The following is a 71,579-nucleotide window of genomic DNA, read 5'->3' as shown; positions in this document are numbered from 1 at the left end:
TAATAAGGTTATGACTTCGTTTTTGAATTAAGTTTTGTAGCAAAAAAATATACATCGTTCTCTCAATTTCTATTTTTCAGCTTGTAGAAATTTCTGAATCTAGTAAATGGCAGATCAGAATGTTTGTTTATACTTTTAATTCGTTAGAATTTCCTTTCTTTTTCTACCTATGTTACATATGCCTTGGTGTGCATGAAAGCAATCGCCGTTTCTTACGACTCCATTACTATTGTCTAAACACCTTTTATTATAATTGATTGTATATAAAATTCCGAAATCAATTCGAATTAGTACTTTAAGAGAGCACTTGACCGTCACCTCATTTGATTTTGTCGATATATTTTATTCCATATTACTATCTGTTATGACAGTCGTATTTGTACAATTTGTTATATATCTTTCACTATATCAAAAGTATTAAGAACTGTTTTGTGTATTGGGATTAAGATTAAATAAGCCTCGAGTCACTAACAATAGAAATATCACAAGCTTATCTTGAGATCAAATATTTAATCGTTACAAACTTACATATTGTTTTAAAACGTTATGATTTAGTTTGGTTTTTCTACTAGGAGGGACGGGATGTTGTAGAACTCGATAGATTCTTATCAGATAGCACATCAAAGATAGGAGTGAATTCTACTCAGTGTCTATTCAAAGGATGTGAGTTTCTAAGTACAAAATGGAGGATCCGATTCGTAAACCCTCTTATAGGAAACCATCTATTTCAAGATTGTCGTCTCTGAACGAAAACTTACAATCTATTTCTGATAATGAAGATTGTGCGTTTGAAACCGAAAGAAGTACAAAGAAAGTGCGTAAGTTTTCAAGAAAACAAAGTCGGAGTAATATTATGCTCGGAGCATTGAAGAAAGACTTACAAGAGATTGAAGCGAACCCAGCAATAAGAAAACACAGAAAAAGTATACAAAGAATTGATTCACGTGAAAATCAGGTGAATCGAAATCTTGAGGTGTTTAATGAAACGGTGTCAAGAATGTCATGGCCTCGTGACCAACAGAAGCGACGTCGCTATAGTAGTTTCGGCGGTCTAACGTCACGTTCACGACGGAAATCATCGGTTTCAAGTGTTTCATCAGGTGAAATAGTTCTAACGGATAGGGAATTAAGAAAAATTACCATGATGCAAACACTTCAAAATATGGGAGTGAAATTTCCAAAGAAACGTCCCCAAAACGTCCCTCAAAGTCCAACAATGAATGAAGTCGAGGTTATGGAAAACATGCAGTTAAGAAAAAGACATAGTTTATCTACAAGAATGTTAGAAGCAACGAAACTAGTTGAAAAAAGAAGACAACCCGAGACTCTCAAACCACTTGACAATATTATCAGAGAGGTGACAGAAGTTAGCGAAATGGTAACAGCTTCTTCGTCTGATGAGAAGAAAAAAGGAAGTCGTCCATCTTCTAATGAGAGTCAAAGCAGCAACGTTATGAGAGCAGTACCACGAGCAAATTTCCAACCAAGACATAGAGCCTCAATCGCAGGGACATCTGTAGCTATGGAAGGTATTGGTGCCTTTAGAAAAAGGATCAAAAGAAGGAAGGTAATTGTCTTTAGTTTTCACTTTGTAGATGCTTGTTTAAACTGCATCTAGAACACTTTCTTTTGTCTTTGTATATCAAATATAGTATCAATGGATATTTCGTGCTAATAAAGTTGAAAGTGGAAATGGGGAATGTGACAAAGAGAGACAACAACCGGCCGACCATAGAGAAGACAACAGTAGAAGTTCACCCTTTTCATGTCAATTTCATGTAACGCCACTGCACTTCACATCCTGAGGTTCGTATTATTGCTGAAAAATAAGTTATATTTCTACATATGAAAATGCCTGTACCAAGTCAGGAATGAGACAGTTGTTATCCATTTGTTTGATGCGTTTGAGCTTTTCTGTTTTCTGTTTTTTACATTTGATTAGAGACTTTTCTTTTTGAATTGTCCTCGGAGTTCAATATTTTGGTGATTGTACTTATAATTATTACTTTATTATTAGCATTTTCATTGATATCATAGTAGCAATTTCAAGCTGCAGTATATTTCGGGCAAAATCAGAATTTTTTAAATGAGGCTAAGAAACTGGGAGAGGAGAAGGTTTCCCGACATTGAATATTCATTGATTCATTGAAGCCCCAGTCACACTGTCACGTCTCAAGAGTTAAGTTTTATTACGTTTTGAAAGCGTAGCGTAACTGGAATATACGTAACGAAGCGTATCGAAACGTAGTGACCCTCAATGCGTGGTTGAAACGTTGGTCTACACGTACTTATACATAGCAAAACGTGATAAGAACTCAGCACAAACCCAGTAAAACATAGCTTTCAAAATAACGGGACATTTTTATTCAAAACGAAGTTGAAACGTAGCATTTAAAACGTAGTAAAACGTGACAGTGTGACTGGGGCTTAAATGTTGTTTATATTCTACGTTTCTATACACCCATTCATTACATTTTTTTATTTTGTTTGAGCGTTTCTGTCGAAGGTAAATATAGAAAAGCGATTCAGTATTTTTTTCATTGTCCTTCTTATATAGAATATTTTCAGAAAAAAAATCAATGATCTTTGATAGTCACTAATTGGCTTTTCAGTGACTTTTTTTTGGAAACATTCATGTTCTGTACAGTTTTGCTACTGATTGACCGAAAATAAAAATAAAACTACGTCCTGCTTAGGAAAAATGAAATAGATCACGATTTTTAAGAGATATGATAGAAACATAAATCAGAAAAAATAACCAACTTCTTTACTATCAAATCATGAACATGTTGATTGTTATCCGTTTTTAAAACACTTGACAGTATCCATTGAAATTTCCCCCAACAAAGGATTTATAAAGGACGAAAGTCAATAATAACAGAAAGTTTTATTAATTAAAAAAAGAATTTGGAAGTGTTATATAAATTGTGAAGTTATTTGTGCTTTGGACCTCCACAGAGATCCCGGTACTGTTTCATGTTACTTTTTACAAACATGGATTGCTACGTTGTTTAGAAATCAAAATTAAATCAATCCGATTACAAACACGGGAGAAAAGAAGTACACTCCTCTCCAAAATGCTTCAGCTCATCGAGTCATTTATTAGGCAAATAAAACTTTAAAATGAAACAGTTTTCACTTTTGAATATCGTTTAAGATAAAAGGTTGATCCCTTTTAATTGAGATTCAGGTCTCAAAGTCTAACCCCTAAGGTCACAGCTCGGATTGAATCATGTTGGGGCTAAACACATGGGGCATACATATTGACTAAAGTATCCTGTTAGTAACACATTTTGCATTTGAATTCTCAAATTTGTTTCCTCTTAAGATAGTATTATGTAAGAATTTGATCTTTAAAATACACTCCACGTCCCATAAACATGAATTATTCATTAGAAACAAAATGATTCGTCAGACAGTTTAAAAAAATAAGTGTATTGCAATATAAAACCAGGTTATTAAACCTTTCACTATAGTCGAAATTGTCCGTACCAAGCCAGGACTAATTTAAGGCTGGCATTGTTCCAATGATGCATATTACCCACAATCAAATAAGTTTATTAGGGCATGGTTATTGAGATCGATGTTTTTTTAATGAAGCTTAAGTTTATTACATTTGTACCTATTCTATATACAACTGATTAATTATTTATAAATATGAATTCAAAAGCGAAATAAAAAACAAATTTGATTTGAAAATTAACAATTTGAAATAGGGAATTTTCTCGTCAAACATTAAATCTTTACATACCTGGTGTCGATATATTTTGCAAGACCTTCTTGATTGTCATGAGATCCCTTATGAGTCGTTAAAATGTTTTTATTTTGTAGTTTTGGTCTTGAGTTTTCTTTAGTCCTTCCTTTTTGATTTCGCCATACAAGTTTTTCTTATGACAGGTATATATCAGTTCGAATAGTCTTTAATTCTAAAGCAATACAGCTTTACAAATATAAGTTATACTACCTGGGTACAATGCAGATATACATTTGATATGCCATACAGTAAACCTGGAAACATGCTTAATACAATTTAAGTATATATGCACGAATTTCATTTAATATGTTTAAATTTACTATTTTAGTGCACATTAATAAACTTAACTCTGAATGCATTTGACACAGTTGTGACGTGAAATATACTACAAGTTTTAATTAATTGTCATACTTGAACCTGATATACAATGGAAATCGTTATAAGATCAACATTTAATATGTCCGTGAAAGTGAAAATCAATTCAAACGATTCATAAATTATCGATATTTTGGTAATAAGTGTCCAAGAAATCTCTTTATCAATGCACGAAGTGCTCTTCACGTCAAATTAAGGTTTTAAAACATATAATTTATTACCAGGAACAGGCCTACAGACTATAATTCAATAAGTGGATTGCCTGCGATTAACAGGTGTCACAAGGAATATGTTTCAAAGTTTTCGGGAAATGACAGTGTTTTTTTCATAATCTTGTGGTTTATAGTTAGATGTAGTATGAGTGCAATGAGTGCCAGTGAGACAATTCTCCATCCAAGTAACAATTTATTAAAGTAAACCTTTAGAGGTCTAGGTACGGCCGTCAACCTAGCCTATTCTTTCTCTAATTTTTCATGGTTCCTTCATGCCCCATGCTCTTTTGTGTGATCCATGGTCTGTAAGAGGTTTTTTTTGTAGTCCATGGTTATAAGAAATTTTATGTAGAGTAACTGCATAGAAAATGCAGTTCTTCATATTCGCTGTTATGTAACTTCGAAAATTTTCTTTTTTATAAATTCTTGATACTTACATATCTCTTTTCTAAAATTAATGATTCTTACTAACATTTTCGTTTTCTACAATTTTATGGTTCTTTCTAACGCTCTCGTTTCTAAAATTTCATGGTTCTTACTAACGCTCTTTTTTGTAATATTTCATGTTTTTTAACGCTTTTTTAAATTTAATTTCAAGTGCAGCAGTCAATCAATAATGTTATCATAATTGTAAATTAACTACTTACAAAACTCGATTTTTTTTCGAAATACTGAGGATTTTCTACCTTAGGAATAGACTATCTAAGCTGTATTTGGCAAATCTTTTAGGAATTATAGGTCCTCTATGATTTTCAACTTTTCAAATTTGTATTCAAGTGTCACTCATGAGTTTATTTCACGGTGTTTACATATCTTTTCTGTAATATCATGGTTCTTACACATCCCTCTTTTGTTATTTTACTACTTTTTTTCAGAAATCTAACGGTGTTACATATCTTCTGTAACTTATAGTTCTTCCACATATCTTTTCTATGATTTTTTCGTTCTAACTTTTTCTTTTCAGTAATTAGTAATTCAAACTCATCTCAATACATGTACTATGATAGTTCTATCACCATATGTGTCTGATTTTTTTATGTTTCATTTCTCTATACCTTCTGTTATTTCATGGCTCCTGTACAACTCTTTCCTATAATGTTATATTTTTTTCTGTATTTAGTATTGTCTGGTTTTTACACATCTCTTTTCTGTCATTCGAAAACCAGGAAAGAACTTTTGACATCTTATCTATTCAGATAACAAGAAAGATGATCGTCGTTTGGAACGGTTTATGATTGTTTTCTGTTATTAGCTGTCACTTGGGTTGATTTTGATATTGTTCTTATTGTGTGTGTTCGCTTTTACATCTAGTGTCATGCTAAATCACACACACACACAAAAGCGAATGATCGGAAACATTAATTTTATACTGAAAACACCTTATAAGAGCGTGCATGCAGTGTGAACACCACATGTAAATGTGGGTGTGAATATTTGTTTCATATATCTTGGGCGACATATACTCGAGATTTCATACTTACTTACTTCATAACAAATTTCGTTTAAAGGTTTTGTTACTGCATTTTATTAAATTTTTTATATTTGATAAATTCATATATTTAAATTGATTTGTATTAGTTATTAAATATTTGATAAATTTGAAATATGATTTTATAGACTAACATTTAGATTGACTAATCAATCTCCCCTATTAGTCATAACATTTGTATCATGTTTATGTACACAGTAGTTTAGCTGCAAAAATATCTTATAAATATATATTTATATTGTACTTTCTTATAAGTAGTTGATCGAATTTTAAATCTTTGATCGTATATAACATGGTTATTTTTATATGAAATATATTTTAATCTGTGTTAATAAGTTAATCATGTTATACATATATTATTATTTTGAAATTACTCATGTATTATATCGAATTACATTTGTAATAAATCAAGCGAAAAATTAGTTTACGTACATTTACCTACGTGTAAAAAAGTAAGAGGGAAATACATCTCCAACAATTAAAGCACTAAAATGAAAAAGTGTATTCTTTACACATGTTACACTTTTTTTTATAAAGTTTAAATTATTTCTGATTTCGTTCACAACAAAAAAAATCTGTTGACTAAAACGGTTAGTGGTTATTATAAAGAAAGACGGAAGCTAGAATAATAATGCTAAAAGATCATTGAAAAGTTTTTTATATGATTAGCCTTATTGCATTATTATATATTTACGTATATTTCATACAAACATTAAAAACGTCTTTAAAAGTCCCGCAAGAAGAGGCATTCGGAAGCGTTATATTCAGAGCTGAGATAAGTTCGAGGCCGATGCTGTAAGATGAAACCGGTAGGAAAAATCTTCAGTCTCCACGTGATAAACATAAACTGCTAATGGTTCACTAAAATATTTAACAAAGATTTTCCTCTTTATCAATCTTCATTAGATTCAGATCGAGAGCTTGAGCCACATAACTAAAGGAACATAGAATGATAATAAAACCATTTTAGGTAGACCAAGTAATTAGCAGAAATATTACCTAACGTCAGTTATAACCATGTGGACTAATTAATATTCAAGACGACATTCGTTTTAAACAATCTAAAAAAAAGTTAGAAAACATATCAACTACATTTGTGTAGCATACATTTTTATGTCCAAATATCTTGAATTGAAAGTGAGAATATTCATAGATTAAGCTTTTATTTATCTTAAAAGAGGTAAACTATATTTATATTCCCGTTGTAGACACGTCCAATACAGAAGTTTAAACGTCTTGCCAAATTTCTGGTTGTTTTACTTCGTTCATGGAGAGTCCATGCACAATCGTAAGTATTTTGAATTCAATATTGTACTACAAACCAATGAAACTGCTACTATTCCCGTATCTACATTATCAAAAAAACATGCCTTAAGAAAAGATGCTTAAGCAGAACAACCAAGTTGATAAAAGGTCAACGTTGTCCTATTATTGCTATTTTAAAAGTTTTTAGTATATACGCTTTAACTTTTTTTTCTGAAATTCCGCAATCAAAATGAATCCTTTTCACTTTGGAGATTTTTTTCTCATAAATTTAATGTTATATTTTTGTTGCCTATTGTTCTATTTTCTTGCACATATATTTCATTTCAAACTTTTTGTAGAGTACATGAAATCCTTTTGTCTTTTGATAATATTGACGCAGTTACGAATACTTCAAATTCCGAGGTGGAACTCCTGTTTGATATCAGTGAATATAAAGCTGCTAAAGAGGTAAATACATGTTATTCTATTCCTGATAAGTGGTTTTGATGCAATTTTAATACTTTGCATATAAAAATAAATCTCTATTTAAATACAACAAAACGTAGTTATTTTCTGACAACAGTATACCTGCAACAGCTGAATGTTGCTCCTTGTTGTTTTTAATTATTTAAATTTTGTACCAGTTATCTTTGGAATTCACACTTCAAAATATTGCGTATAATTACCCCCAAAAAATCCATCTTATAATAATACTTCGTGTGTAAAAAAAAGTAATCAGACCTGTCTAACAGAGTTATATATCTTACAATGGTGCTATGGAATAAATATACTCCATATATTACTCTTAGTAAGTGGACCCATCACAGAATAAAAAGAACCCTGTACGGTGTTTTTTTTTAAATGTATTTATAGATCCATTAACACGAGACTAAAGACAAGGACTGTTTTGTAACACGAAAACGTCAATTGTATATATAAAAATGTAAACAAGATATGAAATGTTCAGCTATTCTATCTTCTGAAATGAAAACTTGACGTTCATGCAGACGCTGAAGCAACATTCATACGTTTTCTCATAGCACCAATCATTGTAGGCGAAACAAAACATGTGTTTCTTCGAGTTTATTTCAATATCTGATTATTATGTAGATTAAATGAAATGTATGAATAAAATACTTTATTGAAATATATAACTTAGAAAAATAACATAACAGTATCTGCTCCATTTACCATGTAAATCATAACATGTTTATTGTACAGGCAAAAATTTCCAATGAATTGAAAAGAATATTGAACAAGAAACCAGGAACGAGAACAAAGGATGAGGTTTACTATGTAAGATAGTATCAGCTTTTGCGAATCATATTAAGTTGAAGACTTTATAAAGTAATAACTGAATTCAGAACTTTATTTCTTTTTTGTCAGAAAACTTGTTTACAATTACTATTATCTTCTTGGATATTGTAGTATTAATATATAAAGTATTAAAGCAAAATAAGATAGAAAAAAACAATCGATAGTACGATTTTCTTTTGTTCAAACCTTTGCACAATAGTAAAGTGCGTCAAAATTATTGCATGTTGTTTATCATTTTTTATTTAAGATACAAATTGCACTACGGAATTACAAGTCAATAGTTGAATACCCAGTACATATGCAGAAAATGCTAGCCGAAAAAGCTTGGTATGAATCGTAAGTATGTATAAGGTTGACAATTACCCGACATCTATTTCTAATTAAACTCAACTAATGCACTATATTTTCTTATAATCTATAAACAGTGTAAACTGAAATTGTGCTCTGCATATCGGATGAAAACAATTACACGAATGAAGATATTTCCAAACGTTCTGTTTCCAACTTTTCAAGTGAGAGGTTAAGCTAGCTATAAAACCAGGTTCAATCCACCATTTTCTAATAGTTATCAAAGGTACCAGGATTATAATTTAGTACGCCGACTTGCGTTTTGTCTAGATAAGACTCATCAGTGACGCTCATATCAAAATATTTATAAAGCCTAACAAGTACAAAGTTAATAGCATTGAGTATTCAAAATTCCAAAAAGTTGGGCCAAAAATGCCTGTACTAAGTCAGAAATAAGGCAGTTGTTATCCATTCATTTGATATGTTTAAAGTTAGGTTTTTGCCATCTGATTAGGGACTTTACTTTTAAAGTTTTCCACGGAGTTCAGTATTTTTGTGATTTTACTTTTTCAGATATGACGCAAAAAGAATAATCGTAAGAGAAGGTCATGTGCCCATGTGCTTTTACTTTCTCTTAACAGGATCGGGTTAGTTTTATAGATAGTCTTTAGCATCATCATAATTTATAAGACCTTCTTCAATATGTATGTGCCCTTGATGAAAATAACACTATAATTTGTATGCATCCAATTGCTATTCTTGATTAACCTTCATCAATTAATGATCAAGGCAAAAAAACTCGAAAGCCAAGAATCACCTGTACTATTGTTTTTCTGTTTGTCTTTTTCATTTTTAGCCATGGCGTTGTCAGTTTGTTTTAGATTTACGAGTTTGACTGTCCCTTTGGTGTCTTTCGTCCCTCTTTTAAAAACTTTATCTATATGACCAAAAGAGGCAACAAAAATAATAAAAAACAACTTCGTGCAATGTGAAAGACACTCGAAGGGGATTTTCGGTTAACAAAAAAAGAAAATGTCTTTTTAATCATTAGAGAAACAGATTCTTACATAGTTACTCGTGGATTATCGGATTTATCCAATCTCGATAGTTAAATTATAAATTGATAATTTAACTATCTCGATTGGATAAATCCGATAATCCACTGATATCAATGTAAGAATCTATATTTATAAATCATGCCAGTTCTAAAGCACTGACTAATGAACTGATGATAATCCCTGAAACAAAATGTAAACCAGCAGAGCAGTTGTATAAACTCATTAACTGTTAATGTTCGGTGTGAGCCAAGGCTCCCCGTGTTGAAGACCGCACTTTTATCTATAATGGTTTTCATTTACAAATTATTACGTGTCTCATTGGCACTTAAACCACATCTTCATATATCTATTTTCTTCTTACAGGAGTTGTTTCAGCAATGGACAGAAAGACTAATGTAAGAAAGACGATAATGTACCTTAGCAGAGGAGATAGTTTTGGGGAACAAGCCATTATGACAAGATCTTTACGACAAACAACAGTCATATCAAGAGATAGAATAGAACTATTAACAATTTCAGATACCGTAAGTGATAAATGCAGCTAGAAAAGGGACAAAAAAATAAAACAAATAAATCAGTTTAAACAATATTCACGATTTTTAATTTCTTCGTCATTTCGTCTCTTGTCGAGGGTTGTCTCATTTGCAATCATATCACATCTTCTATTTCATTACTTCTATCTAATGTTTGACTAACATTAAGTTATAGAAGAACATATAGATAACGATAAAGCTAGCTTCTTAACATTTTTCTAGAGATTCACATGCAAACGTATAAAGTTTTGATCAGACGAATAAAGAAACAAGTCAACTAGAATAGGATCCCAGTGTTTTCACATTTGAATTTCTCCTGTTGAAAAACGAATTTAACGTAACAAATACAAGAGGCGTATACTTTCCATTTCGTAAAATTTTGATAAAAGGTGATTAACAAAATATTAAATGACTCTTTCTTGAAAAATATATTTCTTCTTCATCTAGTATATTTTAATAACTCAATTTGGACAAGTTCTTTCATTATGCCTTTTATTTTATATCGTTTCTATTGAAGGTTAGTGTTTGTATTGAGTGGCTGGTCAGATACACATAAAAATCTTTTTGCATCCATAAATACTTAGGGACAGAACATTTTCTTTAGCTATCCCCTATCTCCAAATTCCGTTATTTTTTGTTTTCCATTAATTTCATTTGTTTTCGTGTTTTACTGTTAAATAGATATACTAGAAATAACTTGTATTCGCTATGTACTATCAATTCTAAGATAACTACAAAATAGTATTATTGTATGAAAGCTATGAAGTATTTAGTACATTTGTATCATAAAAGAGGGACGAAAGATACCAGAGGGACAGTCAAACTCATCAATCGAAAATAAACTTACAACATCATGGCTAAAAATGAAAAGGACAAACAGACAAACAATAGTTCACACGACGCAACATAGATCACTAAGGAATAACCTTCACTTTGTGTAACTGCGACGCTTTATTTTACGTAAAAAAATGATTTAGCAAACGAGATCTACAATACAAATGTTAGATAATTTGGTTTGATGATAAATATAATACATTTTAGGATTTTGTTGACATTTTCATGTCAGGTGGGTTACGGGATCCCAATGATCCATTTCTAAGGTAAGTTCGACTGCTTTAATATTACAAGTGAACCAATAAAATACTTACATTCTGCGAACTTCAAAACAATAATAATCAGCTTAATCCTTAGATAAATATGACTTAGAAATGTGAACCGTAATATGATTAAAGCTAAACATGCAGTTGAGCAGACAAAAGCAAGTTTGTCAATTTTACACTTGAAATAACATAATATTAAATAAAGGCAACAGTAGTATACCGCTGTTCAAAACTCTTAAATTGACGGGAAAAAATTGGGGTTACAAACTAAAACTGAGGGGAACGCAATAAATATAAGGGGAGAACAATGACACAACATCAAAATGTAACACACACAGAAACGGACTAAGCATGAGACAAAATCCAATGAGAATAACAAACATAACATCAAAACCAAATACATGAATTTGGGATAGAAAAGTACCGTGACACGTCATAAAAATTAAATGGTTTTGTTCTACAATTAGGATTTATTTATAAAACCAAAGTCATCATCAAAACTGATACGCTAATATTGCATTGTAATATATTTAAAAGGAACATTTTATCCTGTTAAATCTGTCAATTCATTGAGTAGAACATTTGTTATCAAATTTCAGGTCTTTAGAATTCCTCAAAGAATGGCCAGTGGAGCTATTATCTGATAATCCGAAGAAGGCAATTTTCAGTTATTTCAAGTAACATTATATTACCCTGTATTGTGTTCTTGCATTGAATTGATATCATGTACTATAAAATTTAAAATTAATTATTGATATATAGATAAGACCAAAAGAAACCAAATCAGCGAATATCTTGAGAATGTTGAACATTTAAAAAATGACAGAAACCTTATAAAATAACGAAAACAACATGAAAGAGAAACACAGTTTTTTAATGATTTTACAAGGAAAAATGCAGTGCAAAAACCAAAGATAAATCCGAGCTTACTCCATGTGCTCCGAAAGAGCTCTCAAGGAATGCGAATAGACAAATTCATATGACGATGGCTAAACGTTCGTGATAATAATGTTACGACATGCATTTCAATTATATGATAATTTTCATAAATTTTCTTTTTGCTTAGTTTGGATTGATAAAAAAAACTAAGAATTTTATTATCCCAGGCATAGATAACCTTAACCGTATTTTGCGCAATGTTTTGGAACTTTGGGATCTCAATGCAGTGCTCTTGAAATTAGTACTTGATTGGCTTTTTAACTATTTTTATCTGAAGGTCATCGATAAGTCTTATGAAGTCGAAATGCGCGTCCAACGTATCAAATTATAAGCCTACGACCTATGATGACTATTTACTTTTACTATGGGAAACTTGCATTTATTTCTCATACTCTGTCTTTTAAGGTCAAAGTATGATATTAAGTGAAACATATATAGCGATGTTCTAAATTACACATGTTTAGTGCAGGTCAATGTATGATAATAAACTCATCATAGATACCAGGATTGAAATTTAATATTTGGGCTAGACGCGCGTTTCATCTACAAAAGACTAATCAGTAACGCTCGAATAAAAAAATGTTAAAAAGTCAAAATAAAGTATGAAGTTGAAAACTATTGAGGACCATAAATTCCTAAATATTTTGCAAAATACTGTAAATTCAGAAAATATTGCGTGTATTTATTATTTATATACTTAAATGAGTTTTAATTTTTGCGATTTTGATTAAATTGTCTCAAATGTTTAAAAACGGGAGTCAAAATTATTGCGATTGAAACCCTGTCGCATTTTTCGCAACAATAAAATCATCGCAATAATTCCTGAATTTACAGTACAGCTAAGGTTATCTATTCCTGAGGTAGAAAAGGCTTAGGATTTCAAACATTCAAAGTTTTGAAACAGTTAATCTATAACCATAAACATATCAATGATAACTCAAGTCAACACAGAAGTGCTGACTACATATTTAGGCGAAAATATATTACCGATGTTGTAGTCAGAGACAGAACAAGATAACAATAAGAAATTGAGGAAATGACATGAACAACAAAAGGAGTGAGACCGGGTGTGTTTGATGGAAAACCCAGCTGCATTGGGTATCATTCATTTCCATCTTATAAGAACAGATGGATAACGATAGAAATGGACTCAAACGTAATCGATTCAGTATGGTAACTAAATATTTTTGAAAGAGAATTTCAAATTCTTAGTTGACTTAAGTTTGTATAGAAGGGTGATTTATTTAAATACAGTATCGTTGTATGTAATTTTAGTTCATGTCTTTACATTTTGTGGCATACATACATATGTATCTTCACATATCAAACACTGAAACTTTGATAATGCTTAGTTAATTTAAATGAGTAGTGTCTTTAAACACGATAATCTTAATTGATTAAATATTTTTTAGGCGGCAGACAGTGTTAGTGGCAGATAGCCAAAAAAACGATTGGATTTTCGTAGTAAAATCTGTAAGTTTTTATTTTTGAGCATGCAAATAATGTATTCTTTTATATCATTGTGATACATATTGGAAATCCTGTCGATAATTTGCATTTGTTTTGTTACTTATTTCAAATTAGTTCGATATATGTAAACAATTGAATGTGAAAAATAACTAAGATCCATGAGAGCTGTCCGTAAATATAAATGACAATTAAAATTGAGAATGGAAATGGGGAATGTGCCAAAGAGACAACAACACGACCATAGAGCAGACAACAGCAGAAGGTCACCAACAGGTCTTCAATGCAACGAGAAATACCCCCACCCAGAGGCGTCCATCAGCGCATTCTGTGAAAAAATCAAGTCCTAACTATGCACGATGTTTGGAGAGGGAGCTACACAATATATATACAGATTTGTTGTTGGTTGTACATAACGTACAGTGGCAAATATGTCATGCAATTTCACAACTATGTCAATATATTAGTAATGTAAAATACATGATGCTCGCATTAAAACTAATGTACACCTTCAGCCATTCTTTAAATATGTGTACAAACTGGTCTAATATAAATATAGACATACTTGTAATTCAAAGCTTGGATATCGTAAAACTGTTAAGTGCTATTGGAATATCTATACATTTTGAACATACAAAACAAAACTAAAAATTGACGTATAGTTAGATGTAGATCTTAAAGTGGAGAAGAAAGGACAAGGTACGTAAAGCCCATTGTTGACCCCTATTTTCTCATTTTCTAAATTTTGTTTTAGAAAGCTACTTATCACGATAGAATATTGCCTTTGGTTTGAAGTTTGTTTGGATAAACTTCAAAACCATCAAATTCAGAAAATTTATGTGGTGAGGGGGTAAAAGGGAATCAAAATGCCAAAAAGAAGGAAAATAATACGTTGTTTTGGACATCGTTTCTTAACGTTTAAAAGCATGCGCCTACGTGAGCCGGAGGAAATTGTGGCGATTTAGACGGCAAAAACATTTCTCATGACATTGGAATAAAAAACAATCCTGGGTCACGTTGTCGCAGGCACTAAAAAAATAAAGAAAAAGGTTGTACGGAACACCTGCAAATTTAATAATAATTACAATATTTGAATAATAACAGAAAGTTTACCCCTCTTACCTCACCCAGTTGCTAAAAATAGTGGTTTAGAAGTTTATCCAAATAAACTTCAAACCTCAGGGAATATTTTAACAAAAAAGTAGCTTTCCAAAACAGAATTTGAAAATGAGAAAATAGGGGGGGGGCAAAAACAGGCCTTATCATACCTTGTCCTTTTGATCTGCATGTATCTTACAAGACTTCGCAATCATTTAAGCACGTCATATTTGGTATATAAGAAACTAACAAGGGTTGTAATAAAATACCCTTATACACATTAGGGAAGCTGTAGTATACTGAAGAAATTAGAACCAGTAGCTCCGAAAAAATCTCTAACTAAGGCCGCAAAACAACGCACATGGAGAGAAAATGGTAAATATATATTAATAGTAAACTGCACGCTAACAATAAGTTTGTTTCAGTTTCATTAAATACTACTACAAAAGCAATCAACTGAATAATAACCTTAGAAGTACAGGAGTCTGGCTCTAAAATTTTACTTTTGACTCATCAAAGTATAAAGAAATTAGACGATATTACTCGAAAATAAATATGAAACACATAAATCAACAGAGGAAAAATCTCGAATGAAGCCTTATATCAATGAAACGAATCGACACACTTGTACAAATCTGCAAAATATTAGCGTCTACTGCTATGACTGCATCGCCAATCATTCGAATGCTCACTATGGAAACAAGTGGACACAGAGAATATAAACAATTAGTGTACTGTTCTTGTACTGTTAGACCTAAGATCCCGGTAAATCACACGTGAATTGGGTATCATACACATCATATCGGTATTACATTCATGATGGCGATCGTATATTTTGAAATGAGTCGATATTGATGGTTTCCATCAATAGCAAAAGATAAAATTGAGAATGGAAATGGGGAATGTGTCAAAGAGACAACAACCCGACCAAATAAAAAAACAACAGCAGAAGGTCACCAATAGGTCTTCAACGAGGCGAGAAATTCCCGAGACGGTTTCTTTTCAATTATCAACGTAGACAATCTTAAAGATAGCTTTCCATCAATAGCAAGAGAGACGGTTTCTTTTCAATTATCAACGTAGACAATCTCATACAAGTGAGAGGTTTAGCTAGCTATAAAACCAGGTTCAATCCACCATTTTCTACATTAGAAAATGCCTGTACCAAGTCAGGAATATGACAGTTGTTATCCATTCGTTTGATGTGTTTGGACTTTTGATTTTGCCTTTTGATTTTGGATTTTCCTTTTTGAATTTTCCTCGGAGTTCGGTATTTTTGTGTTTTTCCTTTTTTTTTTATAGACAGCTTTCTAGTTTCGTTTGCAATATATACTAGTAATTTGTCTTCATTTTTCTTTGTTCTCTCTGAGAACGGAAACAATGTTTTTGACACCACTTATCTTTATCTGTAGTTGTTGGGGCTATGGATCAGGATAAAAGCTTGTCACATAACGAGCAACTTGCATTGATGTGTGAAGAAGAGATTAAACGATTGGAAGAGAAAAATGCTAATATTCATTATTATGCCTTGCCTGAAATCAACGTTGCAACAAATGCTGCCTATTCCCAACTACGACAAGAACATGATAAAGTTAGTATTGCCAATTTGTTATAGTATACATTTCACCTGAAAGTAGTCTTGACAATACGAAATTCAGAGAAAATTATAATGTTCATAATAACGCACAGGATTTATTATTCTGTGTGATATATTTGCTACATACTCTACTGTATTTTTGCCAATTCAGGTTGGGTAGAATCAAATGGGTTATAGTATGCACGTACATTTTCTTGCTTTGTTGTAGATCTTTAGGTGTCCTTGATCTATCTTATTCTGTTTTGTCGGGTTGTTGTCTCTTTGACACATTGATCGGATCGTTGTCTCTTTGACACATTCCCCATTTAGATTATCAATTATTAACAAATGAAAAAAAATTAATAAAGACTTAAATGGCTGTGATATTCCATTAAACTTAATCAAAAACACGCCTCAGATTTTAATTTGAAGATCTAACTTTCTATATTTTGCAGGCGATGAGTAAGGTAAGAAACAAGCGATCTCCTAAACCTGCTTAATATTGCGTTTTATAGTGTATGTTTTGCAATTGTTTGGACAAATATGTGACCCTTCCTTTCAGTGACATGTTAACCTGCTTTGTTTGTAGCTTTGTATTTTGATGCAATACTTCACAGGGAACCATGTTATTCTTTAAATGATTGTCATATTACCCTGCTTTGCATGCTTGCCGACATTTCATGAGAATATTTACCACCCTATCCATATATTAACATATTACATAGAATTGAATGATATTTTATTAATAGACATATTTGTATTTAATATATTATGCATGATTCCAATTTATTATTCTTTTCCGTTTTGCACACTTTATTAGTGTAGAGAACATACCAATCTTCCACCTAGTAGATCAAGTCTTATAGAGCCAGAGGTGGAAAATTAACGGAAATAACTATTCATTGTAATTATCTTGAATCTGATGCCAATGCTTTACATCTGTTCAGAGAAAAACAATTTTATATACAGTACACTTAATAAAAATACATTTACGTGACTAGCGTGGCATAATCAAACAAATAATACATACGACAACAAAGATCAGCCAAATAGACAAACACAATGGTTATACATATTTATATACATATGAAGTTTAACAGTCATATCTTCACAGTAACAGGACAATATTAATTAAAATTTTCGAAACATGTTTAATACGTGCTATAATCTTATTAACATGCCCTTGATATTTGGGTTTGATAACCTATGATTGATGAAATCAATTTAAGGAAAATTAAATTAAGGAATGTATCTCCCTCATGCAAAGCTCTGATTCCTTTCAAGGATTTGGCTATACTTTTTGGACCTTTTAGATTATAGCTCTTCATCTTAATTGTGTTGTACAATATAAGCTTTGGATTTCAAATATTTTGGACACGAGCATCACTGAAGAGACATGTATTGTCGAAATGCGCATCTGGTGCAAAGAAAATTGGTACCGTTAATTTTATTAGTAATGAGGGCGAAAGATACCAAATAGACATTCAAACTCATAATCGAAAATAAAGTGACAATGCCATGGCTTAATAAAGACAAAACAAACAAACAATGATTCACAAATACAACATAAAAAGCTCATGACTGATTCCCACTAGCCCCAAATAACGATTTGCAACAACAAAAATTATTTAAACATATTTTTTATTACAAAGTTATCACATATGTTATACTTAAAAATGTCTCGATAAACTAGTAAAGTCTTTCAGACCACACTCAGTTCTCATATTTTTTTTGGCTTATTGTTACCAATTTAATGGAAGAAAACAGGCAATGATACTATGGTCATTGTGCAACCTTGTTTAACATTTATACTGTTTCATACTTATAGTTCATTGTAGTTAGCAGTGTATAAAGTATTACTATTAACGTTAAACTGTCGTAAAACTGATTATATCAGTATCAACAATGTTAAAGTTAGTGCTAATGTATTGACATGCTAGTTTTTTGTAAATTGACTAATTATTCAAAACACTAAGGTTTAACCCAGGTATTAATTACTTAAGTCGAATTTGGTTACAATTTTCTGAATTTTCTGTTTTGACCTTAACTTCCGTTTTGATTTGGACACCCAACTTTATGATTCTAACACCTCTGGTGAGTTTTACTAGCCTTATAAAAAAGCGCTTGGCATATTGAATTTTATCCTGGTATCTTTGATGGGTTTTGGATTATTCAGCCATATGTTTCATTACCAATTTTTCAATGGTATATTTTAGATTGTTAACCAAAATACCATCACCCGAGCTTTACACGACTTGGAAAGTATGAATTTAGATGAAGAGAAAATGGCCAGTGTGACTGGATCAAAGAACGAGTTAATTCCTCCGCCAGTCCAAAGGCGTAAAATGTCTCTTGTAGATCTCAGTAATCTGATGTTAAAGGTATGTTGCTGAAGACGGAAAATTTAGCTTTTGTTTGAAGAGAAAGGGGATTAACATTACAAATCTGCGTGAAGCTAAAATACAACGTCCCCTACGAAATTTGAATAAGAATGTGTTCATGTAAAATTTACAGGCCAATATTTTGATGGAAAATCGACAGAAGACTATGTGTTGAATTAATTTACAGTACTATTTTTAGAATTACATTTTTGAGCTTGACATATTTATCTTTAATACGTCTTGGAGAATCCTGCCCATTTATAAATAGAATTGGATAAAGCCCCCAATTATTAAACTAAGTTCTACGTCATAATCGTATGTTGATATTATATCGTAATAGCTAAATCTTGAAAACGTGTGTACCCAAAATCATACTTATTTCAAAACAATTTTTATTTAACTGATCAGTGCAATCTGAACTTAATTAATAAACAAATTCGGAGATGTCATATGTTTGTCAAAAGGGACAATTATTAACCAAAGACAAGGTTGTTCAAAATAAATGTAGGTATTCTATAAAAAAATAATTAAATATTCGTTTTTAATTGTCAGTAACTAAAGCAATCAGAAATATAAAGGCAAAAGTGGTATACCGCTGTTCGAATTTCATAAATCGATTTAGGAAAAAACAAATCCGGGTTACAAGCTAAAACTGAGGGAAACACATAAAATATAATAGGATAACTACGACACAAGAGAAACACAACACTAACAAGTAACACACAGAAAAACGAACTATAATATAGCAATGCCCATTTTCCTGACTTGGTACAAAAGTCTGACGCTATGATTAAACAAACATGAGGGGAGATGTTTTTGTAAAACAAACTTTGAAAACTAACATACACAGGGTACGATAATATATGATATTATGCTAATGTAAATGATTATTAATAAGAAAAAATAAAATTTATTACTAAATATAAAAACTTTCACACGCCAAGGCATATGTAAACGGCATCTACATTGTGATTAGACATAATCATTACATGTGTGATAAATAGGAATATAATAGACATAGATATTTCTGTAATTGATGATGTAAGTTATTTTATCGGCTAGTATTTTATTACAGTAACTGAAACGACGTCCTATTGCTACCTACTTTTATGCATTTTGTCGTTGACAATTATATCATATTCTTTTTGTTTTTATTCAAGCAGTAACATTGGAATTGTTTCCTCTTCAACCGAAGATGTCTGTATAAACTCGAATCTAATGCAATCCCCCCAAAAACAAACATATCACAAGAATATTTTTATTACAACTTCTGATATCATTTGATATCATAGAGTCACTTCTACTCAAATCATATAATTCAAATAAGGATTTTATTTATTGTAGACACCTTTTCTGAAAGCTCCGGGCCATTCTGCTTCAACAGGTAATATACAAATTAAATTACACCAAATTTCGGTCTAAAGACCGAAGTCATACTGTTTCAGAAAGAAGTAAGCTTCAAAAAATAACCTCCTTTAAAACATTAAAAAAACTCATTAAAAATACTAGATTTATAATAGAATGTATTTCATCTAAAAAGACTTCAAGGTAGCCCTCGAAAAAAAAACCCAGATGCAAGACCAAACAGCAATCGAAGTTGGCGAGTGTTGAAAACCAACAGTTTCAAATTGTATCACAGTGGTCTCAGTGTGGGAAACAAGTTTGAAAATAGTAGTTATAATCATCTTCATCAGTCAGGTATAGCGCTAACGATAATTGTTCTATTCATGATTTATGTAAAATAGTTTATACAAATTGACAGTTTAGTAGATACAAGAAGACGTAATATCAGTGGTAATGAGACAACTCTCCATCCAAGTCACTATTTGTAAAGGTAAACCATTAAAGATCGAAGAACGGTTTTCAACACGGAGCATTGGCTTACACTAAACAGCAAGGTATAAAAGGCTGCAAAAATTACTATTGTAAAAGCAATCAAACATGTAAACCAACGGTGTCATGTATATACAAGAGAATCGAGAAACAGTGATTAACCACATAAACAAACAACAACCACTGAACACAAGGTTCCTAACAAACAAAAGCAGTGGGTTCTTATAATCTTTTCACACCAACTTTCCAATTTTTCCTTTTTTGGAAGCAAACACAGGTGGTCATGATCATACATGGTAGCATTCAACATTCCAAATACTAAAAAAATGATCAGGTATACAAAAAACTTAAAAAAGGTTTCTTTGGTTCGTACATCATTTTGAACGGGCCTCAAAAAATGCATTCGAAGCGTTTTATTGAAAACTTTCACCAGAAACCTTCAAACATGAAACTTTGAAAGCCAATGATATATACTGTTTGCTAAATCCAAACAGTTTTACAGTTTAAACTATAAATGCACAATGAGGAAAGAATACACATATGCAATGTGCCAATTCTGTAAAATCTAAATGAATCAAATAAAGTTGAAAATATATATCGCATTCCAGAACGTAAGAATGATTCCATTGTTTATCCTGTAACGACTACAGAAAATGAAGAAGACGAAGAGGAGGAGGAACGACCATCTACAGCTTCGACGAGAAAAGTATGCAATAAAAGAGGGGTGAAATATATAAGAGGGACAGTCAAAGTCATAGATAAAAAATAAACTGACAACGCCACGGCTAAAAATGAAAAACACAAACAGACAAATAATCGTACACATGACACAACATAGAAAACTAAAGGCAAAGCAACACGAACCCGACCAAAAACTGGGGGTGATCTCATGTGATCTGGAAAGGTAAGCCGATCCTGCTCCACAAGTGGTATCTGATCTAATAGAAAAGGTTCATTTTTTATTTACGAGATCGGTTGTAAGCTACAACACTAGGAGAATGAATCTGACAATAAAATCTTCATGATGGGAAAACCCCAATCGTGTCATTTCAACGGAAATACATGAAAGCCACATGCATGTGTCAATCTCAATCATTTCCTAGTAAAAGATTAGATACTAGTACGGCGCATATATTCCTGATCCTAAAGCATTCTTTAAATAATTCATAGGTACACTATATATATTGTCTTTATTGTCTTTACACGAACCCGACCAAAAACTGGGGGTGATCTCATGTGATCTGGAAAGGTACGCAGATCCTGCTCCACAAGTGGTACCTGATCTAATAGCATAGGTTCCTGTTTTTATTTACGAGATCGTTTGTAAAAGAAGAGGGACGAAAGATACCAAAGGGACAGTCAAACTCATAAATCTAAAAACAAACTGACAACGCCATGGCTAAAAATGAAAAAGACAAACAGAAAAACAATAGTACACATGACACAACATAGAAAACCAAAGAATAAACAAGCTTCAACCACATAAACAAACAAACAAAAGGGATACAACATGCTTAAGGGAAGCGCGTGAAATATTGTATTTTTAATAAGTTGATCCCGTTAGGGGGTGGAATTCAAGACCTACATAATTTAAAATAGCCAGAGATGTGGTTTACATATTCATAATCAAATAAGGTTCTAACAATTTGAGAAAGCGACTCAATATGAACACACGAAAAATATTTTTTAGAAAATAAAAATGATAAAATACCTTACATTTATAGGATTTGCAAGATGACGACAAAGAAGCAGAGAAAGCACCAATATTTGTTAATGTGTATACTTTAACAAAAGGAGATGTTTTTGTAAGTATAGTATATAATTTATCGTCGCTGGGCTTCCAAAATGTTGTAAAATACAAATTTTTGAAGAAAAAAATATCTCACAAACAGCCTTTGAAAATGCTTCCGAAATGTCGTATGTGAACTTGAACATTTTTGTACACAGCAGTGAAATACAAATTTTGACATTTCTGGATTATCCGAGAACTTAAATTATTTTCACAGAGATAAGGAAATGTATAATCATGGTATTCACAAAGCCATATTACAATGATTTTCAAGTTTTCATACAATATTTTGGAAGTAAACTTTACAAATAAATGACATTGAATTTTGTAATATGTCTTATTTCAAACATTTTGATTGGTCTTACTGTATGCTATTTTGTTATACCAAAGATTTTCTCCCGCCCAGACCATTGGTGTCAAAAAGTATTTTTAGCCAAAAAAGTCATATACGACATTTTGGAACCCCAGCGACGATATTGCAATAAACCTGATAAGGGAAGAATAGATATCATAGTATAGTTTCACATTCATTTTCGCTTTTTTTAAACATTTTTTTTACTCAAGCGTCACTGCTGAGTCTTTCGTAGACGAAACGCGCGCCTGGCCCAAATAGAAAATTTTAATCCTGGTATCTATGGTGAGTTTACTATAAACAATTATTTCTCATATTATTTTAGGGTTTACAAGACGTTGTTTTTGACAACCAAACATCTTTAAGTCTTGTTAGTAATGGTGTCGAAGTTATAATGATTCATAAAAAGTTCTTTACAGATCAACTTAACGTCTCACAATTTGTGAGATTACGTGAAAAGGTATGTGTATATTATAAATAATATTTAGACATAACAACAGCATCTGTTTTTTCTTAGAGTTTTCCTTTATACTGATTAAAAAATGCAAAAAAACAAATTATAACAAATAAAACATTCCATACAAGAAATAAAAAAAATATTGACGTACCAATTCCTTGTAGAAATAAGTTTGAAAATAAAAAGACAGAAGGTTTTTTCTTTTTGGGGAAATACTCTCTATAATCAATATATATTACAATTATCAATGGTGCTGATCTACATGTGAAATCGGTATAATGAAACAGTTTCCTTTAAACAGGTTAAAATGCCGTAAACGACAATATACAATGTTAGAAACATATTGACGGGTTGACTCATTCATGTTCATGTTGAGAAATAAAATACACCACAATACCGACCTGCAACATTCCAAAACAAGTTTTCTTAATCTAATAATTGATTCGCCTGGAAAGAAATTTGGGATGCAGTTATACTGTCAGTTCCTTTAATAGGCTTATTTTTTACAAAGCTGTCTTTCATTTCGAAAAAATTGCATCATTAGACTGCAGCTTATATTCAATAAGTTATTCAATTTTATTCTCTCGTTGGAATACAATAGACATGTCTCTAACCGTATATTATTGGAACAAGCATATTATTGAGGTACACAAATGTATATCCTTCTTGTAGATTTATCCATATCCTTCTGAAGAGAAGTTAAAACAGGATTTGACTGACCGTGTATCATGGGACTACCAGAAGAAAACAGCTTTTCTAAATGCTCTTAGAAATGCTGCAATAAGAAAACAAAATATTCACGATGCTCGGTCACACCTGACAATACCCCCAGTTGTGGTTTGAGATCATTCGCACGTTCACTTGCCGATTTACCGCCAGTTTTGTTTTCCTGAATACTCAGTGTTATCACACAAGTGCTATAAATATGTTGTTGATATGAAATAAAAACTGTTACAATATTAATGATATATATCTATTTTTCAAAATCACTTATATATGTGTTCTGATTACCCTTCATACATGGAATGTTAATAATCAACGTCTGAATACGGAAAAAAGTAAAAATCCCAAAAATACCGAACTAAGAGCAAAATTCAGAACAGAAAGTCTGTTATCTTATGGTGAAATGAAAGCTCAAACAAATTAAACGAACAGATATAACAACTGTCATATTCTTGAAATGGTATTGGCATGTTTTTATGTAGAAAATGGTGGAAAATGGTGGATTAAAGCTGGTTTTATAGCTAGCTAAAACACTTGTATGACAGTGGTAGAAAATTACATTATATTGACAACGTTGTGTGAACAAAACAAACAGATATAATAAGTGCGAATGTCAAAAAGGGGGTACAGCAGTCGACATTGTGTTATAATCTGTATCTCTAGAAAAACAAACAAATATGTAACAAAGAAACAAGAAAGGACATATAAACAAAGCACACAAGCAAAAATGGAAGACACAAATACCAAAAATAAAATTACCATAGTGCAATAACACAATGTCGGAAAGTATCGAACCACGCCAAATGGATATCACAAACATATAAACTAAACAGTTAAATTAAAATTCAAAAAGACAAATAAAAGAATACTATAACACATTATTAAAATGATAAACACCGTCAGTATCTAGAATCTATACTTCAAGACCATCGTGTTTATTTATGAAGTTGATACGGAATATTTATCAGCAAGGTCTTGACATCTTCCGATGAACTCTAAAAAAAAAAAGACGAGACATTATTTGACATACCACTCTTACATCAACTTTCTGCTAAGACACTGGGGACGTTTTACAAAGTCTGAGTAGCAGCTGAAAAGTCTTGAAACAGTCAAATTATATGAAATTTATCTCAAATATTTAAATTTTAAAGTTTCTGTTTTAAAAATGAAAATAACCTAAGAATACTGTTTAATCACTGACCATATCCTACTCAAAACGATAGTATGTGCATTTGCTATGATTTGGCAAGTTAATATTTTACACAATTTATGAATTTAAGGATATTCATTTTCATCGTATTAGTTAGTGTCCATGCCAAAGGTGTTGACATGACTCGATGTACCAAAACGATGGAAGATCACAAAGTAATTCAAATATGAAATGATATAGTTCATTCAGAATTTACTTTTAGTTGTTCATTGTATGGGTATGAATTTTTTTAATAATGGATATGACTTTCAACCTGCACATAAGCAATACTTTTATTTGGTGTTCCTTGCATGTGGTTTTATATTATGGTCAAAACAATTCGACAGTCTGACAATCTTCATGAAATCTGTTTATCTCAATCACAACTAATTGATAACTCCTTACACTGATTTTCAAATTTATGTTAAAAAATTGCAGTATATCCAGTGTAAAACAACAAGGAAATGGTACAGTAAAATATTTACTATACTAACACAATATAATACACTTCCGGAGGACCGGTGATAAACAGTAGATTTTTGATTGGATTAGTATTGCTTAATTTTTTTATGCTGTTAAATTATATATTTTTTGAGAAACTAAGTTCCCTGACAAATTTTATCAGGTTTGAAAGTTCTGTTTTAGTCCCTCTGGTTCATATAACTCCTCAAATATTCAAAAATCCCTGCAGTACATTTTTTTGCTTTCAGTGACCCTGACGAATGTATAGGTAGAATAAGATTCGGATGCATCAACATTTGTATAGTTTTCTTTTCATTTTTACATTCGTAAAAAGTATTATTACAATATTCATAGAATTAAGATTAAAAGGAACTAGTAAGTTTGAACTGTTCGTTTTCGGCAGAAAAAAAACCAATTCATAATTTTGACCATACCAATAAAACCCAGTTGAATCCACCATTTTCTACATTTGAGAATGTCTGAAATTAGGTATATGACAGTTGTTGTCCATTCGTTTGGTGTGTGTTGTCAATCGATTTGGCCATTTGATTAGGGACTTTCCGTATTTAATTTTCCTCGGAGTTCAGTATTTTTGTTATGTTTCTTTTTGAAATAATTTATGATATGTTTTTGTTTATGATAAACAGACACTCTGAGAAATTGGTATCTTTAATAAATCCATGGTGTATTAATAGTTTGATTTTAAGATAACCCATGCAGTAATCTTTTAATATCAGGTATTACACAATGCTCTTTTAGCACTTGTCTTTTTCTAAAACAAAATCATGAAATAATCATTTTCAAAATAACTTGAAATGTCTTTGTTTTGCCTAGCCTGTGTCATAACTCAATTAAGCTTTGTAAAGTGTCAGAACGGTAAAATGGTAAAATCTGTAATGTCAACACTGCCGCTTTTAGTTATTCGTTTATATGCTAATGAAGAAGACATCTCCTTTTTTCTTCGGTTAAGAAATAAATGGAAAAACTTTACCTCAATTCCTTGCCGACTTATTGCAATGTTGTTTATACTATTTAATTAAATGTCGTAAGTTCATATGTATATCAAGACGGCTGCTGTCCAAATTTAATTCTTTGACGTTCAAATTGACTGCTAAAATTACATTCTGTCCGTAAATTAATTTTAACAAAGTGTCAATATTGACGAAAAAGATGTTGACTTTGTCTCAAATTCTATAAATCATCTACACATTCCAAATTGAATGAAATAGTGAAATAGTCATTAAGCCATGGAAGAAATGATAAAGGAAGATAATAATTTTAAGGATATACCAAATAATGAGAAAATAGCAATTCCAAAGGAACGTGTAAAACCTACGGTCCTGGTACCGGCTACCAGGCAGGTTGAGGTAAAACTTGTGACGAAAGAAGAACCGAGAGAAGAATGGGACGGCAAAATCAACTTTATTTTGTCCTGTGTAGGCCTTTGTATTGGTCTTGGAAATGTTGTACGATTTCCGTATCTTTGTTACAAAAACGGTGGCGGTAAGTTAACCATAAGATTATATTTACAATAACAAAATATAACAACAAAAGATATCATATACAAAGTTTCTGTTTTTTAACATTGATGTTATAACCAGGATTATAATTAGGAGAACTATTTTTGCATTACTTGATGAAGCAATATCGTCTAAAAATATTCTACTTCTTTTATTTACATTGATGTTAACGTCACTGGACATGTTAGTATGTTCACTTAAAGGTATGTGTTCAAGCAATGTCAATTCAAGTTACTAAAGACGCAATAATGTTATAAAATATAAAGTTTGTTTGTACATGCTACGAAGCAGACTAAAAGCGGATTTTTTGACATTTTTACCTAGTATTATGACTGTTATGTTTGTTTTGTTCACGCATGGTTGTCAATATAATAGAATTTGATGCGACTCATACAAATGAGAGGTCTAGCTACCTATAAAACCAGGTTCAATCCGACATTTTTTTATATAAGATAATGCCTGTACCAAGTAGACTATTTCAAAAAAAAGTTTCCAAGTGAAAGTTTACACTGTAAGTGTTAAAATGTACTATTATAGTATAGATATTGAATAAATATTTAATACATTGACACGAGCTTAAAATTATGCATCTGCAGTGACAGAAATTGCATGGTTTTTAATGATGTAGTTATTAATAGTTAAAATAATTAAACATCTTAATTTGAGGTAGTTTTTCTCAATACGATAAGATGAAAATTGCTTAAATAACGCAAAAAGGCATTCAATGAGATACAATCGCAGCTTTTATTTTCTGAAATTATTATGGATTGTTAAAAACCTATTGACCTTTAAAAGGATGCGTGTGAAATCTACAAACTAAATTATTGTAATGAATGGTAAAGTGATACATAGAGATGATATTTTTTTATAAACAAATGAATTCACATGATATGTTAAATGACTTGATATGAAGTGAAAAACAATGCAGGAAAAAGATAAATATGAACTAGAACCATTTTCATCAAATAACAAAACTGTACCGAAAACGTGTGAGAATTCTAATCGAACGGGATGGTCTAACAAAAAAGAATTTGTGTTAGCATGTGTAGGATACTGCATAGGATTAGGAAATGTCTGGCGGTTCCCATATTTATGTTATAGAAATGGAGGCGGTGCGTATAACGTTTTTTATATTTTTTTTCTATTACCTACAGATATATAAAATTGCATTTTATAGAATGTTGGTCTCTATTTTAAATAAAATGTTTATATATAATTTTGATAATTTAACAAGACAAATTAGCCTCACCCAAATGATTTCTCCGTAAATAATTAACTATAGGTTCATTTATGACATAAGAAGAAGCAGATTCATCAGGAACTGCTAGTGTGTTTTTTCGCTTTAACGTTAACGGAATGGATAGACGTTCAATATAATATACATATTTTAAACTAATTTCTCTAATTCTATGGAAATATATCCCTTTCCGAACCCATTGTATAAAAAAATTTAATCAACGTGTGGTTGCCGGTGATCTCATAAGATGATTGGCTGAGTGAGAGAGTCATAACCTTTCTCAGCTCCCTGCAATGATCAAAATGTTCCAACAGGTGTTAATGAAATTGACAAGTTCGTGGAAAGTTGAAGGCACTCGAAGGTATTTTCAAATTTGGTTTAGAAAAAAAAGAAAACTATCTTTTAATCATTAGAGAAACAGATTATTACATAGTTACGCGTGGATTATCGGATTTATCCATTCTCGATAGTTTAATAATGAAATTTGAAGTCCTCGCCGAGGCTCGGACTTCAAAATTGATAATTTAACTTTATTGCTTTTTGTGCATTTTTCCTTTGATATTTTTAGTCGAAAAATAATTAAATAAAGGTAACAGTAGTATACGACTGACGAATAGTCATTATTCGATTAAGCAAAAACAAATCCGTCTAAACATACTAACCGAGGGAAACACATTGACTATTAATATTATATAAAAACAACGGAACAACAAAAACACTGCACTGCAACTAAAGCTAGCGCAACCATACATAGAAATAAACTGCAGATATCATATGCTATTCCTTAATTACGACAAAACATTTTTAGAAAACATATTGGGGACGGTTGAACATGTTTTGTATGCTAACCAAACCTCCCGCTTATATGGCAATGTTACATAAAAACGCTAAAATGACAACACTACGCGACAAGAATACAGCACACACAAGCGTAAGAACATAGGGAATAACATTAAAAATATTAGTAAGATAATAAAACATTACGACATGGAGACCTTAGAATAACAACGGAAACGTCCTGCACCTCCCATGAATTTACGACAGCACACCAGGACACCACAAATGAATTACGAACAGCACGTCATATGAATGGATCAACGTCATAAAAAATGACGTATTTTTTATAACAGGTAAATTTATAAAAATAAATTAGAATTGTTTTATTTATAATCACGTTCAAGAATATAAAATTTGGATTGAGTTTGTGAGTGTATTATGTATTTTCTGACCATGACAAGAATATTAAAATGGAATTGTGTTTGTATTTGTGTCATTATTTGTATTTTCTAACTTTAACATACATGCTATTTGATAAGGGACTTTCCTTTTTGAATTTTCCCCGGGGTTCAGTATTTTTCTGATGTTACTTTATACATATAGAAAATTAAAATAGAATATATGTAATACAGGCAAGATCATGTCAGGTCAAACAGTAAACACACATAAAAACAAACAACCTAAACCGTAGTAACTGGAAAATACTGACAAATAAGACGTTTGTAAAATTTATCGAAAATATCATAATTACGTGTCTTTTAATTAAATCTATCACAAACGGGATATTTTTTTCAAAAGCAATATGGGTTTCATTATTACATACTTCGTTAACTTATACTCCTTAAAATATATTGTAATTAATACAAACTATAACTAGTCAAGAACATCACGGCACATATGACTTTGTATGATATTTGAAAATATAAAAAAAAGCCTAGAATCTCTACTTTGGTCTATGTGTATCTTCAACCACGGGCATTAATACACACGCATGTAAAAATCGTCATTAAAGAACAACCACGTCAACTGAAAATTGAATGCAGATTTCAAATGATTATAAAACGTGTATGTAGATCATATCTTGTTAATGTCATCGTACTAACACCGTTACGGATCAGACGACAACACACATAATGATATCTAAAGATCGATGAACGCGAACACATATCTTAAGTAAGCTTTAATACCAAGACACATCGTATCGGTCAACCAATTCTCCTGATGACTTTAAAACGGATGCAGTTAATTTAAATTGTTTTTCCTCATATCTTTGTTATTATCAATGGACACAAGACAATTAACAATTCTTCAATTTTTTTAAATATATAATTCTAAACTGATTATAAAATTGAGTTGGGAGGTAACAATGCAATCATCCCTTTGTTCCATCTTCCAATGCATATGTTACAAGAACACCAATTTGCATTTGACCGTCATGTTTTTGACCAGATAGAACTAAAAATAAAATCTTGTACAACTCTTGAATAAATGTTACAGTTTGGAATTAGTTTTCATTGAAAGGTTCAAAAGTTTAAAAGATATAATATATATATATATATATATTTATTATCAACTTTAATTTAAGGAAGAGGCATTGATATTAAGCGCGAAAAAATTACGTTTTTTTAAAACTGCATATAGTATTGACACTTGAACTTCTATGTGTTTTTGGGTATAATGCAATGGTGTCATGCTAGTAACATAATACTGTTAATTATTTTCTAGTTTGTTTAAACTTCAAGAAACGAAATATAATATGAAACATCCGTGTATCCTAAGGAAGATGCAACACGAAAACTTATGACACTTGAGCTTTTTTAATATATAGTACTTTTCATGAAATCACTATAATAACTCGGTCGGTTTATGGGGTCAAGGTTAAATCTTAATCTTCCAGCGTGGACATTTTAAGTAATAGGAACAACTCTTCTACCATAAGTGTTCAGTTGATTAGATATAAATATGTTCTTATTTGAACCCTTGATCTAAGCTGTCTTCTATTTATTAGGAATTCTTTTTGTGTGTTGAAATATTTTCAAGATCAACGTGTTTTACCTGCAGGAATATAGTATCGTTCATAATAATATCATCTTAAGACTTGACTTTCATGAAAATAGTATACAAAAAGATGAATATAGGTTATGTTAAGTGTAAAGCAAATGTAGGATATAATCATTTTCAAACGGTTAACAACCTTCAGTATCTTACCTCTTAATAATATCTGATATTAAAGTGCATCAGTAAACATAGCTTTGTTTTTGATACTGTCATGGAGACTGAAAAATATAAATTTGAAACAGAAACAATTTCTGATACGAACGAAGATGTAAAGGAGGAAGTGCGGGTTCAATGGGCGAACAAAGCAGAATTTGCTTTATCATGTATTGGATTTTGTATTGGACTAGGAAATGTTTGGAGATTTCCGTACCTATGCTATAAAAATGGAGGGGGTTTGTATATTTAATATTTAATATTTTTAGTGTCTTCATATTGCGGCTGAATATGCTTTGAGTTGGAGAGAAAAAAAAACAAATATGAAGAAAAGCAAAGACAAACTTAACAATATAAGCAAAGAGAGAACAACCTGATTTATGCTAAAGACAAAAAACTATATAAGAGAATTAATAAAACAAATATATCTACTTTTAATCTTATTATTGACCTTGCACAAATTTCCCGATTAATTGATTGGGAAGAATGGTCAAGTTTAATATTGCAAGCCTTTCACCCACCTTTAAAAGAAATATATATTTTAACTTTGTATCCCTCTTGTTTCGGCATCATTGGGGAAACGCATGTCCAATGGTATATATACAATCAGGACGACAGTCACATTGACTTTGTAGTGTAATATCAAATCAAACGAGATTAGTTTTGTTCATACTGTTTTCATATAACCCTTAAGCAACTATCACTTTTAAGTTATTTACCATTGCAAGGAATTTTTAGATGTACTAATGTACGAATAAGTCCAAAAGTATTACCCTGCAGTACAACTGAGTACATTGTGTATACTACAGTACTATTACCTAGGAATTTAACCCTTGAAAGATGAACCTTATTGTAATAGACAACACTTGTGCGCGTGAGAAAGTGACGACATAAATGCTTTGATGAAACATAGTCTGACTAAGACGTGCCAAATCATTAATCTTGATGTCTTCTCTTTTATATTCGATGAAAAGCTCATTAGAGCTTATGTTTATACTGTTTGTCAATATGCGGAATCCAAATAACGTTTTACTGACTGACTTACTGACTTAGTGTCAAGCTGCTTCGTTTGTTTTTTGCTATCATAGTAAAATGCCTTATTTAAAATCTAAGGTTATAAATGATAAACTAACTACAACTCCAAATGCATTTGAATTGCTGTTCTTTATCTTGGCAAAAGTCAATAAGAAAAAACACACAAATCAAACCTTTCTATTATTTCGATTCAAAGGTTACATATGTACTAATGCTTTTCCCACATTATTAAGTTGTTATAAGTATGTTGTTGTCTTTCAGGGGCATTTCTGATACCATACCTGCTCACTGCACTTTTTGCAGGGCTGCCAATGTACTTTATGGAACTAGCGTTGGGACAATGGTTAAGTATTGGTGGGCTAAGCGTATGGAAAATAACCCCCATTTTCAAAGGTAATATTCAACACTGAGTTTATTTACTCATTGTTAGAGAAAATGTGGTGTAATTTCCAATAAGACAACTCTACACAACAACAAAAATGACACAGACATAATCTAAAATAGGTCACCGTACGGCCTTCAACGATAAGCGAAGCTCATACTGAAAAGTCAGCTATAAATGGTCTAACATGTTCCCAAGTTAGGATCCTGTTTCTCAGTGGTTGTTTTTTGTTTTTGTGTTACATATTTGTATTTCGTTCATTTTTATATGACCGCAAAAATTGAAAAACTTTTGGTCGTATATTGGTATCACGTTGGCGTCGTCGTCTGCGTCGTCGTCATCGTCGTCGTCCGAAGACATTTGGTTTTCACACTATAACTTCAGTATAATAGAAATATATGAAATTTAAACACAAGGTTTATGACCACAAAAGGAAGGTTGGGATTGATTTTGGGAGTTTTTGGTCCCAACAGTTTAGGAATTAGGGGCCAAAAAGGGCCCAAAGAAGCATTTTCTTGGTTTTCGCACTATAACTTTAATTTAAGTTAATAGAAATCTATGAAATTATGACACAAGGTGTATGACCACAAAAGGAACGTTGGGATTGATTTTGGGGGTTGAAGTCCCAACAGTTCAGGAATTAGGGACCAAAACGGAGCCCAAATAAGCATTTTTCTTGGTTTTTGCACCATAAATTTAGTATAAGTAAATAGAAATCTATGAAATTTAAACACAAGGATATGACCATAAAAGGAAGGTTGGGATTGATTTTTGGAGTTTTTATCCCAACAGTTTAGGAATAAGTGGCCCAAAGGGTACCAAATTAAACTTTGTTTGATTTCATCAAAAATTGAATAATTGGGAGTCTTTGATATGCCAAATCTATCTGTGAATGTAGACTCTTAATTTTTGGTACCGTTTTCAAATTGGTCTACATTAAGGTCCAAAGGGTCCAAAATTTAACTAAGTTTGATTCTAACAAAAATTGAATCCTTGGGGTTCTTTGATATGCTGAATCTAGAAATGTACTTAGATTTTTTATCATTGGCCCAGCCTTCAAGTTGGTCCAAATCGGGTACCAAAATTAAACTTTGTTCGATTACACCAAAAGTTGAATAATTGGGGTTCTTTGATATGCCAAATCTAACTATGTATGTAGATTCTCAATTTTTGGTCCAGTTTTCAAATTGGTCGACATTAAAGTCCAAAAAGTCCAAAATTAAACTAAGTTTGATTTTCACAAAAATTGAATTCTTGTGCTTCTTTGATATGCTGAATCTAAACATGTACTTATATTTTTTATCAATGGACCAGTTTTCAAGTTGGTCCAAATCAGGATCCAAAATTCCTATATTAAGTATTGTGCAATAGCAAGAAATTTTCAATTGCACAGTATTCAGCAAACGCAAGACATCTTCAATTGCACAGTATTGTGCAATAGCAAGTATTTTCAATTGCACAGTATTTCGCAATAGCAAGAAATATCTAATTGCACAATATTGCGCAATAGCAAGAAATTTTCAATTGGAGTTATCTTTCTTTGTCCAGAATAGTAGTTGAATCAACTTAAATCATTGTTTTATACAATATACAATGTATATTCCCTTTTACTACTAACTGATAAATTAAAACAATCTTTACCATTCAGTGATAACAAGCACTTTTTTTACATTTTAATATTTTATGATGTATTGAAATGAGTAGTTATTGTTGTAAACTCAATTAGAAATTTGAATTGAGATCAGTTTTGGAATAAGAGAAAGGAGGATGTGAAGAAAAATGGAAGGGGGGGGGGGGGGGGGGGGTTTCAATTTTTCTCATTTTAGATTTCATAAATAGAAAGAAAAATTTCTTCAAACATTTTTTGAAAGGATTAATTTTCAACAGCAAAGTGAACTGCTCAAAGGCAAACAAAAAATATCTTAATATTAATTCTGTGTCAGAAACCTATGTTGTGTCAACTATTTAATCACAATCCAAATTTAAAGCTGTATCAAGCTTAAATGTTGTGTCTATACTTGCCCCAACTGTTCAGGGTTCGAACTCTGCTGTCGTATAAAGCTGCGCTCTGCGGAGCATCTGGTTTAATATTGAAAAGATAAATGTTAAAAAATAAAAACGAGAAAAGTGTCGTCCTAATTTATGTACAATATAATGAACGAAAAACAAATATAAAACACAGCAACACACGACAACCATTGCATTCCTCGATCCTGACTTGAGACAGGCACATTCAGAATATGACGGATTCATTATTTAACATGTAATTTTTCGAGTATTCGCCTTCTTTTATAACTCGCATTTGGCAATTTATCATATATTTAGTTAGGAACAGTTCGTCATACAATCTTTCCATAACTTTTCAATTTTCGTCGACGAGAGCCCAGTAGTCAACATGTCGGTGTTGACATGAATATCAATAATGCGGCCTTTTTTATATAAATTTCCTGTATACAAAACTTGTACAAAACTCTGAATATTTCGCAAAACTAAGGATTTTCTTATCCCAGGCATAGATTACTTTAGCCGTATTTGGCACAACTTTTCGGAATTTTAGATCCTCAATGCTCTTCAATTTTGTACTTGTTTGGCTTTATAAATATTTTGATATGAGCGGCACTAACGAGTCTTATGTAGACGAAACGCGCGTCTGGCGAACTAAATTATAATTCTGGTAATTTCGATAACTATTTACACCACTGTGTCGATGCCACTGCTGGTGGACGTTTCATCCCGGAGGGTATCACCAACCCAGTAATCAACATTTCGGTGTTTACATGAATGTCAATAATGTGGTCATTTTTATAAATTTTCGGTTTACGAAACTCTGAAATTTTCGAAAAACTAAGGATTTTCTTATCCCAGGCATATATTACTATAGCCGTATTTTGCACAACTTTTTGGAATTTCGAATCCTCAATGCTCTTCAATTTTGTACTTGTTTGGCTTTATAAATATTTTGATATGAGCGTAACTGACGAGTCTTATGTAGACGAAACGCACGTCTGTTATATTAGATTACAATCCTGTTACCTATTTGTATGGTAGGGTATCGGATGCTTTGGATAATTCGATTACGTACAAAATAAAATATAGGGACTTTCCTTTGTGATTTTTCTCGGCGTTCAGTATTTTTGTGATTTTACTTTTTTCCCCAATAGTTTCAGTCAAATATGATTTTAAGGTTTGATGTTGTAATTGGTATCCATTTTACAAGAGTATACTAAACCCGATTAAAATCCGTTTACAAGGTGTGTCATTATTGTAAACAAATATTTCAAAGTTATAAGCTTCCAAAACAAATTCATAAGACACAGTTTGTAGATATTGAAGCATCACTGAAGAGACATTGAACTATACAATTTACAAACAATATACTGTTATAACTATTGTTAAATTATATTCCTTTGAAACTGGTTTGTGTGATTTCTGACTGGGAATAAGTTATTTTTTTTATTTTTTTTTAATTCATTTAGTTTTAAGCATAAATTCCCTCTAAAATTACCTTATCATATAATATAAGGTAAGATCATGTGTCTAAAGCAATAGACAAATGTTTTCATTATTGTCATATACAATGAAAGGAGGACGAAATTGTGATTTAAAAAAAAAGAGTTTGGCCAGAAATCGACATGGTAATGTTAAACGTCTAAGAATATAATGGATAATTAAATTTCAAAATTTTCAAAGTTAGTTTGTTCCAAAACGTGTTTATTGGAATTCTTGTAGGAGTTGGTTATGCTTCAGCTGTAATGGCCGCCTGGTTGAATTGCTATTATATCGTCATTTTGGCCTGGGCAGTATACTACCTCTTCCGATCTTTTACATCCATCCTACCTTGGTCCACATGCGATAATGAGTGGAACACTGCAAGTTGTATTGCAAAGTACCAGAAACTTGCTAACTGTACGAATGGAACAACTTGGACAGTAGGCATGAACATGTCTTCCAATATGTCTGAATGCTCAACAAATGCGCTAAATTCTACTTCACCTGTAAGAGAATTCTGGGAGTAAGTAATGGCTGATAGTTTCATATTAAGACACCTTTTAAATTCGGATGTAAACTAAAGGTTTTATAATAATATAAATTGCTTAAGCCACTAATTTACTAAAATCAATAAATGGTTAATCTCAAAAGCACTTACTATACTCACTGATTGAACAAGTAAACAAGGATAAGCATATTCAAGCATTTAAAAATGACACCTTTTCAAATAATACCACAAATGTCACATCTGAATATTTTGATAATTGAATTTTTATTTTTGATACTAGCTATTAGCTAGACCGTCTTACAAGTCAAGGTTTGGCTAGCTATAAATCCAAATACCCCATTTTCTACATCAGAAAATGCCTTAACCGAGTCATGAATATGACAGTTTTTATCCATTTGTTTGATGTGTATTAACGTTTGATTTTACCATTTGATTATGTAGGGACTTACCGCTTTGAACTTTCCTCTGTTTTTCTGTTATTTTTTTTTTTGACATTTCAGATTGAAATTACGATTATTTGTAACCTTATTTTTTTGTATATGATAGACGCCACGTACTGCAGATAAGTTCAGGTGTGGATGAGCCCGGTGACATCAGATGGCAACTTGCTTTATGCTTGCTTCTGATTTGGGTTCTGTGCTATTTCTGTATATGGAAAGGAGTCAAATGGACGGGAAAGGTAATACTATTCTGGTATTATATGTGTGTAATAAAAGACGTGCATACCTGCAGACGATATCAATGAAAATTACATAATAAAATACATAGTTTTTAAATAGCTTGTTTGCGTGAAATTGTAAATCGAAATCAAACATAATACATAATACATATTCTGTTTCATTTCTGCAAGGGTTACGTTGACCATTATTTAAAAGACATATATATACTTCTATCATTTTGGTTGGCATAGTCTTCAAATAAATATGGATCAGGTTTTTAAATAATGTAACTCATCAGTTGAAGACAAATTGACAAGGTCATGACAAAAGCTAAAAACAAAAATACTACAAAAAAGAAGCAACAGTCTACGAAACAGAAAACAAAAAAGTCTGAGCAGCACAAACCTCAATAAAAAATCTGTTACTTTCAAGGTGTAAGGATTTCAGAATAATGATAATATCCTATGTAAAATCTATGAAGTCGGTCAAATAAAATTAAATACAAAGATATATCAATCACACACGAACACACGCACAAACCAATATATTACAGAGAAACTAAAAACAAAGGTTAACCACATTTTTTTTTTATATGTATTTGATTTTCTTTGAAAGTACACTTCTTTATATAAAAGATGAGTAATGGTGAAACAACTACCCTGTTTTAATACATAAAAGGAGATGTGTAGTTTTCTGCATAAATTAAACAGACTCAAACAAATCAAAACAAAATGACAAACTCATTAAAGCTAGAGTATCAAAGATGAATCAATGCAAGTTTAGTTAAGACAATTATCCCCCCAAATGAATTATTCAAAACATACACATATTTGATAAATATCTCAAAAAAATATTGATTAACTGTGGTCATATGTATTTTCGTTTTACTAGGTAGTATATTTTACTGCAACATTTCCATACATCTTACTGATAGTTCTACTCATTAGAGGTGTGACGTTACCAGGAGCAAGTGAAGGCATCAAGTTCTATTTATTACCTGATATCAACAAGTTAAGAGATTCAAAGGTAAATATAAATAAATTTAAATACTAGTAAATTTGATTATTGGCTAGCTGTATATAAGTCATTGCAAAATGGTATGCGCATCAGAGAACACGTATGTTTTGTTTTGAGTCTGTCATTCATCGTCTATATATTCCTGGCTTTGCTCTTAAAAATCTATCTTCTCTCAATTAATAAGGTCTCAGTCATTCTAATCTGTACAATTTGGAACCACACACATCATTGCATTGGCTCATGAAGTCCTATATAAAGAATAGAGTAATTGCTTTGAGTTATTTTTTACAGGTATGGATAGATGCTGCAACTCAGATATTTTTCTCTTATGGATTGGGCTTAGGTTCACTGATAGCCCTTGGTAGCTACAATAAATACAATAATAATGTATACAGGTATGTAGGTTTCGTGCTACAAATTGGTTCGAATCATGACATACCATGCCACTATAAACAAAAAATAATAACAAGAAAGCTTTAAAAGGTTATAACGAATGTGGCAAGATAAAAAAAAATCGCTTGGTTTTATACATATTTCAAATAGTTTTTGTTTGATATCTTTTCTTGTCTGAAAATTTATTAAATTTGCCGCTTAATCTTAAACATAACTTCATCAGCATCCTTTCAATCAATGACATACTTTTTGGAATTTTCGAGCACATCAAACATCCCACTGACCTTGACATTTATGAAACTAATACCATTATGCGCTTGGTTTTTTCCCGTATTATGTGATTTTTCTTTATTAACATAGGTACGATCCCAAAATTAAATAAAACTGTTTCGAGGAAGAACGACTAAAATCAACAGAACAAAATTTTATTTTGCACGATTTATGATGTATTTATTTGTTTCACTCACAAGTGACAAGTTTCCGATGTCTTTTATTGTTTAAAAAGATCGTCTGATTTCCGATTGTTCCATGACATTTGGACAAAGTCTGGATTTGCTTGGAGGTTGATCCATGCATTACATGAGATGCTAGTCTGTCAACACACAAAGGAAATCGTGCGATCTTTCATTTGAAATAAATTTTAAGTTGTGTAATAAAAAAATGATTGATGACTTATAACTATCGATAAACTAATTATAACTAAGCTATTTTAAAAAAACATCTCATAGTTTGTATATTTATATGTATTTATTAAATTTTACAGAGATGCCTGTATGATATCGGTATTGAACAGTTTTACAAGTATGTTTTCTGGATTTGTAATTTTCTCAGTTGTTGGATTTATGGCACATGAACAAAATAAACCAGTATCAGAAGTAGCTGCGTCAGGTATATCTGAATTAACTTGAGGTTATATTTATTTACTGCATTCTAATGTATCGTAATGAATCATAATTTGCAAGTATTTCATGTCGATTCATCAAACATCAAGATATTTTCTTGTGAAAAAAATATAAAGATATTGTGTGTGTCATTTGTATTTTAGATAAATTTATACAATGTTAACTACTATGGTCGGATTGTTGTCTCTTTGACACATTCCCTATTGCCATTCTCAATTTTACATTGAAAAGTGTAAGCCCAATGCCTCATTTGTTTCGTTTACAACTGTTTCATATGTTCAATTAATGTCATAAACAGTTACTGTCTAAAACCTGTTTGTCTAAGATATGAGATTAAATCATGCTAGAAAAATATATTCTAGAGTTTTGAAGAAATGCCAATATTTTTTCACTTCACTGTATTTGAAAGGACAATGAACTTTCCTTTCAGATAACGTTTCTGGTAGTATTTACATGTATTCACAAGCCATTCTAGTGTTATCACATTAATGTGTTTGTTAATTAGAGATGTCTCTTACAGCACACAAGTTATATAATTATCAAATAGTAGTAGAAACAACGAAGTATTTTTGTCAGCATAGACGATCAAACTCACATTCTCTAACGATGCTTCTTTTTGTATTTTTGTATACTTATACCAAGAACAGTTAGTAATGTGTGTTAAACGTATTTCATTGCTCAGTTTAAGAAATGGAAGTCATTTTGATACAAGAACATGCATATACTAGTTAATTTGCTTGTACTATCCGTAGCAATGAATAGCTTTTCATGAAAAATTAAAAATCATTTTTCAAGAACCATCTCCCATCCACTTGCGTTGGTAGGTGAATAGTGGAGAAGGTTTTAATCAGACTTTTCTTGCAGTTGTCCATAGATGAATAAGCAAAATATATTTCGGTCATGGATATTTAAACTGTATGACTTGTTTTAGGTCCTGGTCTAGCGTTTCTGGCGTATCCGAGTGCTGTTATCCAGCTTCCGTTATCACCACTCTGGGCTTTTCTATTTTTCCTGATGATAATCATGCTGGGAATGGATAGTCAGGTATTAACGTTTAATAAAACAATTATTTATTCATCTATTGCAATCTTGCCTATTGATAGGATAGTTGTTAATATTTGATTTATTTCAATTGACTAGGCGGGGTTTAATGTTCATTTTATTTTCACCGAATTCCCATTTTCTATTAAATGCAATGAAACTAAATAATTATGCTTTGCACGAAGTTTCCCCTTGGTATATGTACAAAATGGCCAATCTTTATCATTTATTATCTTTGCTGTTTTGATACTATTGCAGTTTGAAAAGTTCATAATTCACAGGCCACAGAGGGGGTCATAAACCTTAACCAGGTCAATTATTTACGATCAGTTCATCTATAAACAGTTGTTTCGGGATTAAATCGTCAACTAAGTGTCCAGTTATTCGTCTCATATCATACACTCAGTTCATTTATATATCTGTGTGGTGACACTTATATGTGATACTAAATCAGTTATAATTATAACGGCCAACATCCCCATCGCACACATGTTCAAAATGACGCCAGTCCTGATGCCAAAAACTTTTTCGTTTGATGTGTTTGAGCGATTGATTTTGCCATATGCTTAGGGACTTTCCGGTTAGAAGTTTCCTCAGTATTTTTTTTCAACTTTTTTTATATTTGGGGTACCTTATGACAGTCACAAATAAAGGCAATAGTAGTAAACTGCTGTTCAATAGTCATAGATCAATTCAACTGAAACATATCCGGGTCACAAATCAAATCTGAGGGGAACACATCCACTTTACTGAGTGCCCATGAAAACGCAACACTTTTGTTTTTCAAACAAAAAAATCTTATAATTTTTATTTTATCTATATAAGAACTTTGTATAGTTGGTTGAAAATGACTTTTGAGACAATTGTCGACATTTTACGGTTGAGTGATTTTTGGAACAAATGCGAAGTAAGGATTATTTTGAACGGACATAAACCGAGTTCACCGCTTTTCAACCTAAGCACCTTTTTCACGATTTTGTCATTTAAAGCTTGGCTAATGTCATTGATTTTTCCTGTCCTTATTGTTAAGAAACTGCAATAAACATCTGGGTAAATGCCAGGACTTTCTGACAACCAGCGACATACAGTTTTGGGCATGATCCAATGAAGCCTGTCATAGCCTACAATTACGAGAAGATTGAAGTTGAAGCCTTTACAATAACCCAAATCCTCCAAAAATTCAACTAAAATTGATCATTGAATGAAAAGCCACATCCCGGGATACAAAAATCAAGAAACGTCCAACAAGACCGATACATTTGGTCTTTAAAGGGGGACGAAAGATACCACAGGGACAGTCAAACTCATATATCTAAAATAAACTGACAACGCCATGGTTACAAAATGAATCAAGACAAACAGACAAACAATAGTACACATGACACAACATAGAAATAAACAACACGAACCCCACCATATCCGATTTCGACTCTGATGGTCAAAGGTCACGAGAGTTCAATGGTGGTTACGGTATAAACCTTTGGAGCAATTTCAGTTACGCATCATTTGCGCAGAAATTGTTAAAGAGCACCACAGTCTTTCCTTAGAGACATCTAACGGCCGTCAGCCGTAAACATCAAATTATGTAGCCTAAAAATCATTCATTATGTACCAAAACCGTCAGTTTTGGTACATAATGAATTTGGCACCCGCCTTGGCAAAAAGTCATGCTTTTCGCCGGAATTTGGTCCGATCAAGCAAATTTTGAATCGGATTTGATATGGTTTAGACGATGAAAACCACCACCAATATCATAAAGTCAGCTTGAGTTTGCTGTGCGTGACAAGAGGAATAACATTCCTCGGGATCACATTAAACGTCCGGGATTGTGACATTTTTGGTTAGGACTGTGAGCTGATGATTCGAAATTGGATGTTTTGTTTACCTATTGCGCACGAAAGATGACAATCTAACATTTGTGTTTGATATCGCTCTATTTGTTAAAATTGTTAATTTTCAAAATCAATTTATTTTAAAAGATTATTATCTCTAACCAAAACCAAGTGTTGCGTTTTCATTTGCACTCAGTATATAAGATGAAAACAACAGAAACACTGACTGCTACAAAACAAACCCCATAAAGAATGCAAAACGTAGAGACACTTGTCGTGATATATCGAATATTTATTGACAGACAAATCTCTAAAATAAAATTACAGAACTGGTCGAAAATGACATGTTTAGGTAACCTACATATGTGTGATTTCTCTTACAATTAAGCAAAGTATCGGACAAATGTACTACATTTGGGAAACAATGTTTTCAATATTACCAATTCCTGCAGACGTATGTGCTTTATATTAGTTATCGAAAGTACCAGGATTATAATTTAGTACGCCAGACGCGCGTTTCGTCTACATAAGACTCATAAGTGACGCTCAAATCGAAATATTTATAAAGCCAAACAAGTACAAAGTTGAAGAGCATTGAGGATCAAAAATTCCAAAAGGTTGTGCCAAATACGGCTAAGGTAATATATGCATGGGAGAAGAAAATCCTTAGTTTTTCGAAAAAATAAAAGTTTTGTAAACAAGAAATTAATAAAAAAAATGACAGCATGATTGATATTCATGTCAACACCGAAATGTTGACTACTGGGCTGGTGATACCCTCGGAGACGAAACGTCCACCAGCAGTGGCATCGACCCAGTGGTTAGAACATTTGACATAGTTTAAATGGAAACAATTACCAGCGTGTGTATTCAACCTTTTGAAAATCGCAACATTAGATAAGGCAGTATAATTTAATTAATTTTTTAAGATATTTTCCATTATGTTTTGTAGTTTTGTACAATGGAAGGATTTTTCACAGCTATTATTGACGAATTTCCACATCATTTCCGCAAACGACGAGAATTATTTATAGGATTTGTATGCTTCATTTCATACCTCATTGGACTCTCTATGATATCAGAGGTGAGATTTTATATGTTTGTAATGAAGGTTTTAAACATATAGATATCTGAAATTAACTTACAATCATCAGTATAGTTTATCGATGTTCAAATCTCATATACTCATTAAACCAAGATAAAAAAAAAAAAAACCTCTTCAAAGAATCATATGAGCTCCAAATGAAAAGTTTTTATGTTGTACTGTTATACCTCTGTCCCAGGTTAGGGTGGGGGGTGGGGATCCCGCTTACATGTTTAACCCCGCCACATTATTTATGTATGTGCCTGTCCCAAATCAGGAGCCTGTAATTCAGTAGTTGTCGTTTGGTTTATGTGTTACATATTTGTTTTTCGTTTATTTTTTTACATAAATAAGGCTGTTAGTTTTCTCGTTTGAATTGTTTTACATTGTCTTATCGGGGCCTTTTATACCGGACTATACGGTATGGGCTTTGCTCATTGTTGAAAGCCGTACGGTGACCTATAGTTGTTAATGTTTGTGTCATTTTAGTCTTTTGTGGATAGTTGTCTCATTGGCAATCATACCACATCTTCTTTTCTATAGTTTACAAACTTCTTTATTGTTTAAAATACTATGAATTTTCTACGACAGGAACGGTTTCTTTTCTTTTTTTTTTGTCAAAATCTTTCGGAAACGTTGGCTCTTAAATACTTTTAAACTGCATAGTTTGTTTAGCCTTTTAACTATTCTTATCTCGAGTGTCACAAATCTAAGAGTCTTTTGTACATGAGACAAAAATATAAGCCTCGTACGAGGGTCTTGATTTAGACATCCTTACCTGTATTCTTTAATTGGCATTGATGTAGTCTCTATCTTTTTTTCCAAATTTTTAATTTTTCTTTATATTCTAATACCCATTATTTTCAATTTTTTTTAAAATTCTTTTCTATTCTGTATTTTTCATTATTATTGTAGTAGTAAACCAATTTTTAAGACGTTTCGGCATTTGGCCTAATTCTTCAGTCACTTTCTCATGTTTATGTTTCTTATTTAATGGTCCTCTTGGTTAAAGTGTTTGTAGCTGAACACTTTAACCAAGAGGACCATTGTATAGAAGTCATATGACAAATGATCGAAACGTCTTACAAATTGGTTTAATACTACAGTAATGTAAAGAATGCTCCCTTGATTGGAATTTTTTATACAAAACTTTATTTTTTAGCCAATGTTTCGTAGTATTGGTCCATTATTCTCTATTTCTGTAAACCCTATCCAGATTCTATTGTGTATGTGATGAGTTTGTTTACAATCTTTATTCGTCTTTATTCAAGGGAGGGATGTATGTATTTCAACTGTTTGACTACTATTCTGCTAGTGGATTATGTCTTCTTACACTGATATTCTTTGAGTGTATTGCTGTTGGATGGGGCTATGGTAAGTATTTAACTATTTAATAGCCAACTTTTGTGTGGACATCGAGTTGTCCTACCTATACATTGCTCATGGGCCATAATAGAATGAAGGTCCTTTTATATAGGACGTTATTGGGGGGAATAATGAAAGGCAAGACAAAATAAAAGTGACACAAATCAATCATGCAAACATTGATGAATAATAGTGAACTCTTTTAAATAACAATAATATAATTAGTGATTATGTCAAAATTAGAAAAATTACATTTCAAACTTACATGGAGGAGAATATATTCAATATTTTCCTAATAATTCTATACAAACAAGTTAAAAAAGGTCAGTTTACAAAATTCTTTGAACAATTTTCTGTCCGAATTTAAGAAAATATACATTATTAAAGTCAGTTTTCTATATACTCGTCGTTTGTGTTACAATCTTAGTTTTTCAATATTCATTAGCAGTTATAAGAAACAACACATGTTACTGATAATATGTACGAAAAATTATGTATTCAATTTATTTACTAAGTTTATAAGGTATAGATAAAAACAAAAATACGATTGACTTTAACTCGATGAAGTACATATATGTTGTAGAAACAAATGTATCAACAAATCTTTTCACAAACCATTTTGATAACAACTTATGCAAGAATAGTTGTCAAAGAATGGTTGGTTGATCATTTGTAGTTTTCCCGATCACAATAATTCATAAGAATACTCTTTTCATATTTTAGGTGTAAATAGGTTTTTTGAAAACCTAAAGAGTATGTTTGGATACTATCCAAGTGTATTTTTCAAGTTTTCATGGGTTGTATCGACACCTGCTCTCAGTTTGGTAAGTTAGAAAATATTTATTATTATTTGGTTCAAGCAAATGTATCAGGCTCAATTTCGCAAGTTCATATGTCTGTTCCTTCCTTTAAAGTGAGTAGAAATCATTAATATACTTGTGGGCAGCCAAAAATTGTGCGTTCTAGATTTAAGAATATACAAAAGTACTGGAAATAAACAATTAAAGGGGCACTAGCTACGAGATATATAAAAAAATATTAAGTAAGATTTTTGTTCAATCAATAATGAAAGTGAAATAGTGAAATAATAATTAGCTTTTAGCAACCAAAATGGTTTAATTTTGTCAAATTAAGCGATTAAACATTGATAATTACTGTTTCACTTGCAAGTAAAATCCGTATTCATGTGAACTTCAATTTAACCCCTCGCTAGAGATTGACAACGCATCTTTATACGTGTTCAGGTTATTTAAAGAAAAAGAATGTCAACAATGAAAGAGAAACTACGGTAAATTATTTGATTACTGATTCGATCTATATAAAATCATTCTTATACGGTTAAAAACAATGAGACACATAATTTTTTAATCTATAAGATAAAATCAAACAGACCTATAAAAATCCAATTGTACGTGTTGGTTTGATCTATTAATATCGTTATTTTTGTTTACATAGCTTATATGGTCATCAGAGGTCAAATCAATAGTTAATTAGATAGCGTCTGGACTAACATACACACGAAACGAACCTACATATTATATATACCATGCTCTGTATACTGTGTATTTTATACTTTTGGTAGTTTGGATAAATGTTTTACATTGTTATAAATCAAATATGAGAATTGAGTCAAATCGGTGACCATGAATTTGACAGCTAGTGTCCCTTTAATTACATTACCTAAGAATATAAAATTAATGCATATGAAACATAAGTACTCAATATCGGGATATTTTGTGTTGTCGTGTGCATTTGTAGATGTCTTTGGGTTTTTTTCAGGGAATTTTAATCTTTTCATTGGTGAAATTTGAACCTGTCAAATACCTCGAGTATTCCTACCCGTCATGGGCTCATGTTATAGGAGCATTTATGGCTTTGTCGTCTGTCTCTATAATTCCAATATACATGGTGTATAAGTTTGCTACTACTCCAGGAACTTTTAAACAGGTACGTGCGTGTATCGTAGTAGTTTTGATTAAAGTTGTGTTTAGTGTATATTTGCACAGCAATTTAAGAGGTGTGACATTCGTTAAGAAAAACTATACCATTAGTCAAACAACAATTTGAAGATCTATGGCAAAAAAAGCAAAAGACGAATAGTTTACATAACACAACACGGAAAACTAAAGAGAGCAACACGAACCCAACCAAACCCGCAAGTATCAGTTGCTTCGGTAGCAAAAACAAGTAACATTACATAAAATACCGAACTCTAAGTAAAATTGAAACAGAAAGTCCGTTCACAATGGTAAAATCAAAATAGCAGACCCATCAAACAAATGGAAAACAGCTGTCATATTTCTGAAGCAGACAATACTATACTTGTAGCATCCGGTTGGCAGTTTTAGAACAGAATCTTTCATAATTTTTATTTCATGACGCCACAATCGAGAATAGGGGACGAGATCGTGGTTATAAATTTTGAACCATATCCTTCTTCATCTTCCAGAACAGTTTTTCCAATGTAATTAAAAGAACTTTATTGTTTATTATTCTTTCTATTTTTAACTTCACATTTAATCAACCACGTGCATTTACTACATTCTATGCACACAAATTATCCTCACATGACATTTGGTGACACTTTCTATTTTCAATGTAATTATGATTTATATTCTTCTTTCCAGCGTATGAAGCTGTTGTTTAGACCTGATATAGAGTTACCTGGTGAACTAGGTCCACCACCTTCTTACACTGCTGTTACAACTATTATAGAACGGAATCATATTCTTTAATCATATAAAATTATTTCAAATATTTTCCAAGACCACTTTTATATTATGCTTAGTTTATGAGGCAATTTATGATACATTGTATTTGTACGAATCTATTCAATAACAAATTAATAACTCAATAATTGTAGTTTAATAAATGTTTGATCTGTATTATGTTTTAATACAATTTAATAACAATTGATCAAGAACATCCATTCATTTTAACAATGCAAGAACCAAACAATATCCTAAATTGAGGTAAATTATATGGCCTTCCAAATACCCATCTATCCCAAACATCACTGACGAGACATTAATTGTCGAAATCCGGACATGGTGTAAAAACATATAAATAAAAAATTAAGCACATATTGTTTGTGGTTTACCATCTTTGCCACAAATTTATTGTATCCTGTTTGATATCAAATTAATATAAAGATCTGTTTTGTTGTATCTTAGCTATTATTCGTGTGTTACTTTGTCCATTATATTCTCCTATGTATTTGTATTATAGTCCTGTAATGTTATATTGTCATTTTAATGTTATATTTAACATTGTCATTAAAGCGGGATATTTAGCATGCCATAAAACCAGGTTCAACCCACCGTTTTTTCTTTTAAAAAATTCCTGTACCAAGTCTGGGATATGGCCATCGTTATATTATGATTCGTTTCTGTGTTTGTTACATTTTACCGTTATGTTATGTTGTGTCGTTTGTTTCCTCTCAGATTTGAGTGTGAATTCACATTACTATAAGACGTGTCACGGTACTTTTCTGTCCCAAATTCATGTATTTAGTTTTGATGTTATGTTTGTAAAATCATTGGATTTTGTCGAATGCTTAGTTTGTTTCTGTGTGTGTTACATCTTATTGTTGTGTCGTTGTTCCCCTCTTATACTTAATGCGTTTCCCTCGGTTTTAGTTTGTATAAACCCGGAATTGTTTTTTTCTATCGATTTATGAGTTTCGAACAGCGATATACTACTGTTGCCTTTATTTGTTTTCTGTTAGGTATTAAATTTATATAAAAAGATTCATTTTGTTGGAATTAAATTAATATAAAGATCCATTTTGTCACATCTGTGTGATCAATTTATTTGGCAATCTCCAATGGCAGTCAGCAGGTTTTAGTTTAAAATAAACTTTTTCACCCTTTGGGCTTTTTGGAAAAATTTTGTTTTCTGTTTGGTATTAAATTCATATAAAGATCCTTTATGTTACATCTGTGTGATCAATTTATTTGTCAATCGTTAACGACAGTCAGTAGGGTTTACATCAGTTTTTCGACTTGTTAGTCAAATGCGTTTTGATGAAATATACTTTTTGACTCTTTGATATTTTTGGGAAATGTAGTTTGTGCTGTATTCAAATATATCGAATCGTTAACTGTCTTGAGTATAGATAAGTGTACATGAATAAAAAAAATGGAATATTTTAGTTTATAAATGAAGAAATAACATAAAAAAATTGGTGCACACTGAATAACGCGCGTAGCGGGTTATTTAACAGTGTCCACCACATTCATTATGTTATTTCGAATAGACAGAACAAATATTACAGTCATTTCTTTTAATTTAATTCTAAATTCCATTTAACCCGTAGAAAACCATGAAAAAACGTTGATGACGTCACGGTTACATGACTAAATTATGTATATGGGCTCATTACAAAATAACGTTAGCCAATCAGAAGACGCGTTACATCCAAAATTAAATTATTGCCGGATAATGCATATATAATTTAATATTCATTAATTCTACAATCTGCAGTATATATATGCATATTCTAGAATTATTGACAAAAAATCATTTGAAAAAGCAATTACTATACAAGCTAAAGCATGTTCTTATTTTATTCTAAAAAAGCAATATCTAAACAGAAGAGGACACATATGGTTGTATTAAATTTTGATGAATAAACAGTATCAGTTGTTATTGAAGATGGAAGTGGACATTACAAATGATAGAATTTGCCAAACGCACAATCTTTTAAAGGCAGGACTTAACGTTTTCACAGTGTTTTTGCTGTTGTTTCCTCCGCTATATAAGCAAATTTCCTAGCAATGTCGCGTATCGACAGGTTTTGTTTTGATTGAGGATATTTCTAAAAAGAAAACTAAACCCGTATTTCAATACTGCTTTCCAGTCTTTAGTCTTTTAAGGCATTTTGAAGGCACTAGAAAGCAAAGTGTCATTCCGTGTTCGATAAAAGCACTTAATTGGTTGTTGTTTGTTTTTCTATTGTTGTTTTCTGACTGATAAAACACTTCCGTTAAAGTGTAAGATGATCTGCCTTCCAAAAAGTATCTCCGGAATAGCATGTGCAAAACCTAGTGAAAAAAACACCACTACCCTTGCTACTCTTGGGGTGCTCCTCTGCTTGTTCTGCGTCTGGTCATCATTTTGAGCTATGTTATGTATTTTGCCTGACATAAAATCCTGGCGCCTTCTGAGTTGTCTATAAGAGGATCATCAATATATTCGTACACGATGTCCCGATGTCTTATGTATAAGTTCATTACGCTATCAATGATCAGATATAAAAAAAAAAAAAAAAAAAAAGAAGATATATTTGAAAATTTGTTAATACAAACACTTTCGAACAAAGTACACGCTTTCTAAAGTTGGACATGTTAAATAAGCTAAATAATAATCTATCTTAAATCAGCTTTAAGCCTATATGGCGAAGGTGCTTGTGTAATCCCTGTTATTCCTTCAAATGATAATATGTCACTTGAATCGACTTTAGAGAATTCAAATCTTTGTAGAAGATTCGAAAAGATCAGAAACAGCTCTGTTCGTGCTAAGGACTCTCCAGGACAGGAACGTGGACCTGCAAAAAAAAATTTAAATGAGTCATAGACTAGTTCAAAACTTAGTACTAAGAAATTACTTTTGGTATCATCATTCACTTACTCTACATATTGAGATTGTCAGTCTCATTGCTAAAGATATCCTATATATATATACTAAGCAGTAGTTATATTCTGTTTATGAGGTGATTGTATGCAATTCCTATGAAATAAGTCGCTGACATTACAATGGAGGACTACATAAGGTTATGCTTGCCCAATGATCTGCTTTTTTCACTCTTAATGTTTATGTAAGGGATGAATTGGCTTTTATTTTATATATATATAAAATGTGTTGCTGTTTACGTCGATTGTATGTTGTATTCTATATACTCTAGTTTGCTCTTGTCGTCGAGATTTTGTCTCATTTACGTGTCTCAATTATATTCTTTTAGTTAATACCAAATCTCTAACTATAGATGTACTGATTTTATAACAAAACTAAATGAATGTTTGATATAAATTTAGTCTCCAAATAATTTGTATTGTTTGAATAATTGAATTTAATGTGCATGAAAAAGTAGCACGATGTAAAGCTTAAAATTAAAAAAAAAATAATCTACCGTACAGTGACATTGCTCCAAGGATAAATTTGTATCACGATTTTGAATATCTTATCAGAAATCATCAGTTGACCCTTCACATATTATACTGTACATTAACTTAATTACCTGTAACAATGTTAAGGAGTGGTAGAACACAATGGCGTTTATATCAGATAAAAAATGGGGACAGAACACTCAGGGGCAATAAAACCCAAAGTCGAAAACTTAACTTTGCACAGGAAAGCTACCAAACGATAAAATACATTTTTTAATTGATGAAAACTTGGTCTGTTCATGTTGCTTGCATTTTATTCCTGTATATAATATAAAGAAGTTGTCATTTGGGTTGACACATATTTCTATATTATGTTGTTGTTTATCTATATTTTGCCAATTTTCGGTTGCCTTCCTATAATGAAATCTGCAAAATATATTTTCGTCTCATTCGTATACCTTAAGTTACCTTTTCGATGCTTTACAAAACAATTTTTGAAATACTAAGGCTTTTCTATCCAGGAATAGATTACCTTAGCTGTATTTTGCAAAACTTCTAGGATCTTTGGTCCTCAATTCACTTGAACTTCGTACTTTATTTGGACTTTTAAAACTTCTTTGGATTCGAACGTCACTGATGAGTCGGTAGTAGACGAACAAGTATCTTTTTTGTCAAAAGATTTTCAAACTCTTTTTATTTAAATTACACTTCCCCTCAAATTTGAAAGTGATTTCTTCATGAACAGTTGATATAAAAAATAGGCAAAAGATCTAGTTTTTTCTAGTTTATATTGGAAAAAAAAATCCCAAACACACCGATCTAATTTCATTATGATTTTTAGTAATTTTTTACACATATAATAATTGTATACCAATCAGATGGACAAATTATGTTTTCATTTCTACTAATCCTAATTATTAGAAGCTTTCTTTTTACACAAACCAGCTTTCGTCATCATAGAAAAAATAGATGAGAGTCATTAGGAAACGAGTGAAAGGTGAAAAATAATGTGTATCAAATTCTTGAACCAATGCATATATATATGTGTATCCTAAACTTAGTAATATTAATTTAATAATATTTAACGCATCCATATCGTATAATCGTCAGAAAATAAATTCCCTCGATCTGTTATGATATGAAAATATGACAGCTACTTTACTGTCGTTTTTGAAGCTGTAGTTCAACAATTGTCACCTTATAGTAAACTATCAACAAAGAAACATATATATTGCGTACGTGTATACATGTAACATGTAATAATAAGATAATAGTTTATTTGAATGGCAGCTCCATGCATATTGTGATCACCGGATTTTTACGAGAAAGGTAAAGTTGGGTACACTGCATACGGAAAACATATCGGCGAATTGTTTACTGGAAGCAAACAATTAAAGATAAGGAAACTTCTTCTTAATTTGGACAAATTATAGAAATTCCTTGAGAAAAAAGAATCTGTAAAAAAAAACAGCCGTTTGATTATAAAAAACATATGCATCAATTTTTTTTCCATTTGAAGTTTTATATGACTTTAATATATTGGTTATGTTATTTTGGAAGCGATTTTTGATAGATGACACAAATACACAAATCAAAATATCTTTAATGAATATTTCAGAAGTACCGATCCTTAATTTCATACATTTATAACTTTATGTTCTGTAAGTTGTATTTATTTAAACCAATTTTGCACCATTTACTTACCTAAGGCGAAAGGCATTAAGTATTCTTTGTTGATGATTTCATTGTTTTGGTTCAGAAATCTGCCTGGATTAAACTCTGTGGGATCTGTCCAGATTGTCTCATCCAAGTGTACAGAGACAAGGCTTGGAACAATTATGGTATTTTTAGGTATTGCGTATCCATTGATTGTGGTATCTGATACTGATACATGAGGTATTGCAAATAGTGCTATAATAAAGAGGAGAGTCAATCGATATATTACAGTTAAAATAGAGTGTAAATGCCTTGCTTGCCAGCTTTGTTTGGTTGCTTGCTAATGCATTGTAATTAAGATTGACACCTTAATTCAATGGGTAGGTGGAGTATAACAGTCTGTTAACTATGCACGAAAGTTTCATTGGTCTATGAATATTAAATTTGTATGCAATATAATATCCATTGTCCAATCAATTTGTTTTTAGTAAACAAACTGTTACTCCGCCTCTCCATTTTACTTAGGTGTTAATCTTAATTACAATGCATGAGCAAGCAATGCATTTAAACTCTTGGATTGCATGCTTCAATATTTTAACTGTAAACATATGTAAAGGATCACATAGGTCGAAAATAAATTGACCACGCCATGGTTAAAAAACAATTGCGAACAAACAATAGTCACAAAACACATCATAGAAAACTGAAGACTTAGCAAGTTGAACCTACCCAAAAATTCGGGTGATTTCAGATGATCCTGAAGGGTATGTTGAATGATGAAATGAAGGCAGCGAATATCTTTAAAAAAATCAAAAATCAAACTTGTGCTAATAAAAGTGCTAAATCAACAGAATTTCGAGTTAAACTATTCTTGCATATACAAACTTATAAACATTTATTTCATACCCTTAATAGTTGGTCTTTGTTTACTAAAAGTTGTTTTTAATTTCATTAAGTATACCTATATTGGACAGTCTTTGTATTTCCATTATAGTTGCCTCAGTGTATGGCAAACGACGTCTATCAGATATTCGAACCATTCTTCCCGCTCCTATGACCTAAAAATAGATACAGCCTCGTGAAATAATGTGTATTTTGCAATCATGTTTTAAGTTACACACCTTAGACAATATTTAGTTTTGTTTAGACTATATCGGGTTTCTTAACTATTATGATTAAGGGAACAGTAGTAAACCGTTGTTAAAATGTCATAACTCGATTGAAAGAAAACATATCCGGGTTACAAACTAAAACTGAGGGAACATCAACTTTATGAGAAAACCATACATATAACCGACTAGTTGATGAGAACTGCCATATTCCTTTCTTAGATCAGGACAATAATAAAAAAAAAGTGGGATTAACCTGATTTTATGGCTAGCCAAACTTCATACATATATGGCAATGTTTAAAAGTATGATATATGTATTGTCCATTGAGTCCTATGCTAAATCAAGTCCCCCGCTGGAGGCCATCTTTGATAATGGATCAACTTCAAAGTAACAACACTTGGTCAACATCTCATTAGAAAATTCATGCCATGTTTGGTTTCATTCCATTCCATTCTCTAAAAGAAGACATTTGTACGTTTTGTCATAGTGTGCAATGTTAAACGAATACCCCTACTGGCGGGAATTTTGGATGATGGAAGTAACAACAATGGTCATCACTTCATAATGAACATTCATGCCATGTTTAGTTTCATTGAGTTGAGTGGTTTTCTAAAAGTAGAGACTCAATGTATACCCCATTGGGTCCTATGTTAAACGAATTCCCCCGCTGACGGCCATCTTGGATAATGGATCGCATTCAAAGAAAACAACACTTGGTCATCACCCCATAAGAAACATTCATGCAATGTTTGGTTTCATTCCATTCAATGGTTCTCTAAACGAAGACATTTGTATGCATTACCTATATGGTCCTTTGTAAAACTATTTCCCCCGCTGGCGACCATTTTGGATGATGGATCTACTTAAATGTAACAACACTTGTTCAACATGCCATAATGAAAATTTATATCATGTTAAATTTCATTCCATTCAGTGGTTCACCAGAAGAAGTTCAAAATGTAAAAGTAAACGATGACGACAAACGACGAACGCCAAGTGATGAGAAAAGCTCACTCAAACCTTCGGGACCAGGTGAGCTAAAAGAAAAACAACGAAAAGACAAACAGCAGTCCAACAGGGACTATTCATATTTACTATTATAGTTAGACAGTAAAGACTGTCCATAATTTAACCTAACTCTTTAAAATACGTCCAATACTGCAATAAGAACTTCATAAATAAACGAGATAGAAGTCAGTTACTTTAGAAAGGTAAACAAAGTCTTAATTCAACAAAAATCATCCGTCGTACATGTCATTCATGACATCTTACAACTTATATACTTACTGCTAACAGTGATGCCATAATTTAGGACAAAAAAACCTAAAACATACCATTGGTCATCAGTGGAATACAGAGATTCCATATCTGACGATTAAATCACGATGGAGTCGGTAAAATCAATGTAGAAATTTAACAAAATAATATGATTTAATGTACGCAAAACACTATGTTTTTATAATGACAATCGGTATTCACGATCGTTCACTATGAAAGTATCGTAATTCACGATTGTTCACTGTGAAAGATTTATGCTTGCCTTTGTGATTTCTTCTTGACATCTTTTTTGAACATCCGTGAATTGAATCATATACAACAATGACCAATCAAGCGTAGTGGCTGTCGTGTCCGTACCAGCAGCAAATAAATCAGTTATTGTACTGAACAACCCACCAGCTGAAAAAATATAAGAATTTAGTACCATACGAGAATTTTGGTTATCAAAACTATCAATAAAAGTCATATTAAATATACTTTTTTTCTGTTTCGTAAATTTCGGACATATTTATCAGATATTATATAAACAAAATAGATGTGGAATGAGTGCAATGGGACACCTCTCCAAATGACACACTAAAGGTTACCGTAGTTTCTTACTTACAATAATTCACTCTAACATATATTTGCGAGATTCATGATCAATCATTGTTTTAACTCTTTAAAAAAAGATGTGGTATGCTTATTGCCAACGACACAACTATTCCTTAGTGACGAACGATCGAAGTATAATGACAGAGTGAGTAGAAGCCAGGGATAAAAGGTTGGATTTTGGTTTATTGCAAATCAAAAAATACGAAAATGATAGTGTTGGATGACTAGCTTTTAGATTATAAGACAGTAAAATGTAAACAATTTCAAGATCTATTGTTTCCTTTTTTCCCTAAAATTATCAATTGACTCGTTATTATCCATTTATTGCCTTTAAATGAAGATAAGTGGCTTATTTTCGTATCTTTGTCTACCATTATGCCATATCTACATAAATAAAGGCAACAGTAGTATACCACTATTCAAAAGTCATAAATCGATTGAGAGAAACAAATCCGGATTACAAACTAAAACTGAGGGAAACACATCAAATAGAAGAGGAAAACAGCGAAACAACAGAAATGCTGAATATTTGGGTCATGTATACTTTTTATAACTTCATTTGACCCCAATGTTCTTCTTTAAGCCATGGGTGCCATGTTTGTCCATAGATCAAAACTTTGGATACAACTTATAAACAAGATACCCTAAGGAACATTTAGTTAAAGTTTGAAGATATTTGGTCCAGTAGTTTCAGAGGAGAAGATTTTCGACGACAGACGACGGACGACGACGGACGTCAAGTGATGGCATAAGCTGATATGGTGCCACTCGGGCTCCAGTGAGCTAAACACGCTTCTTATCATAGAATTAATCTAAAATTGATTGGTTAAATTCCTTTAACGTTTGGTGTTTTAATAAAGTGTCCACCAATCAGAAAAAGAAACTCTAAACTTACGATTTAGAGAAGATGTCCGTTCAATTTCGTCATTTTCGGCCTCCAAATACATATCTATAAAGTCGCGGATATTTTCAGGATCAAATGAATCTCGGTGTTCGCTTATGTGATCGTCTATGTATTTCTTTAAAGTAGTGAACCCTTCTACTCTCATCCTAACGCTGTCTTTCTGAAGTGATAACAATATTATATAATAATAAGAATAACACAGGTGTATCTTAATACGGAGATGAACACGCATTGAGAAATGACAAGATTGCATATTACAACATCAATTCAATGTAAACTATCCCTCCAAATTCTTATTGTAATGAAGACCAAATTTTAGTGGTCAGAAGGGACGAAAAATGATTCAGAGTCTTATGATAACAATAAGGAAGAAATTTTCCATCCTATAACTCCTGCAAAATGTCCATAAAAAATAACTGAAGGAAAAATGGTTAACTTCACATGAGGAAAAACACTAAGTATGAAAGCTTCGGATATATAAACTCAATAGAGTAGTAGTTACATGGTGCCGTTCAAATATGTTAAAACATGGCATGAAACATTACAAACCGTTTTATAGGAGAAGCGTTCATTATATGGTCAGTTGATACATTACTACTAAATATACATTCACAGAACACTGTGACGTTTATTTCAATTTTTGTAGTCAATTGTAACTGATTTGATGCCCTTTTTGGGCCCTGTCATTTTGGAAATAAAATATAAATATTATTTTCCAAATAATCAAGATATTAACTGAGAGTATTATTTAGCTTTATATCTAGGGGATTCTATGCACGTAAACCTTTCAAACTACACATGTGTTTCTGTTTTGTTGATATTTAACATTACCGATGCCTGCTTTTTAAGTACAAAATGCAAAAGTTGGACCATCATGAGGGAAAGATGCCAACTTATCTCCATTATAGTGAGATGCTGGGTATGAAACTGCATATGCAGTTGTAAACCAATTGCACATTAGCTTTCATTGGCTTATGGTTATAAGATCTTCCTAAACTGAACTAATCGCCAATTCGACCAATGATGCAATCTGTCGGCGTCATGTCAAAATGGCGATCATCTATAGTCAACTTCACATGGTTTTCACGGGCACTTGTGTTAGAATTTTTTTTGGCTATATTCCTTAATATTACAGATGCTTGCCTCAGAACTTTTTTCCATATATACCTTAACATAACACAAGACATTAAGGTATACATGACATTTTTTTACTGAGACAAGTGACTGTGTGTTATGATAATGTATGTAGGAATTATTTTCTGAGACACGTATTTGTGATGGTTCGTCTTATAGTGGTGTGGACGGATTTATAAGGATAAAGACGTAATTGATAAGATGATGATACACTTTTACATTTTACTGACAAAAGTTTATAAAAAAGGAATGTATTTGCCTTAAATTTTTTAAAGACGTAAATGAATTTAACTAGAATAATTTGAAAATATGCAGCTTACCGTAAGAAAGTTTAAAATGGGAAATATTCCAGTCGCTGTCAAAGGACCTGGACCTGAAAATATTTCGTCAATTGTCTTGATGAGTTTGTGCAGGGATTCATTGTCATGTTTGTATCTGAAACATAAAAACAAAATACATCAAATAAATAGAATGCAGATCAATTCTTAGAGATATGTCACAACTGCACACATTTTTTCGGATTAATAAATTATATACTACCTCAAAGACTAAAACCCAAAGGCTATTGTACCTCTTGGCAGATTTCTAGTAATCAAGGGATTATTGTTAAAGACAAGAGTTCCGAATGGTGAAGTTGAAATCATCTCTTCGTAAATTTTACGGACGCCATCACGAGTTGGTTGACCGTTATGGAATAACCGTTTCACAAATGATATCGGATATGTTCCTTACGCCGTAACTACAATCCCATTTCTTTTCATTAATGTGACGTACCGAATTAGACTATTTACTGGATTTGTTATCTCATAAGCAACACGACGGGTGCCAAATGTGGAGCAGAATCTGCTAACCCTTCCGGAGAACCTGACATCACCCCTAGTTTTTGGTGGGGTTCGTGTTGCTTGTTCTTTAATTTTCTATGTTGTGTCATGTGTACTATTGTTTGTCTGTTTGTCCTTTTCTTGTTAAGCCATGGCGTTGTCAGTTTATTTTCGATTTATGAGTTTGCCTGTTCCTCTGGTATCTTTCGTACCTCTTTTGTTATGTAATTAAACTTTCTGATAAAAGTTAGTTGGTCAAGATAATCTGGAAGTTTGTGTATAAGCTTTTATACTGTAAGATGGAACGATTTTCCTTGTGTCTTGGATCATTAAAGACTCTGAAAGAGACTGCATTGTTGTGTCTTATTCGGGATATGTTCGTCTGTCTGTGTCACCACCGTCCTCACATCTTACCTTAGTGTACATTTTCAATTATTGATTCGACATTTGCATTTGTGTGAAATTATGATTCCAGCAAAGTAAATACGGTATTGTTTAAAGAGGTATAACTACAGCATGTGCGTGTACAATTATTCAAATTAGGAATATCGCAAATGTCTTGATAACTATTTTTTATCTACTTTAGTAGCACCTGGAGGAGTAACAAATTTCCACTATTGTATTAGAAGTATGTCAACTTCTGATTCTTTGAAACTAACAATAGAATTTCTCGGGAATTTGATTCAATGTATTGTTATGTGAATTTTATGTTGTCTATCCATATTTCTACCAAAATACATTAGGAAAAGATAAATGAGTTATGTTTATTGGAAAACTCTGATATCTGTTGTCCATCAGCCTTTAATTATTTGTAAATTTCACATTTGTTTGAATTCGGAACGAAACATGAATAGAAGAAAAGTAATACAAACAATGATTGCTTAGTAAAATGTATAATAAAAAGACATATATTCATTAATTTATCCATGTACATGTATTCAAAGCCCGTATTCAAAGTCCGTTTACAACGAACGATGTGGCATGATTTCGCTTGCTGTTAAGCGATAATTGGATAAAATAATTCAACATTACTCATGTTTATGTATAATTTTTGTATCAATTTATTTAAGACTGCAGCATATGTATAACACATTTGTATACTAGTACACATCATAATTTCAAAGAAAAATATCCCAGTTTGCATTATAAACCTTTAACTGAAATATGCAGTTCAGGCGAAATAGAACCACACAAAGAAGTATTGCGTGAGCCTCATCCTTCTTTGGCAAATACAAAATAGAAAACGCCAGGTTAAATAAAGGCAACAGTAGTATACCGCTGTTTGAAAGTCAATAAATCGATTGAGAGCAATCAAATTAGAGTAACAAACAAAAATTGAGGGAACACTGAAGTGCAACAAAAAACCAAACGATTATGCAACACACACAGAAACGAACTATAAGATAACAACTGCCATTTTCCTGACTTTATACAAGACATTTTATAAAAAAAAAAAAAACGGTTGGTTGAACCCTGTTTTGTGGCAAGCAATGACAGAATTGTAAATCTGCGCAAAAGCTTATTGTAAAACTACATGAATTGATAGGCTAACAAATGTATTTCAGTGACTTTTAGTTAATGACGACAGACATTTTCCAATTGTCGAGACTACAATCCAGTACTCTTTTCCCGTCATTGCCCTCCCGAATTACATTTATCACCGGGTTTGTACTAAAATATGAGTAATACGACGGGCGGCTACATATGGAGCAGGATCTGCATGCTCTTCCTGCGCCAGCACTAATCTTTGGTGGGGATTATGTTGCTCGGTTTTATATGTTGTGTATTGCGTCGTGTTCTTTGTCTGGTGGTCATTTAATTTTTTTATTCATTACGTAGTCTGTTTATTTTCGACTGTTGGGTTTGAACGCCCCTTTGATATCTTACCTCTCTTTTAAAAATACCATAACTCCTGAAATTCACTTTTAAAAGGGGAAAAACAGACATAAACCTATTTTCAGTCAACCTTATGTCACCTATTACATTCTCATTGATGGATATAGCTGACGAGTACTTACCTATATCCAAATATAAGGCTATGTATGACATTGCAGCTAGCCTTTAACATCATTGTCTTAACATCGGTTATCTCAGCTCCCTTCGCTTTTTCAAGATCTTCTGCAATATTCTGCATTTCTTCTAAAACCTTTTCTTCAAGTGAAGTCTTTCCAACACCAAAATCTCTCATTGCTTGTAATGCGAATTTCCTCCTATCCTTCCATTCATCTCCATTTGCAAACACTATCCCACTTCCTACATGAAACGAAACATGTACCAATTATTTTAATTATGATCCAAATCCATACTGAAATTAGTTAATTTCGCGTTTCCCAAAAATCCTTATCAAGACTTTTTTCAAGTACACATGTGCGTAATGTAATGCTCACCCAACTCCCTGTATAAGCTCGGTGTCTTGCACTAAAATATGTTTTCTCCAATGAGCCGTTTTCAAACTTGAAATCTTAATAAGTAATTTTGCTTTCTCCTAAAAGCCCTTTTCTAAGGATGTGTTTGCCCAAAAGCCCTATTCAAATTTGCTCATTAGTACTGAAAAAAGTAAAATTACAAAAATACCGAACTCCTAGGAAAATTCAGAAAGGAAAGTCCCTGATCAAATGGCAAAATCAAAAGCTCAAACACATCAAACGATTAGATAACAACTGGCATATTCCTGACTAATACACGCATTTTCTTGTGTAGAAAACGGTTGATTAAACCTGATTTTACAGCAACCTAAAGCTCTCACATGTATGGCAGTCGCATAAAATTCCATTGTATTCACAAAGATGTGTGAACAAAACAAACAGACATAATAGGTAAAAATGTCAACAATTGAAAGATTTTCTCCCAAACGCCTTGACTACGGGGCGCCGAATGGGACTCTTGTGGTTTTGTACTCGAAATTCAATTTTGTACGGACAAAAGTGAATTTTGTTCAACAAAAGTTAGTTCAGTTTAACAAAATTTGTATCATACTACAAATTTAAAATTTTGTCATACAAAATTATCTATCAGCGGACAAAAGTCACTTTTGTCATGACAAAATTCATTTTTGTTACACAGACTTGAGTTTTGTTAACTTATTTGAAAATTGGGCGACAAAAGTCAATTTTGTATTCAAATTAGTTTAGTTTGGATTCTGTGACCTAATTTGCATACAAAATCGACTTTTCTTACACAAAATCGACTTTTGTGAGACAAAATTGACTTTTGTGAGACAAAATTGACTTTTGTGAGACAAAATTGACTTTTGTGAGACAAAATTGACTTTTGTGAGACAAAATTGACTTTTGTGAGACAAAATTGACCAATGTGAGACAAAATTGACCAATGTGAGACAAAATTGACAAAATTGACTTTTGTCTCAACAAAATTGACAAAATTGAATTTTGTCTCAACAAAATTGACAAAATTGAATTTTGTCTCAACAAAATTGACAAAATTGACTTTTGTCTCAACAAAATTGACAAAATTGACTTTTGTCTCAACAAAATTGACAAAATTGAATTTTGTCTCAACAAAATTGACAAAATTGACTTTTGTCTCAACAAAATTGATTTTTGTCTCACGAAAGTCAATTTTGTCTCATAAAAGTCAATTATGTTGTTACAAAATTGAATTTGTCATACAAAATTATCTATCAGCGGACAAAAGTCACTTTTGTCATGACAAAATTCATTTTTGTTACACAGACTTGAGTTTTGTTAACTTATTTGAAAATTGGGCGACAAAAGTCAATTTTGTATTCAAATTAGTTTAGTTTGGATTCTGTGACCTAATTTGCATACAAAATCGACTTTTCTTACACAAAATCGACTTTTGTGAGACAAAATTGACTTTTGTGGGACAAAATTGACTTTTGTGGGACAAAATTGACTTTTGTGAGACAAAATTGACCAATGTGAGACAAAATTGACCAATGTGAGACAAAATTGACCAATGTGAGACAAAATTGACAAAATTGACAAAATTGAATTTTGTCTGAACAAAATTGACAAAATTGAATTTTGTCTCAACAAAATTGACAAAATTGACTTTTGTCTCAACAAAATTGACAAAATTGACAAAATTGAATTTTGTTTCAACAAAATTGACAAAATTGACAAAATCGAATTTTGTCTCAACAAAATTTATTTTTGTCTCACGAAAGTCAATTTTGTCTCATAAAAGTCAATTATGTTGTTACAAAATTGAATTTGTCGTCACAAAAATGAATTATGTTGTCACAAAATTGACTTTTGTCTCAACAAAATTAACAAAATTGATTTTTGTCTCAACAAAATTGACAAAATTGACTTTTGCCTCAACAAAATTAACAAAATTGACTTTTGTCTCAACAAAATTGACAAAATTGAATTTTGTCTCACAAAAGTTAATTTTGTCTCACAAAAGTTAATTTTGTCTCACAAAAGTTAATTTTGTCTCACAAAAGTTAATTTTGTCTCACAAAAATCAAATTTTGTCTCACAAAAGTCAATTTTGTCTCACAAAAGTTAATTTTGTCTCACAAAATTGAATCTTATCTCACACAATGGATTTTTGTGATTTAATTTCAATATCAAGTAACAAAAGTCAATTTTGTATGCAAATATGATTATATTTGCATACCTTTTAGACAAAATTTACTTTTGTCATGACAAATATGAATTTTGTCTACAAAAATGAATTTTGTCTACACAAATGAATTTTGTCATCACAAAATTGAAGTTCTCATAAAACAAGTCTGTAGCACATAGTTTTGTAAGACAAAAATGATTTTGTTATGACAGAATTGAGTTTTGTACAAAACCACAAGAGTCCCATTCGGCGCCCCGTATTGACGGTGTGCACAAATCTGAGTCCACAAACGTAACGTCAATTACTTTTTTTAATTACGACGTCAGCATTTTTTCCACAGAAAACGAAAGCGTAACAAAAACACTGGACAATTAGTTTATCACATAACTTTAAACATAAACGTTAAACAGATATACATGTATTTTTTTTTCGAACAACAACGCACAGCAAATGCACATTCTGAAAATCTAAATAATTATATGCTAAGAGCAGTGTAATTGAAATAATAAGTGACTATGTCTTGGACCCTATTCAGAATAGCGTTGAAACGTCATTTCTTTAAATTGTAACATAATAACTGGACATTAAAATAATTTAGGTGTTCAGCCGGGACTATCGAATCAATCATATTTTGCATATTTTTTTAAATCTCTTATTATGCCCATTTGGAATATCAAGTCATTTTGAAATGAAAAAATAGCAAGAACACTTGTTTTTTTAACAATTCTTCAATTTTCTAATTTTAATCCTTCCAAATTACTTCTTCTTACACGTAACGAACAACATTCCAAACTCATCCTCAACGGCCAATTTTGATATTTTTTGTATGTGAAGTAAGTATGACGTCCTAGTCCGAATCCAAAAAAATGTATTGTATTAAAATGCAGGAAAATACGTTGAATTTGAACAAATTTCAGGTAAAAACCCTATGTTATGCTTATTTAATGTTACAAGTTACACATATATATATACCGTTTTCTCCATGTTCGTTTCATACTTTAAAGATTTAATTTTGATAACCTGTCTTTGAAGTTACAAAAAGAAGCATTCAATACTTATAATTACATTTCTTTAGCTAAGATCATTAAACACGATTTACATCAAGGTTTTACTTAATTTACCTGTGCACTTTATTATGGGACTTGTGTCATCATGAATGATGTTTTATTGTGTAATATAATTGCTTACGGAATAACACGTGATGTACAGTTAGTCAAATTGAATCAGAATAATGTATTATAATGAAATATACATCTAAAGTAATTATTTTATCATAAAAAAAAACACTTCTTATTAAAATATATGTTTAACACGGTTGTATAAAACTACTTTTAAAAGCACATTTTACAGTTGCCGTTAACTTTGTGCACGAATGTGTTGTACACACGTGTTGTACAGGACTGAATGTTGTACTCTCTAACAAGTCTCATTACAATCTGATTTCTGTGCCATTTCAAAGAAATGTTGAAATTAAAGTATATCTATGCTTTTTATAATGAAAAATGCCCATTTTAAAGTGTTCAAAATGTTTGTTGGATGTATGCGTATTAACATAAATGATAAACACGATTTATATCCAGTGGTGAAATCAAAGTAAATTTAAAATAAGAGTGCTGCGTAATTAATTTGCGTACATAATTAGAGTACCATTCAAATCATTTTTCCCTGTTTTCTGATTGGATTGAACTGTGTATAATGTACTATTTTGGTATCTTTTAAAATTGTCCTCGGAGTTCAGTATTTTTGTGATTTTCTTTTTTCTTTCCAAACATTTTTTATATAGATTAGACCGTTGTTTTTCTCGTTTGAATGGTTTTACACTTGTAATTTTGGGGCCCTTTATAGCTTGTTGTTCGGTGTGAGCCAAGGCTCCGTGTTGAAGGCCACACATTGACCTATAATGGTTTACTTTTTTAAATTGTTATTTGGATGGAGAGTTTTCTCATTGGCACTCATACCACATCTTCCTATATATATTGTAAAGAAAGAAAATTGAAGAAATTCAGTATAGTATGTCTATCATGTCTATGATGTTACCAAAAAAAGAAAACAAATGAGAACATTATCACTACAAAAAAGGTCAAATAATCAAATGTTTCACTAAGTGTAACAAAAAATCCTTTTTGAAGACGTTAAGTCAAAAATAGTCATTCCTGTTACTGTTACCATTGTTACCGTAGTGACAGGATAGACAAATTTTCTTTATAAATTTATGAATGCTGTTGTAAAATAACTACTCCCGTTTATGTTTTTTTCTTTGTGCTGAGCCTCTTAGTTTGCAACACGTAGTTTCATTTCTTATAGTAAAAAAGTATAATATCATTGTAATTAATAAATCTTTTGGTAACAATGTCGAGAGGGTACACTGATTTAACTTGCTATGTTTAATTTTTAGGATGCTTTGTGCTTTTGAAATCATTACTGAATAGTCTTATATTCATATGGAGAAACAATTTAACGGTTGATCTAGTAACGATAACAGCTAGGTTAGACATCCATTTCATGTATGAAGGTTGATTATAATTTGTAGAAAATATTTTGCATATAATAATAAAGGAACTGTTTCCTTTCAGAGTTATCATAAACATTCTAACTAATTCATTTTTGCAGATTCTATAATATTAAAATACAGGTACAGTTATATGGGTTGCCATAACACAGTACGCTTAAAAATTAAACAAAAATTCTCACTTATAAATATTTTTTTATTTTTCATCTGTAGCGTATTTTTCATTGATGTTTGCACTCATTAATCATCTAAAAGACCTTTGTACAAAACGTTTAACTGGCAGCATTTTACATTCAAGATAAGATGTTTAAGCATAGGTGTGCTTAAAAATAGACATTTGTATTTTTAAATGGCCTATATATTGTGTTTACTATGTTGAAATGGCTGGTTATTGAACTTATTTAAAGGTAAAGACATCGTTACACTTGCAGTTTAGCACACATATAATATGGTATACTGTTATTTGAAAAAAAACCTTAGATAGCCAATACTACAGTTGATGATATCGCAAAATTACGTTCCTGTTACAGAAAAAACATAAAAGCAATATGACAGGGAAGGTCTTGATGTTGTGTTTATAGAAAGAGAAAAAGAACGAATTGGTACCTTAAAATTGGTGTTGTCGGTGGATATTTGTACACCAGTTGAAACAAAATTTGTAGAGGAATTTGTCGGTAGAATTTTCCGATTTCAAAATTAAGCAATCCTTGTAAATGATTAGTAAAATTCATGTAAACCATATAGTGTATATTTGTTTTGTGCATGTAAATATCATGCTGTCCGACCATGAAGAGTCCTTAAATGAGACAATTTATATGTTCATTCTTATTCATATGAAAATATAACTATATTACTTATAATATACCTCCTACTACATTTTGAGCTAATTTAATTCCTGGAATAAAGTTGGGTCTGTCCACAAAATCGTGTCCTCGTTTCCGTATAACGTCTAGCACATGTTTATGACCCTGTACAAATACTATCTGATATGGTCCTAAGAACATTCGAAATATTGGACCATACTTCGCCGTCAGCTGGTCTACAAACTTTATTCTGTCTGTGGCTCTATTGAACTGACTAACAAGTAAAATGTTCCCAAAAATAGGCCAGGCTTTGGGTCCTGGAATATCCGACTTCGGACTTGTCATCCACAAAATCGTCACAAGAAAAACTATACCAAAAATAAAAATAGTCGTAAGATCAATTCCTTCGAAAAAGGTGTATATGATTTCCATTATATTTATCGAGAGATCACACAAATTCCCAGTGAATATACTTATTTAGTCTTTCTCCGTGTCAAACTATAGTGTCTATATTTATCTCAGGTATAAATTCACATAGATATATAATGACTTTAACGTGCTAAATATTAACATAACAAAAAAAAGTGGATTTTTATTGACGTCATCGTGCTCAATATTAACATAAGATAGATAAGATAATTTTATTAACCAACAAGTGTGGACACAGATGAGTGTGGATAGTATGTTTGGATGTTTGACAGTGTCTTAAGACAAAAAGAGTTCTATGTTTTTCCTATATGGTGTTATTAACTGTGTTGCACGGTGACAACCGATCTGAGCATTAGGAGTGTTATTTATTTAATATTTTATTAACCAATCAAGGGGCCCAAAATTTGAGCTATACAATCAAATGAATGAATTACAAAATAAAGCACAGAAAATGATTGGAATGATTAAAGTACATTTAGACCAAAAAAAACACATGAATACACATTTACACTCATAAACCTGATATAAACCTGATATATAACCTGACATAACATATGTAACGTACTCAATATTAACCTACATTGTTGTGCATGTTTTCGACAAAACAGTCATAGTTTGAGACTGATAAATAGTATGTTCATCATCGTGGTTTTAATTTTATAAGGAAGGTTTCATTTGAAAATCTTACTTATACATTTAAGGGACATATATTAGATTTGAAAACTTGATTATTTTTGTTTCAAATATCTGTAAAAGAGAAAATGATAGTTTTCTGTAGGCAGTCAGTTTGGCCAACTTTGTAAAAGAAAGGTAACAGTTAAATACCACTGCTCGAAAGTCATAAATCGATTGAGACAAACAAAAAAGGGGAAACAATTAAACAATATGAACACTGACAGTTACTAGCTAGTTCGAGAAGGATTAATACCATTAACGGTACCAATTTTGCTGCAGAAGGTACGAATATAATATAATGCATTCTTTGTTGCCAGTTATATCAGCTCATTTGAAAGAGACATTAGAAACCAATGTTTTCAGAGGAGGGTAGATGAGAAATTTACATTAGATAGCAGGGATGGGGTCGATTACTTTAAAATGTAATCGATTTAATTACAATTACTTTGCTAATCAACTGTAATCGATTACATTACAACTACACCTTATTTCATAAGTAATGGATTACATTATATTACTTTTCTTGAAAGTAATTATGATTACTTTAGATTACTTATGATTAAATTGTATATTGCAATATCAAAGTCTTTTTTTATAACTTTTTATCCTCAAAAAAGCTAATTTTGGTGATCTTTAAAATGCCTTGATTTAATATCTTAATTAAAAGAATTTATAGAAAAATACAGTGTAACATGTGTAACTTCATAAAATAGCTACAGACAACTGTCTTTTCTCTATGTAGAAAATAACTTATTTTTCTACAAATTTTAACCAACAGCCTAATTAACAAAAAAACCTGAACCAAAAAGGAAAAAATAATTAAGTATAGTTTTATTGTCTGTTGGGATATAATTGACACATTCATTAATATTTTTACAGGTGTAAATCACTACTTCCATTTTGTTTACAAACAATAAGTGAGCTTGGGTATTAAAATTCGATTGTCTTAATAACAATATCAATAAAGTTAAAAGTGGTTGGTTGTCATTATTTGTTTGAAAATTTTTAATACGTGATCTAATTAATAATTAATAGAATTATTGTCAGGTGAAAAAACAAAACAGCTTTGTAAATTAAGAAAGTATATATTTTTCTCTTTAAATTGTTTTATAAAAGATATTTTGTATTGATGATACTTCTGACGTCACCTATTGTTTACTATGTATATTGTTTGTAATGTTATGCCATATGACACACTGTACATGTACTTGTTAGTATGGCATTCATTATCACTGAACTAGTATATTTGTTTAGGGGCCAGCTGGAGGACGACTCCGGGTGCGGGAATTTCTCGCTACATTGAAGACCTGTTAGTGACCTTCTGGGTTTTTTTTCTATGGTTGGGTTGTTGTCTCTTTGACACATTCCCCATTTCCATTCTCAATTTATCATAATATTTCTGTCGACCATCAAGGTCAAATTGGAACTAAACGTTTTCTGCGTTTGAATTTCAATGTATTTATGTTAAAATATTTGGTAAACATGGTAAATTTATATAAATATGAAATAAGAGTTAATATCAGAAGTTTTTAATCAAGGAAAAAATGCTCTCAAGGCATATTCTTGTATCATAAGAGCTCAATCTCACAACAAAATATTGGAGACGCAAAATAAAACACTCGGTTATACAAATTTGTTATGAAGATGATACAATTCATCACATTAAACAAGAGCCCATCATTGTGAATACTAGTTTCATGATTTTTCATTCAAGCTTTACATTTTCTTATTTTCATCTTGTCTATCAAAAACTATTTTCATATGTATATATAGATTTGTAATCAGGAAGTAATCATATAAATGTTATCTTGAAGTAATCTAAAAGTAATCATGATTACACCTGTTTTTGGCAATGTAATCGATTACATTACGATTACTTGTAATCAGAAATAGCATTATTACTGATTACATAGGATTACACTGCAAAATGTAATCGATTACAGTTGATTACGATTACCCCATGCCTGTTAGATAGACACCTGTCTATTGTCTATTGTTGAAATCTCTATGTAAACATTTAGATGTATCTTTTTTATGTCGTTGAGTGACTGTGAAATTGACACCCTTTAATTTATATAAAAAATACAACAGTAAGAACGGTTCGATAGGTGAAGTACAAGTCAGTGCCATATTGTAATGATAACATATCTTTATTCCATATGGATGAAATGTAGTTTCTGGACGTTAAGCAAACAACAATCAATCAATCAAATTGTTCTTTGTAATTTGTTATATTGTAATTCAAATGAAGTGGATATAAGCGTGACTGAAGTGAACAAAAAAAAGGTAGTACAAAACACACAGAAACGAACTATAATAACTGCAATTTTTCAAACTTGGTACAGGACATTTAAAGAAAAAATGAGGGGATGAACCTGATTTCGTTGCTATACAAACCTCGCGCTTTTATGGCAATGTTAAATATAACACTAAAAGAGGGACGAAAAATATCAGATGGATAGTCAACTTATAAATCGAAAATAAACTGACAACGCCAGGACTAAAAATGAAAAAGAAATACAGACAAACAATAGTACACATGACACAGCATAGAAAACGAAAGAATAAGCAACACGAACCCCATCCTCAACTAGGTGTGATCTTAGGTGCTCCGGGTAAGCAGATCCTGCTTCACAAGTGGCACCCGTTGTGTTGCACATTCTAAAATAAATCCGTTAAACAGTCTAATTCGGTATGTCACATTCATGAAAGGGAAGGGTTTTGTAATTACGACGTAAGGAAAATATTCGATATCATCTGTGAAACGGTTATTTCATAACGGTCTACCAACTCGTGATGGCTAATTTACGAAAGAATGATTCCAACGTCGTCTTTTTGGAACTCTTGGTTTAATAGCTTCCTTGTGAGTAGCAATCCTCTATCAAGAAAATCATAATAGGAATTACAAGCACGAGAATATCGTATAAAATGGGAGATATATACTCCGTATGCAGATGCTACTCGAATGTTGCTTCTTAGAAATGGACAGTTCACAATTGAAAAGCTGAAATCATCTCTTTTGTCGTAAAGTTTTGCTTTCAACCGACCCACATTGTCAATTTCTAGATGTATGTCAAGATAAGAGGCCGACATAACTGTATCTGTTATCTCTAGTTCGATGGGATAGATGCGTTCAACATAGTCACCAACTTTTGAATTATCTGTTAAGAGAACATTATCTTTATAGCGGAAAGTACAGTTAAAAGATATTGCTAACTTCTTATCTTTCTTTCTAAGAAGTTCCTGTACGAAGTCAGCCTCATAATTATAAAGGAAGAAGTCGGCAAGAAGAGGGGCACAATTGGTTCTTATTGGCATGCCGAGGCTGATTGAAAAAAACACGTCCTCCGAACGCAAGAATCAGAGTGATCCTTAACAAAGTAGGATTTATCACTCCCTAAGACAAGATACTTTTTAAAGTGTAGAAAAGTCAAATGTTTTAACATTGAAAGAGATTTAGATTGTATTTCTTCTTCTTCTTCTTCTTCTTCATGTATAAACTTCCAGTTATGGAACACCACCGCAACGGATATTATCCAGAAGGGAGTTAATTAAAACTTATAATGTATGCACTAAAAGATCTTTTAGATAATTTTAGTATCCACATCTGATTCACGCCACCTCTAGAATATGCAGTTTCACAATAACTTTGAAGCCCGGCTTTAATTGCTGATGAAATAGACGTTAATAATTTAGAAAGAGGTTTCGTGTAGCAATTGGAAGACCCAGCAATATACCGTTATGTGTAAAGACACTTGTATAGTTAAGTTATCCAATACAGTGATGGAAGATCCAGTTCTTCGTCCATGGTTGAAATTCCAAAGAACATAGAACAGATCTTTGATTATCCAGGATTTCCTCTTTGGTAAGTGTCGTAAGGATATATGTTGAATTTCTAAGGGAATTGTCAA

At 31.6% G+C, this 71,579-nt stretch overlaps 3 protein-coding genes across 3 annotated transcripts; 2 read left to right on the top strand and 1 right to left on the bottom strand.

Moving 5' to 3' along the window:
• Positions 1–555: 555 nt before the first annotated feature.
• On the top strand, positions 556–24,185 carry LOC134728309 (uncharacterized). The gene is made up of 18 exons (XM_063592883.1): positions 556–1,567; positions 7,039–7,118; positions 7,435–7,543; positions 8,297–8,371; positions 8,640–8,728; positions 9,254–9,327; positions 10,102–10,262; positions 11,313–11,371; positions 11,971–12,048; positions 13,723–13,783; positions 15,160–15,250; positions 16,288–16,466; positions 18,668–18,832; positions 20,177–20,216; positions 21,274–21,371; positions 22,390–22,470; positions 23,132–23,266; positions 23,936–24,185. Exons 1-18 carry the CDS (start codon positions 683–685, stop codon positions 24,104–24,106), a joined length of 2,631 nt encoding a protein of 876 aa, XP_063448953.1. The 5' UTR covers positions 556–682; the 3' UTR covers positions 24,107–24,185.
• Positions 24,186–31,100: 6,915 nt separating this feature from the next.
• On the top strand, positions 31,101–48,254 carry LOC134728252 (sodium- and chloride-dependent GABA transporter 1-like). The gene is made up of 13 exons (XM_063592797.1): positions 31,101–31,621; positions 32,679–32,810; positions 36,529–36,811; positions 37,343–37,475; positions 38,347–38,481; positions 38,764–38,867; positions 39,629–39,753; positions 40,699–40,811; positions 43,593–43,724; positions 44,996–45,098; positions 45,813–45,913; positions 46,869–47,036; positions 47,717–48,254. The coding sequence occupies exons 1-13, from the start codon at positions 31,441–31,443 to the stop codon at positions 47,822–47,824; spliced, it is 1,818 nt and encodes a 605-aa protein (XP_063448867.1). The 5' UTR covers positions 31,101–31,440; the 3' UTR covers positions 47,825–48,254.
• Positions 48,255–49,639: 1,385 nt separating this feature from the next.
• Positions 49,640–67,130, bottom strand: LOC134728261 (cytochrome P450 2C15-like). The gene is made up of 8 exons (XM_063592809.1): positions 66,627–67,130; positions 60,714–60,948; positions 58,195–58,309; positions 56,732–56,900; positions 55,505–55,641; positions 53,814–53,910; positions 52,901–53,107; positions 49,640–50,637 (listed from the first exon to the last, which is right to left on the bottom strand). Exons 1-8 carry the CDS (start codon positions 66,994–66,996, stop codon positions 50,459–50,461), a joined length of 1,509 nt encoding a protein of 502 aa, XP_063448879.1. The 5' UTR covers positions 66,997–67,130; the 3' UTR covers positions 49,640–50,458.
• Positions 67,131–71,579: the final 4,449 nt, after the last annotated feature.

Source organism: Mytilus trossulus, chromosome 1 (assembly GCF_036588685.1).
Source record: "Mytilus trossulus isolate FHL-02 chromosome 1, PNRI_Mtr1.1.1.hap1, whole genome shotgun sequence".
Classification (NCBI taxonomy): Eukaryota; Metazoa; Mollusca; class Bivalvia; order Mytilida; family Mytilidae; genus Mytilus; species Mytilus trossulus.
This window is presented reverse-complemented; position numbering and strand designations above follow the sequence as displayed.

Coding starts and splice junctions, on each gene's coding strand:
- LOC134728261 (XM_063592809.1), bottom strand. CDS start 66,996: ATGGAAATCATATACACCTTTTTCGAAGGAATTGATCTTACGACTATT. Junction 56,901..58,194: donor CCATTTTAAACTTTCTTACG/GTAAGCTGCATA, acceptor TTATCACTTCAG/AAAGACAGCGTTAGGATGAG. Junction 53,911..55,504: donor GTCAAGAAGAAATCACAAAG/GCAAGCATAAAT, acceptor ATCTATTTTTAG/GTCATAGGAGCGGGAAGAAT.
- LOC134728309 (XM_063592883.1), top strand. CDS start 683: ATGGAGGATCCGATTCGTAAACCCTCTTATAGGAAACCATCTATTTCA. Junction 7,119..7,434: donor TGGAGAGTCCATGCACAATC/GTAAGTATTTTG, acceptor AACTTTTTGTAG/AGTACATGAAATCCTTTTGT. Junction 11,372..11,970: donor CCCAATGATCCATTTCTAAG/GTAAGTTCGACT, acceptor ATCAAATTTCAG/GTCTTTAGAATTCCTCAAAG.
- LOC134728252 (XM_063592797.1), top strand. CDS start 31,441: ATGGAGACTGAAAAATATAAATTTGAAACAGAAACAATTTCTGATACG. Junction 37,476..38,346: donor GAGTCAAATGGACGGGAAAG/GTAATACTATTC, acceptor TCGTTTTACTAG/GTAGTATATTTTACTGCAAC. Junction 47,037..47,716: donor CTCCAGGAACTTTTAAACAG/GTACGTGCGTGT, acceptor TCTTCTTTCCAG/CGTATGAAGCTGTTGTTTAG.